This window comes from Medicago truncatula, chromosome 4 (assembly GCF_003473485.1).
Source record: "Medicago truncatula cultivar Jemalong A17 chromosome 4, MtrunA17r5.0-ANR, whole genome shotgun sequence".
Lineage (NCBI taxonomy): Eukaryota > Viridiplantae > Streptophyta > Magnoliopsida > Fabales > Fabaceae > Medicago > Medicago truncatula.
The window spans coordinates 25,055,235-25,126,431 of record NC_053045.1 but is presented as its reverse complement, the minus strand read 5'-3'; the positions used below and the strand labels follow the sequence as shown (position 1 = coordinate 25,126,431).

The following is a 71,197-nucleotide window of genomic DNA, read 5'->3' as shown; positions in this document are numbered from 1 at the left end:
TAACTATACAATATAAAACGTCAATTTTGAATTTTCCATCTTGAATTTCCTTTAATGTCTTAAATACAATATACATGCAATATAACAATCTCGGGTACATAATCCACTAACAATCAGGAAAAAAAACCAAAAAAAAAAATTCTTAAAATGCAGAATCATGAAGAAAAAGAAAAGAAAAAAAAAAAGAGGAAGAAAACCACCTCTGATGAAACAAAAACTAAAACAGTGTCGAAAAATGAACTCCTCAAAATGAAATCAAAATGCAAAACAAAAGAAATAACATAATATTTGAATAGGAGAAATAATTTAAGGAGACTCAAATAAGAACATAAATAATATCAAAATAATTGATTTTTTCTTTTTCAATTATACTCTATAACAAATTTCATTATAAGAATACCATATTTTTTATGACTTTCAAAAAGATAAGAATTTATATTATTTGACATTATATTTATTACATTGTTGGTGTCCTTGAAACAGACATGTTTAGTTTTTTTGAATAAGAAAAATATATGTATAATTTATTATAATATAAAGGTGCAAAATATATATAAGTATAATTTTTTTAGGCATTTATACTTGTATTTTTAATTAAAATTAAAATTTTATAAAAATCATACGCATTATGCAACGCTAAAAAAAAAATTTATACGCATTAGTGTAACAAAAAAAAAAAAGACAGACGGACATAAAATATTACTCTAAATGTTAATGTGTGTGGATATATTTGCTAGGTTTAAGATAGGAAATAAAAATATTTGGTATCATTAAAAGACAGCGTGAATAAAAATATTTGTGAGGTTGTGATGATTAAACGATATTGAAATTAAATATACGAGTGATAAAAAGATAATAAAATTCCCTTGAAAAAAAGATAATATAATTAAATAGAACCTCCTTAAAAAATTAAATGGAACGGTTCAAAAAAAAAATGGAAGAAAAAAAACATATTGAAATATAATATTAAAAAAAAAAAAAAAAAAAAAAGGTTCCCAACATGAGTTTAAAAGAGGTTCTTGTAAAATAAATTGTCGACAAGTAGTTTTTTGAGATAGCATTCCACAACTTTTGGTCAAAGCTCATTCCATTCAATTTTATGCATTAAAAAAATACTTTTTTTAGTAAGTACTTAATTTGAGTTGTTTAATTTTGGCTCTAGTATCAAACATTTTGGCCTAACTTCTCCTTAAAAATGTAGAGAAGTTGAAAAAAAATCGGGTCAAACGGTGTCTTAATCTCCAACAACGGTAGTTTAGAAACAACTAAATTTAGGATTATTTTTATTCTTATAAAATAAATATAAAATAAAAAAGAAAATAATATAAAATAAAATATATAATAGAATAGAATATAATATATATATATATATATATATATATATATATATATATATAATGATTTTCTTCAAAAATATATATATATATAATGAGGTGAGGTTAATAAATAATTGAATTATCAAATTACCCCTCTTGAAGGCAAAAATGGTGATTCATAAAACATTAATTTTTATATTAGTATTAGTATATTAGTATTAGTAATTAGTAATAGATAGATAGATATAGATAACAACTTTTATTTTTTTTTATTTGTGCGATAGTAGTTAAATAACAAGAGATCATCATACATAATAGTCCTCCAGTGTATTGACACGGGTCAGACACTAGTGACTTATACATATCTTGAACATTAAACGATCATAACTTTGATATTAATATGAACTTAAGGTGGGCATTAGGGACCATAAACAAAATAAGAATTTTTTAGAAGGAACGTCATTCTTTTTTACTAACATAAAAATTTACTATATTTTTAGGACGAAAAAATTAATTTAACTCAAGTTTTAATGTTTTTACTTTTTGTACTATAACTCAATTTTTGTTGTTGTGTGGCAAGTGTGAGTTATATGTCTCAAATCGGATAGAAAAGTAAAGGTTGAATACCTTATAAGTAAGAGGATTCATAAACCTACTGCCTTAAAGTTTTGGGTAAGAGTATGGTGTCTCTCTTCCTTGTGTGATTGTTCTAACCTCGATGTGGACGGTCCCTCGAGCTCCCCACGTGACCCAACAATGGTACCAGAGCCCTGTTCGACGAAGGGTACGACTGAGGCAACCGGTCCGTTTGTGCAGAAAGCAGCAACGGCGGTACAAGTAGTGTCCGTCCGTTTGAGGAGAAACCAGCAACGACGATACAAACAAGTAAAGAGCTTCCGCTTGAGGGGGAGCACGATTAAAGTGATGGACTCACACTTGAGGGGGAGTGTTGTTTTTTTTAGGGAAGAAAATCATTGCATTTCGTTAGATAAAATATGCCAAATACATGTAGGTACATCATCAATCACATGGGAGCTAGGATTAGATAGGGCTGCTGAGCTAACTCGTGAGCTACCCTATTTGCTTGCCTCCGACTGAACTCAACATGAGAGTTCTGAAATCTATCAACTAGCGGCTGTTTACAAACAGTGATAATACATCCAAACTCGCTACTATCTTCTAGATTAGAATTGACACAATCAACAACCTTTTTACAATCAAGAACAAAATCTACATTATCAAATTGTTGATTAGAGAGCCAATCCAAAGCGTGTGAGGGGAAGTGTTGTTGTGTGGCAAGTGTGAGTTATATGTCCCACATCGGATAGAAAAGTAAAGGTTGAATACCTTATAAGTAAGAGAACCTATAAACTCATTGTCTTACGGTTTTGGGTAAGAGTGTGATGTCTCTCTTGTTTGTGCGATTGTTCTAGTTTCGATGTAGACGGTCCCCTAAGCTCCCCCGCTGATCCAACAATTTTTAATGTTGAAAAATCATTTTTCATTTATAGATTTAGTCAACTAAGGAAGAATACAAGAGTTTAGGCCGGTTGGTCCTAGTAATAATACCGCTTCTCTTATTGACATTTTTTTAAGAATTTTAAGACAAAAATGGGTGCTAGTTGCATGAGATGTGTATGGAAATCTGCCACCTGGTATGGTAATCAAGATGTCACTATCTTAGTCACAAACAACAAAAAACACGAGGCAAAACAAAAATATCATTCTTCATACTCTCCCATTTAAATCATTCTTTTTAAGGTTATGCATAAAAACTAAGAAATGTATAATAATTTATAAAATTATATTTTTTTATTAATAGAGTATTAATATTAATTATTGTCAATAGTTTTGATTGTTGATATATTCTGCAATAAACGTCATAATCTAAAAATGATGAACATAAGTAAAATCAAAAATAAAAAATCAATACTATAATAAAATGAAAAAATTAAAATAAATTTTATAAAAATATTTGGAGGTTTGGATCAATTGGTTTGAACTAAGAGGTTGGAGGTTCACAGTTCAAAAACAAACAAAGAAGCGCAAATATTAATTTAACAAACTAACTATTAACTTTGTCATTCGAAAAAAATTAACTTTTATAAAAAGCATTAAAATGACTATAAGTATGAAGCGTTTAATGGAGATGTATTGTCGTGTAAAATAAATTCATGTTATCAAACTCACTTTGTAAATGTAATTTTAAATTATTGAAAAATTTAAAATTTTCTTTGGACATCTAAAATAGTAAACTATATTAATGGTAGATTTTTTTATGAAGTTTTCACCACTGTTTAACGTAGGAGTGACAAATCATTTTCCACAACAGATGAGTGACAAATCCAAACGACACCGTTAGATAAATTTCACCTCTTTCACTTAATTTTTTTTAATTCCTTTCATATTTAGAAGTTATTCTGATTATGATTTTTTTTAATGAAGTTTAGCTACACAGAAAAATTACGTTTTATTTTATTAAGGGCCTATTTTAAAAGGAGAGTCAAGCCTCATATTTCACAGGAACGGTCCTGCTTATATTATTAATATTTCTATCAACCGAACCAAAGACACTACTTATTAATATATTTAGAAGTCTTAACTCAACTGACAAATGCAGAAATTACAAAGCCGGACGTCGTGATCTGGGTTCAAACTCGAGACTTCACAGTTATGTGTGAGTTTACCACTTCATCTATGACAAAAAAAAAAACTAAAATAAATGAAAAAGAAACCGTAACCACGAATAAAACTAAAAATGAATTTTGAAAAAGAAAAATAAAAAATGATAATTAAAATGGAGAGTGACCACAATTTAACGGTCAACCGTAGCGTTAAAGTAGTGATCTCACTCACTAAGCAAAAAAGTCGTTGTGAGTTTGTAACCGAAGCGTAAAAGCAGAAACATAAAGACTAGAGAGAGAGAACATTCATATCCCCAAATTACCCTTACAGTTTCAATACTATGAATCAAAACTACACAAGCTCCTTTTTCATTTTCATGGCCGAGAGATTCACTTGTTGCACTTGAAGCCATCCAACCCATTCCATTTTTGTTTCATTCTATTCCGCTTCATTCCATTCCGCTCAGAGAGACATACATACACACACTTTCACTTTTCTTATTTTCTCGAAAATCTTTCGAGAAAATAAAAATAAAAAAACTGAAAAAAATATGTCAGACTTTTGTCTAAAAAATGGTCACTCCTTCGCGCTGCGAAGGAGGCTTCACAGCCGCGTATCGTTGCTCCGGAGATGTATTCTTCGAGCTCTGCACCGACTGCTTGTCTGCTCAGGTAAGCAGCCCGGTGCTAATGCTACATACAGCATGTTAACTCCGCATTCAGCATTGCCATCTCCGCGGGCTTCGTTGTTGGATTCCACCGTCGAAACTGCTATCCAACCACCTGTTTTTAACACAAATGAATTGGATACTGATTTGGTTTCACTCAAAATTAGCTTGTTGGGTGATTGCCAAATTGGAAAAACCAGCTTTTTGGTAAGTTTATCATCACTTTTTTTGTGTCCATAATGACAAAGCTATCAAGCACGGACACTTCTGAGATTAGCCGTGTTCCGGTGTCGGACACATGTAGTGTCTGTCACCAACACATTATTTCACTGAATTATGTGAATTTCTCAAATTTTTAGCCGTGTCTCCGTCTCCATGTTTGTGTCGATATCCGTGCTTCATAATCACAAAGCAATATTTTGTTTTGTTTTATTGAATTTGATATCTCAATGGATTGAATCAAAGTTATTTTTTGTTGAAAAAATGTGTTGCAGGTGAAATATGTTGGGAATGAAAAAGAGCAGGGAGTGGAACAGAGGAAAGGACCAAATCAAATGGACAAAACATTGGTTGTGAGTGGAGCACGTATATCCTATTGTATCTGGGAAGTACAAGGTATATAAATTTTAATTTTAATTTGATGATTTTAGGGTCACTTATAAATATAATTTGATCAATGTTTAATATTATATATGAAGGGGATGGAAAATCAGAAGACCAGCTTCCAATGGCATGTAAGGACTCAGTGGCAATTTTGATCATGTTTGATCTTACAAGTCGATGCACATTAAACAGGTAATTTTCGATTTCTGTATGTGTGTAGCCGGCACATCGATGGTAATTGGATATTGAATCGAGATCGGACTAATGTAGTAATTGAAATCTGAATTGTTTGATTTTGATCCACCGACCACTTATACGCCCCTGAGGGGCAATGTGAATTAGTAATTTTCTGATGTCAATTATATTTGGTGAAAGTTTTTTTGAAAGTTAATTGCTAAGAAGAATCATTCCTATTTTTTGGATTTATTTCAGTGTTCTGGGATGGTATAAAGAAGCAAGGAAATGGAATCAGGTAACATTATCATTTTCTGTACTAAATTTCTGCTGAAAATTGATTGGCATTGAATTTTAATTAATAGTGATGTATGCTTTTGATTGTTGTAGACGGCAATTCCGGTGTTGATAGGAACCAAGTTTGATGATTTCATTCAGCTCCCTATTGATATGCAATGGACCATCGCTAGTGAGGTAATCGCTCTAACTTTCAAATTTGTGTATGTTTGGTTGAGCGGTGATTAATCACTGCTGTGAATATCGTGAATTTAGAACCCTTCCATCTTAATTTTTAGAAGATTGAAAATTCGTCACTAGTGACTTTTTGAGGTTTTGGCGGTGGGAATTCCACGTTAGGCCAAAATCACGGCAACTATCCACGTTTTCATGGAATTTAGGACCATCAACTTCTTAAAATCACGTTCAACTTTGCATAGGGACGCGATAATATATCACCTGACGTCAATTCAAACAAGCGACGAATTATTTTTTCAATCTTAATTATATTTTCGATAAAATATAGCAAAAGTAATTGTTAAAAGTCTCACATTGAATGAGATAAAACATGAATATGGATTTATAAGTGGATTCGGTTTTCATCGTTTAAGCTGGTTTTGTAAGATTGTAAGTATAATCCATATTTTAAGATAAACATTGAATTTGATTTTAATTACTTATAACAACTTTTTGTTCCAAAAGGATAAATTCCATTAGAAGCCTACAAAATCTACTTGTAATACTAATCAATTTGGTTCATGCTTTATTGAGAAAAGTTGAATAAGCACCAATTTAACTTTTCAGTATATGCTTCAAAATCTTCCTTTATTGTTTTGTCATTCCTATGATAATGATTATTAAACATCAAAATATAAAAAAAATTGTTTTCAGTTGCAACGTCAATTCAGATGAAAGTGATTGATAGGATTCTTAGGAGACAACACACGAAGAGACCCCTACTTTTCTTACACGTTACCTATTGACACTAAAAATTTCTATGTAGGGTAGTCTTATTGAAGATAATTTTAATCACATATAGTGTTCCAATTAGAATCAATCACCTGCATATAGCATAGTGGTGCCACTTGTGGATCCCATGCATATACCACTAATTTGGTCCTTTTGGTGCATGTGCATGTTTGAAATTTTAGATAATTTGACAAAATCACAAAAGAATTTATGATTTTGTTGAAATTTTTTAGTGTAACTTTTGTCAAATATTATGCTAGTAGATACAAATTCTGTCAAATTCATGATCAATTTAATTATGGACTAAATAAGAACTTTTTTTAGACTAGTGTTCTTGTCAAATCCATTGACTAAATTGATGGATTACTTTGCAACAAGATAAACATGAATGTGGATTTGCTCTAATCAGCAATCCACATACTCATGACATTAATAGTCGTTGGATTGAGATTGGACGATTCATATTTTAAATTTGGTATTTCTGTTACTTTTTCAAAAGTAATATCAATGTTTGATTTTGATCCAATGACTATCTACTTGGTGTCATTGGACGATTGATAGTCGTTGGATCCAGATTTGACGATTCATATTTTAAACTAGGTATTTCTATTACTTTTTAAAAGTAATACCAATGTTCTATTTTGATCCAATGACTATCACTGTGGCGTCATTGGACGATTAATAGTCGTTGGATCGAGATTAAACGACTTGTATTTTAAACTTGGTATTTCTGTTACTTTTTCAAAAGTAATATCAATGTTTGATTTTGATCTAGTGACCATCAACATGGTGTCATTGGACGGTTAATAGTCGTTGGATCGAGATTGGACAGTTCGTATTTTAAATTTGATATTTATGTTACTTTTTAAAAGTAATATCACTGTTCGATTTTGATCCAATGACTATCAACATGGTGTCAGGCCTCTTCGTGAATGCATGAATTTGTTGAAATCAAAATCCTTTAAATATGGACCCCATAATCCATTATAAGAAGTCAGTGTATGTTTGATGATCATTGAACCTAAGGCAGACAACCCATTTATTTGGAATCAAGTTAAGCATTTAGTAGATTTTAATGTCATGAAGATGAAGATAAGATTTTGATGTATGCTTCTGACATTTGAACATTGAATTAACAGGCAAGAACATATGCAAAGGCATTGAATGCCACTTTGTTCTTTTCAAGTGCAACATACAACATCAATGTCAACAAGATCTTCAAGTTTATCACTGCAAAACTCTTTGACTTACCTTGGACAGTGGAAAGGAATCTAAATGTTGGAGAACCCATCATTGATTTCTGAAAATCTATGTGTACATTTACGTAGAAGAAAATGTTGAAGTAATTTGCTCAATCTCCAAAAAAGTAAGTCAACCGACCAAGTAGAGATGTTAAGTCAAAATATCATCACTCTTGGGACAATTGAGTTGTTAGGTACATAGACATGTCATTTCCAATGGAAATAACAATGTTCAAATTTCAATCATCACACAAAAAGTGTGGTTTTTAAATGGATAGCAATAAAAGGCTAGACTAGTGAGAAATAAAAGAAATAGAAACATATAAGAGAATTAGTACGAGTTTAGATTGACAATAAGTTTGACAGAACTATATGTGATTTTGACAAAAGCTATAATTTAAGTTTCAATGAAATTGTTATGTTATTATGGTTTTGTCAAACTCACAGTCGATTCAAACATGTTATTAAGGTTACTATAAATTAGTCCATGATGTTTGTATTATGCTTTGAAGGATTTGTCTTCTTTTTTTTTAATTGCTAAAAGTACTTAGAAAATTTTGAATTAGCCTTGGCCATGTACTGATTCTCCTTTTGTTTCCTTTTATTTCTCACACAGTTATGGAGTTGTGGCAATCCAAAGTGTCTGCTGAAATAAACAAATCAAATTACATGGTTCTTTTGTTTTTTATTGATGAAGTATTGGACATCTTTAGATTTGGTAGAGTTTCACATCATCAATTAATACTAAGGAACCAAAACTAACATTAGTTATGTGGTTTTCAAATATTAGATTATGGTCAATTGATTTTAATCAAGATTAAATTTAAGAATTCAGCTTGTGAAATTTTATCAAGGAAATCAATTTCAAAGTACGTCACAGAGTAGAGCTCCTATTTATTTCTTAAAAAAATTGACATCTCTATAAATAGAATAGTTTTTGGATCTTTTTGGATCAACAACAATAATAATAAAACTCCATGCAAAATGAAGAATCTCTTTTTCTTCTTTTTGACTTGTACAGGCCCGGTTCTGAGGAGGTGCAAACAGCTCAACAGAGCTGGGCTTCCCTTAGTCATGAGCCTCAATTTTTTTTTAATACCCACTAGTATTACTGCCCTCCAATTTTTTTTAATACCCCCAGCTATTTTCTGTCCCCTTGTTTTAGCCTTTTAGGCCTATTAGAATTAGGTCCTCTTGCTTTTGGTGTTAGGTGAGGGTTCCCCATACATACGGTAGTCATTTTCACCTTTTGGTGTACCGTATATACACGGCACCTTATATTTATCTTTTAAAAAGTATAAATAGAACATTGTTTTTTTTAAAAAAATACGTTTTGATTTTATCACTGACTTCTTTTCATTCCTAGAGCCGAGCCTCCGAATTCTTAGGGACGGCCCTGCTTGTACATTCAATATTCTCCTCTCTATTTTCATTCACACTTCCAAACAATAAACAAGAATCTAATTGATCTTCTTCATCCATAGAAGTTTAAACTAAAATAACTATGTCAGAAAAAAAATATACTAGGTGATATATGAAGATATAGATATACGAAGATAGTTAAATGATGACAAATTCGGAAAGTGTATCAAATCGCACAAGTGATAAAGTTGTAAAGAAAATAAACAGAGTTGAAACAGAATGATGACAAATGATTAAGATTTATTAAATCTCCTTTATCTCTTTGGTTGATAACTTTAATTTCTAGTTCAATTACAATTTGAGGTTTATGTTCACGACGATTAAGAAAGTAGATTGATCCCAGTTATGTCTCAAAGACTCATTTATCTAATATAAAACCATAATCTCTTAGCATGACTTAAATTAAAAAAGGTGAGAAGTACAACTTTTCTTTAATAAAAGGTTACATCTGCATAAATGTAATAACAACTATCCCAGAAAAACACATTTGATGGCCGAGGAAGAAAAATTATCAAGACCTAGAGACATGTCATGCACAAAACAGGTGCATCCAAATATCCGAGGAGCAACATGAAACAATGGTTCGTAAGGAAATAAAATGGAATGTGGTATTTTATGATCAACAGAGGAAGAAGACATTCTATTAATCAAAAAACAAGATGTCAAAACTGCTTCATCCCAATAACGAAAAGGTCTTGGTAGTTTCAACAAGATGTATATCCTTCCTCAAAGACACGTTTATCATAGTAACAACACTAACAATGAACGTTGTTTCCTTAAGCTCTCTCATCTCCTCTTCATCTCTTTTACGTTTTCTTGAAGCTATTGAATCATTGACTATACTAGTGTCCATTTTTGCTTGAAATCTAAACACAAGAAAATATGACTTGAAGTATGATAAAAAAGAAAAAAAAAACTTTCTATATGGTACTAGCCTATCAAAAACAAGAGCAGCATCTACTTATTAACAAAAAGTCAATCAAACACAAACCACAAGCTTACACAATGAAATAAGATAATTCTAACAACTTAAAATCCAAAAAACTCTGAAATCAACAAGTTTTAACAACTTACATAGTGAAATCCATCAATTCTAATGGCTTAACTCATAAATACAATGAAATAAGTCGATTCTAACAACTTAAAATCCAAAAAAAAACTCTGAAATCAATAAGTTCTAGCAGCTTACACAGTGAAATCCATCAATTCTAATGACTTAACTCAGAAAAACGATGAAATAAGTCAATTCTAACAACTTAAAATCCAAAAAACTCTGAAATCAACAAATTCTAACAACTTACATAGTGAAATCCATCAATTCTAATGGTTTAATTCAGAAAACAGTGAAATAAGTCAATTCTAACAACTAAATATCCAAAAAAACTCTGAAATGAACAAGTTCTAACAGCTTACAGAATGAAGTCCATCAATTCCAACAGTGTAAAATCAATAAGCACTAAAATCTATCAATTATAAGCAAAAAATATACATACCTGAGCTAGAAATCTGAAAAAGATGGTTCGATAAGCGATTAAAACGAGGTGCAGAGAGAACTGTGACACCGAGGAAAGAGAAGCAAACGGCGACAAGGAGAGAGAAACACCACCGCGGCTAGGAGAGAGAGGCACGATGAAGCTTCGCGAGAGAAGAGAGTGAGAGTCGCGTGAAAAAGTGAGAAACGCGTGCTTGGTTAAAATGAGGGAATTTTGAAATTTTTGTAATTTAGGTGTTATTTTAGAGGCTTAAATATTTAAAAGATTCTTGTAAGCTTGTGTGTTTTTGCTTTTCGTCTATCTTTTTTTTCTTTCTTTTCCATCCCACCCTTGTAAGTTAATAACTTTTTGCTTATCGTCCCTCCCGTCAAACTCTGTTACAAAAACGCCTTGGTGGCTAACGACATGTAACATGGCGGGTGCTGATTTGGCTAAATACGTTGATATGTGCTTAACGATATTTATGTGCTTTATTTCTGATAATATTCTCACATTCATTTCTGAAACTCGCATCAAAAGATGACACTTTTACTTCATAGTTGTGAAATTTCTTTAAGGCGGCAACTTTGCAAGATGGTAATCGAGTCTTGTATACACTTCCATATGCTCTTGTGCCGATGCAATATCTAATGTCAAAGTGTTGTGTTTCTTTAATAATGTCCACATATGCTATTTTTCCATCATAATTCCATATGCAAAACAAATTCCCATTCTTTGTTGTCGTTGTGTGTGCTTGCTTGTTAATGGAATTATGACAAAGTTTGAAGCACATAAGAAGTGAGAAGGCTGAGATTAGAATTGTAAGGATAAGATGAATAATGCAAACATCCTTCTTATGTTTTACGTTGTTGTTGTTGTTGTTGTTATTATTATTATTATTATTATTATGAGGTGACCAAGGAAGAAGTTGGGTATATGAATTGGTACATTTATCCATGTTCCATATTATTGTAACAAAGTAAATACAAGTAGGAATGGGACCCATACAACAGAGAGAAGATGAAGAAGATGAAGGAGTTTTTAACTTCGTGATTTTTAATTTCGTTTCATATGATGAAGAAGTTGTGGAATTCAATTGGTGAAAAAGACTTAATGGATGATGAAGAGATTCTTAGTATGGCATGTGATCTCAAGGGCGCAGAAGAAGAAGAAGAAAAAGAATATGGTAGAGAGAGAGAGAGAGAGAGAGAGAGAGAGAGAGAGAGAGAGATGGAAACGACAAGAGTTTTTAATTTCAAATTTTGTAACTTTGTCATTTTTAATTTCGTCCCTCGCTAACTTTTAGTTTTTGGTTTTGGTCTCTGTAATATAGTCAGGGACCATCTGGAAGGCCACCTAAATTTCAAATTTTGTTATTTAGGTGTTTTAATTTCGTCCCTAGATACCTTTTTGTCTTTGGTTTTGGTCCCTATAATATAGTAAGGGAAAATCTACAGGTCCACAAAAGCGTGTTTAACCAAGCCAGCACCCGCCACGTCACACGCCGTTAGCCAGCAAGGCGTTTTTGTAACAGATTTTGACGGGAGGGACGAAAAGCAAAAGGTTATTACCTTACAAGGGTGGTTTTAAAAAGAAGAAAAACAGATACATGTACGAAAAACAAAAACACGCGAATTTACAGGGGGCTTTGCATATTTAAGTCTATTTTAAATACTTCAAATTTTAGAAGCGACAAAAAAAAAATACTTCAAATATTTCCTAAAAAACATACTGCAAATTTTGGAGGTGTCAAATGGATAAAATATTTTCCCAAAGAGTAGAATTTGGTCCAAGTCAATTCAAATACTCCAAAAAGATTGCATTACCTCATTAAAATTCTCTGTTTAAACACACTTTTAGGCTTATTTAGGAGTTTGGAGGGGAAGAGAAGAGAGTGCTTTGAAGGGATGAGATTAGAGGAAAAAATTGAGAAATTTTTAAATTTTTTTGAGAGTGTTTTTCTAGTGAATGATAAAAGAATACTTATGATTAATATATTTTTAATTTTGCGTGAGTATTATAACAATATATATTGGATTTGGAAAATTCTTAACCGCCATCATCGAAGTTGTTCTAGAAGCTTCTTTTCCCATTAATAACCTATTGGTGTGAAATTCAAGCGCGATGTAGAACCAGACAAGTGGAGTCAATGGGTTTCGAGTGGTGTGAACAATACGTGGAAAAAATGAAATAAGTTAAATTGGTGGTGCTGTTGCGGTATTCGATTAGGAAACAATTGATGGACTCTTTGAGCATTGATTGGCAATAAAGTGGAAGTTGTTTTTGAAGGGTTTTATTGATTCGTTTTTGAAGGAAGTGATGGTGCTGTGAACTTGTGAAAGTGAACGGTGGGAGTGTGGAGTTGAACAATCAATGAAATTGAGAAATGAAGTGATTATTTTATTTTTTTATAAACAAGTTTGTGTCGCTTGATGTTGTGATTATGAAAAGTTTGGTATGGTTTAAGGAAAAAAAAAACGAAAGAAGAAGATTTGTAATGGATTTTTAGATGATTTGGATTTTGTGAATTTTTTCTTCTGGGTGTGATTAATAAAGATTTGATTAAGATGATGATGAAAAGGAGAAAGGGAAAACAAATTATTTGTTGTTTGTTCAATGTAAGATACAATGGCTCTCGATGATTCAACATTCCCCTTTTTTAAAATATGATTAAAGAGTTAAAATTAAAAATATTAATAAAATCTATGGTGAATCATCTACGATTTTGGTCAACCTTAAATAGTTTAGGTTAAAGTTAAAAGACATATACTAAAATGGATGATTTATTAGTTATGAGATCAAATTAAAAATAGAAATTAATTAACGGACCAAATGCTCAATTAAGTCATTTCTCAATCCTCAAAAAGAATTTAGTTTGTTTTATTATAAGCATGATTATCTCCATTGTTAAAAATAAAATAAAATAGTTGTTCAAATTGACCCTGTAATATTCGCGATATCTGAAAATGACCTAGTAAAATAAAAAATATATTTGAGATTCTTCTTATTTTTTTACCCTACAATATATATACACGTAGTCCACAAAAGTGATCTAGAGGGTTGAGTTTTTTCATATTTTTTCTAGGCATGTTTAGGACATTAAAATATGGCAATACGCAAAAAATGTATATTTTTTCGATGTGTGATAAATTAATTATGAATTTTTATTCCCCATAATTATGAATTTCTTAAACAATTCGTCATTAATCCCTGTACAGTTTTAAAAACTTCAAAATTTCATGGTGATGATTCTTATGATGTCCTAACCATGCCTACAAAATCAGGGAATGAAATTTGACATGTGAATATTGTATTTGTTTGTTACGGATTTTTAAAAATAAGAATCTTAAAAAAAAAAAATCTAAAAACGGTTGTTAAGAGTAGTTTAAAAAAAAAATAGATTTTTTTTTTAAAGAAAATAGAAAATAAGGGGTCAAAAGATTCAACTGATTTTATAACAAAAAAATCTCTTTTTATATATATGCAAGGTCAATGTTCGAACCCCGACCACTACCGAAAAAAAAAAAGATACGATTAGCATTGTCCCAATCAACTGAGCTAAGCTCACGAGGACTTATATAGTTGTATCTAAACAAACTAAATCATTTTTAAGAAAAAATGATTTTTATTACGGTAAGCAAACGCAAAATAGATTTTAATTTTACATTTTATTGAAGGAGATTTTGATTTTTCATAAAATCTCTAAAAAATAATCTCTAAATTATTTTATGTTATAATCACTTTTATTTTAATCCGTAACAAACACAACATTTATAAAAAAATTAATATCTATTTTGCGTTTGTTTACCATATTAAAAATCATTTTTTTTTAAAATAATTTAGTTTGTTTTACAAAAACATTTTTTTGTTATAGAATCAGATCAATTTTTCAACCCTTATTTGTTTGAGTTTTTTTTTTTTAATTGTAACAAACATATATAATCCTCTTAAAAAATATTATTAAAAAAAAGATTTTGTTCCTTTAAAAATTGTAACAAAACCGGAATTTTCTTAAAAAAAATTGTATCTAACCGTCTCTAATCACAACAAAAATAGTCCATTGTAAATTCGTGGGTACGACGAAGCGGAATTATCAAAGTCTATTAACCCATCTCCATCTCCATCTCCATCTCCATTCCTCCAAATCTGAGAAACAAAACAAAAAAAAAAAAAAATGGGAATCTTTCTAAAGCTCGTAGATTTCACCTTATTCTTATTCTTCCTCTTAATAACAATCGTAGCACCATTGATAGATGCACAAACATGTCTTCCTCTATCTTACTTTCCTGAAATTCTTGTCAACGTGAAAACATGGTACACAAATGAATATGGTGATTATCTTGTTGCTGAGAAGCCTCATTTCTTCGTTGGTCTTGTTTGGCTTGAACTTCTCTTTCAATGGCCTCTTGCTGTTCTCAATGTTTATGCTATTTTGTCTTCTAAGGGTTGGTTTAATACCACTTGCTTGATCTATGGTGTTTCTCTCTCCACTTCTATGGTATTTCCTTTTTCTTTTATACAGATTTATATATTTTTTTCGATATCTTAGAATTTACGTATTTGATTCATGTCATAGAGATTCGATAGAGTTTTATGTTGGTTGTCGAGGTCTATTAGTAGAAAAGAGGGTGGAAAACAGGCTTATGTGGTTTTGATACCGGTAATATTAGCGATTTCCGGTTTATGGTGTACAAAAATTTGTTTAGGTGATTTGAAGATTCTTTGGTTTTAGACCTTCATGAATTTTGACATGATATGGCAGGGATAAACCGAAATTCTCTCAAATTACAGGGGACAAAAATACCTTAAATTTTGTAATTTGATGCCATAAAGGTCGAAAATCAAAGAATCTTCAAACTACAAGGTTGTAATCTAAACAATTTTTTTTTTACACGGGTTAAACCGGAAATCCCTAATATTACAGGGGGTTAACATTATATTAACCCTAAAAGATATTTGGAAATTAATGTGTTGGACCCAAATATGATTTATGATAGAACATTATTATGTAACTTGATCCATGTAGCAGACCCCACTTTGTGGAAAAAGGTTTGATTGTTGTTGTCGTCCTCCTCGTTCAGGTGTAACACAGCCCTCTCCTTTTATTCTGGCTTGGGACCCGTTATGCATAGGAAAGTTAATATAGGCTGGATTAATCTCTTACAATTGAGCCCCCACTTTTTTTTTGGGGTCATGTGGTACTATTGAATGATTAGGCTTCTGAATGTTATTTAAGGATTAATCAAATAACTATTGAATGATTAGGCTTCTATATATTTAAGGCAGGAAAAACGTCAAACTTTTTAATGTTAGGAAAACATTCATTCATTCATTAATCACTTGGTATAGTTACATTTGTTTGTAGGAATCTGTTGTTTGTTATTTGATTCATTTACATATTGGGTTTGTTGTTTTACGACTAACATTTTCATTTGAAGTTAAGTTTAGTTATTTGAAATGGTATTTTTACTTACTATCTGTTGTTGTGGTTGCATTTGTTGTTGTTCGATCCTGTTCTTATGGTTATCTAGTTTGTTCTCAGAATTTGATACAAAACAAAATTGGGGTTATGAAATTTTATAGATTAGATTTAAAATTTAATCAGAACCTATTGTCAGGGTTATCACATGGCTTGTTTAAGTTATTTTTCTAATTTGTAACCTCGCTTCATTGGCTGTGAAAGTGGCATATGTTTCATCGATATGGAAATAGTATCGACTTTTATGTTGTTGGATTGGGCTTAACTTATCTTTATCAACCGCTTATAAGGTGAGTGATGCCATATTAAAAAAGATAAGATCTGGAAAGAGTTCATACAGGGTGGCACCTCTCACATTCCAAGTCGGTTTTGTAGGGTTGAATTAGATCGAATTCAAATTTTAAGATGATATCAGAGTCTAAGATCCGTTGGACCACCTGCTATGACGGGTCTGTTATATGTGTGTGTGTGTATTTCTGATGGCTTGATGTAAAAAGTCAAACTTTGTTATTTGATTCATTTACATTCTGGGTCTGTTGTTTTTATGACTAACATTTTGGTTTAATGATAAGTTTGGTTATTGTATTGTACTAGGGTTAAAATGGTCTTTTTTAATTGTTATCTTCGGGTGTGTTTGCATTTGTAGATCCTGTTCTAATGGTTACAAGTTTGTTCTCTGAATTTGATGCGAAACAAAATCGGGGGTTATGTAATTTTATAGATTGGATTCAAAATTTAACGAGAACCTATTATCAGGGCTCTCACGTGGCCTATTAAATTACTATTTTGATTTGTAACCTCTTTGCATTAGCTTTGTAAAATGGCATTTGTTTCACTGATATTGGAGGTGTAATAGTCTATTATGTTTTTGGATTGAGATTAACTCATTCTTAAAAACCAGCTTTTAGGGTGGAAGATGCCATATTAAAAAGTGAAAAGAGTTTATAAATAGTGACATCTTTCAACTACAAGTTGGTTTTGCAGGGATCAGTTAGACTCGATCCTTGTTTTAAGATATTTCATTAGTCTTTCGAAGATCTGTTAGATTACCAGCTATTGGGCTAGTTGGGCCATGTTCGAGATATCCAATCTTGGGTGTTAGGGATGTTTGTTAAGAGATTCTCACATTGGATGAGATATGGCTTGAAAATGTGTTTATATAAGTGAGAAGCATTTCTCACCTTATAAATTTTAAATTAAACTCAAATTAAGATAATTTTTATCCCAGCTATGAATGGTGTCACAATGTGATTTTGTTACAGTTTGGATTATCTATATATCTTGCTTTTTACTTTACATCTTTTGATTGTTTGTCAGTTATGCAATTTTGTTAGATTAGATTTCCAATTTGATCAGAACCTATTATCATGATAGACCTAATCCAACTTTTAAGATGATATCAAAGTCTCCAAAGATCCGTTGGGTCACCCACTATTTTACCACTTTGGTCACGCTCCAGATATATAATCTTGGGCGTGAGGCGTGTGTGTGTTTTTACTAAACGAGGGGTGTGTGTTAAGAGCCCTACATTAAATGATATGACCAGAAGATATGTTCAAATAAATGGGAGGCATTTCTCATCTTATAAACCGGTTTTGTGAAGTTGAATTAAGTTAAAATCAAATTAAGATAGTCTTCTTCCCAACTATAAATGGTGGCACAATGTTATTTTGTTACAATTTGGATAATCTAAACCTTGCTTTTCATTTTACAGCTTTTGATTCTTTATGGTTTATGGATTGCAGGTTGCTGTACTATCAGAAATGATGGGATCCAAGAAAGCATCTGAGAAGCTATTGACAATGTATTTCCCTTTCATGTGTTTTGGTATTTTAGCAACTCTCAGAGGGTTGCTGGCAACTTCCTCCAAGTCTGCTTCAGCTTTTGGCAAGAGACCAGCAATGGCGAGGAAAAAACGAGCTTGAAACAGTTGTTATTGAATCAAACTTGAGAAAATTGAAAGAGAAGCAGAGTTGTAGGTTTGAAGGGATGTAGCATGCAAATATCCCCTCCTCTCCTCTAACCACATTTTAGTCCTTTTTAGTGTTGATTTAGTATTTATTTGATTAATTTACATTTTAGTTGTTGCGATTGTTAGGGTTGGTCAGTTTAGTACCTCAAATTTGCAAAATAGCAACTTAGTCTCGTAAATTAAACAATGTCGGTCAATTTAGTCATTTTGCCAAATTTAACACTAAAATGTTTGTCTTTCGTTAATTTTGACAGATGTTTATAAAAGAGATATTTTGATGGCGCGACTAAATTGATTGACTTTCTTTTGAGACTAATTTGCAATTTGTAAACTTTGGACTAAATTGCTCGACCATTACAATTTTTGAGTACTGAAATGATTTTGATTAATTCTTTGGGTGCCCTTTTGTGAGCTATTTGAGTAAAAGATTTTGTTTTATGTATACATCGATTTCCATTATTTGATTACTTTGCCATGATAAGAAATGAATGCTTACTGTTAAATGATTATTCAGGAAGAACTGTATGGTAATTGGGAGTATAATTATTCAATTATGCAGAAACTGATTCAGATACAAAAACAAGATAGTGAGAACACAAAATTGAAAAAGAATGCACATAGAAACAGTTAATTTCCCTGCATACTTGTTATAAACTTTGGTTTACTGTTAAGATATGAATTCATATTTTACTTTTCTTAGCATTGTTACACAAAGGGTTAATCAGTGAACTACGTGGAAGTGGAACTATGTATACCTTACCAAATACGATTAGCTTAATCAGTTTGTCCTTTAAGTGCAGGGGTTAGAATTCGAATCCCGGATTCCCCACTTCTCCATACTTACACAGTCTAGCAGTAAAACATGGCAAAACCACATTTTCAACTTGTATGTTTTTCTATTATGAATGTCATAATGCAAAACATAGATACTGGCACCATATTGAAATGCAAAAATCAGTGTGAATGTGAAAATCTCTCCTGCTCTAAGTTTTTGCCTTCTTCTCTAGGTATAAAATGGAGAAAAAAACCATCAAGTTTCTTGAAATGATACATTATCCAACATAAATACACTTTAAAATGTGTATATTTGTTAATATGCCTATCTTATTTAATGGAAAGAATAACACAAAGTTCATGTTTGTTACCTATTCACACTGAATAACAAAATCAATTGGGAAATCTTATTCACTCATGACAAATTAATAACTCGTTTGTCATGTGAGCATAACTCAGTTTGCAGAGACAATGCATTGTTACATGTAGAGGTCGAGTTCGAACCCCAGACACCCCATTTATTGATGTATTAATTAAATGAAAATTGAAAATATTAATTAATATATTATATAAAAATGGAAAGTGACATTTGTGTTGGGACAATTTGTTTTGCAAATGCGTCGGCCATTGTGGTAGAAATGGAGTATATATATTTTGGTGATTGCCTCGGTTTTAAAATCTTTAATAGTTTTAATATTTTTTTTTTTGTATTAAATAAAAGGTCTTGAAATTTTTAAAAAATAATAGGGTTCAATGTGTTAACAATACAGATACAAAATGGAGAAAGAGAGAACAAGAACAACGACGGCTAGGGTTTCATTAGACTAACAATAGCTTAACATTACAAAAGGTTATAAGATAATATATAATAAAATCTAATGGACTCTAACTTACTAATATAAATGCCCAATAGCTTAAGCCTAATACTTTATTATCTAACATCTACCCTCAAACTCACAATGAGTCAACAAGAATCATTCTGAGTTTGTCAAACAAAATACGAAAAACATACTAAATAATATAAAGTTCTAACACTACCCCTCAAGCTGAAGCTTACTAAGCTTTAAGCTTGTTACAAATTAACCAAGAAAAATAAACCAAATCAGCTGTCAGCAAAACCAATGGAGAGCAGCAACAAACCAAACTTAGTTATCTTTGTAGAGAACAGCAAGAACCATCACCATCAACCAATCAAAGAGAGAGAACCATCCAAACAATAGAACCAGTAGAGAGAAGCAGCCATACATAAGAACCAATAGAGGAGAACCAAAGAATCATCAAAAGTGGGAGAAGTGCAATTAGAAGAATCAAAAAAGGGGAGAAGTACAATGCAATGCAATCAGAAGAATCAAGAGGGGGGAGAAGTGCAATCAAACAATCAATCAGAAGAATCAAAAGGGGAGAGAAGTGCAATGCAATCAATCAGACGAATCAAAAAAGGGGGAGAAGTGCAATCAATCAGAAGAACCAAAAGTGGGAGAAGTGCAATGCAATCAGAAGAATCAAAAGGGGGGAGAAGTGCAATGCAATCAGAAGAATCAAAAGGGGGGAGAAGTGCAATGCAATCAATCGGAAGAACCAATAGGGGAAAAGTGCAATCAATCGGAAGAATCAAAAGAGTGGAGAAGTGCAATGCAATGCAATCAGAAGAACCAATAGGTGGAGAAATGCAATCAATCAGAAGAATCAAAAGATGGGAGAAGTACAATGCAATCAATCGGAAGAACCAACAGGGGAGAAGTGCAATCAATGAGAAGAATAAAAAAGGGGAGAAGAAACCAAATTATGAGCACTCGACTCACGAAACAACCAAATGTAAGAACTTGACTCACTAATCAACCAAATTGAAGAATATCAAAAGGGGAGAAGAAACCAAATTGTGAGCACATGCTCACCAAACAACCAAAGTGTGAGAAATCGACTCACCAAACAAGCAAATTATGAGTTCTTGACCCACCAAACAAACAAATGAACAAACCAATTGTGAGCACTATTTTGACTCACCCAACAACCAAACAAATTGAACCAAACTAAATCAAGACAACTTGAAGAACCAAAACGAACGTAACCAAACGAACCAAGACAAGTTGAACCAAAGCAACCAAGACAAAGACAAACAAACAAACGAACAAACCTACTGTGAGCACTATTTTGACTCACCAAACAACCAAACAAATTGAACAAACTAAACCGAACAAAACTAAATCAAGACAACTTGAAGAACCAAAACGAACAAAACCAAACGAACCAAGACAAACTGAACCAAAACAACCAAGAAAGACATAGACGAACAACCAATTAACCAAACACAAACACAAAGAAACGCACGAAGACTAAAAAGAACTCAGACCGAAAGCTAGACTCAAATAAATAAACCAAAAACAGAGACTGGTCTGAACAAAATTAACACCCACAAACATACCATGACTCCAACAAAATGACAAAACCAAATCTGAAGGGTAAAAACACTAATTTATCACTATCCATATGCAAAGCCACAGAGACTATATGTGCTACTGCAAGATGTTCCAATCATGGTACATATTCATTAAACTATATCCAATATTCTAGCACACCTAACGACCGTAAATACCGATTGCACACGGTTGCAAATAAAAAACAATCTCAAGGAGCGTAAATACCAATTGTAGGAAGGTAAAGAATCAAATCCAATATTCTCACTTTGCATATGAAACCACTTTATTCTACCTAATTAAAATTCACTGAAGGTAAAGAAAGAACCAACGAAACCAACAAAAAAAACCTCGTATACATATTATTCTTCAAGCACACAAACTAGACGACATATTCCCAAACTTTTGGAACTCAACAGCGGAAGCGACGACTAAATCAAGGAGGGTCAAACCACGCTCTTGATACCATGTTAACAATACAGATATAACATGGAGAAAGAGAGAATAGGAACAACGACGGCTACGATTTCATTATAATAACAATAGCTTAACGTTACAACAAAAAAGTTATAAGAGAGTATATAATAAAATCTAATGAACTCTAACTTACTAATATAAAAGCCCAATAACTTAAGCTCAATACTTTATTAACTTAAGCTCAATAATTAACTTTTCATTTTCATCAATACCCTTAAAGTAGTTATGTTTCTTGCATTCGAAAAGGAGATTTTGTTTTACATACTTCTTCACTATTAGCATTTTTGAATAATTTTATAAAAATTATGAAAATTATATGGTATATTAATTTGTCTTTTCATATGTTATGTTTTGAAATTACTCTTTAATTAGTATAACTTTTTTATTTTCCTCCGCTTATTAAGGAAAATAGTATTATTTATGTTTTTGAAAACCTATGATGTGTTGGTTCAAGAAGAACTTAGTCTTTTAACCTCAAGGAACATGTTACTAGCATCACCTTAATTAATAAAAATTTCACAATTTCCCAATTATTTTTAAAGTAGGTTATATCCTAGTTTTTGTCTAATGTGCACAAGTAAAATTGGCATTACACCATAGATAATTATTTTCCACCATTGAATCATAAAATCTCATCATATGTGGTTTAGTTTAATAATGAGATTTATTGATCCAACAACATAAACACTCTTACGTATGGTGTATAAGACACATGTCCTTAGCTCCATAAGTCCTAGTTTAACTGAGAAAATGACAAAATTGTTAGATCGGACGCTGTGATTAGGGTTTGAACTCCAACTCTTTCACTTGTATATGTGAGTTTCAATGATTTATTTGTCATTTCTTGTGTCTATAAAAAAAATAACATGTCCTTGTATACCATAAACTACTTTGTTATATTCTACTTGTAAGTAATTCGCACAAGCAGATAAAAGTTGATTATATAGTTAAACCTTCACTTTTTTATAACTTTAATTTGGATTAGTATTTTAGCGCGTTGAAACTTTATTTTTGAAGAAAAAAAATGTTACAATAAGTTGTAGCTAAACCTCTTTGACATAAAATTTGTCCGTAGCACCTAGATAGGTCCAACTCAAGGGTCTTATTCTGAAAATTCTCTCGGGTACGTATATAGAATAGAAATTTGTTTTAAGCTTCAAGTTTAAAACTACAAGAATTTTAGTATTCAATTAATCATTAAATTCCCTATTATAAATACCGCAAAAGTTCTTGAGCAAAAGCACAACACATCTTTCTCACATTTAACAACTTCTAACTAATCAACCTCAAAGCAATTGTTTGTTACACTACCATGGCTGCCAATAATCACTTATATCATATTTCATTGGCATTGCTTCTATGTTTAGGATTGTTTGCTATTCAAGTCACTTCTCGCACTCTCCAAGATGACATGTATGAGAGGCACCGGCAATGGATGAGTCAATATGGTAAAGTTTATAAGGATTCTCAAGAAAGGGAGAAACGTTTCAAGATATTCACTGAAAATGTGAATTACATTGAAGCTTTCAACAAAGGTGACAATAACAAGCTATACACACTAGGCGTTAATCAATTTGCCGACCTCACCAACGACGAGTTCACATCGTCTAGAAACAAGTTCAAGGGGCATATGTGCTCTTCAATCACAAGGACAAGTACTTTTAAGTATGAAAATGCAAGTGCAATTCCATCCTCGGTGGATTGGAGGAAGAAAGGAGCAGTTACACCTGTGAAGAACCAAGGACAATGTGGTACGTGTTCATCTCATAAGTAACATATTCAATGATTCGAAATTATTTATCGTCTAACTCTAGTTAATTTTAATTTACCTTTTGTAGGATGTTGTTGGGCGTTTTCTGCTGTTGCAGCAACCGAAGGAATTCATAAGTTGAGTACTGGAAAGTTGATCTCTTTATCAGAACAAGAACTCGTTGACTGTGACACGAAAGGTGTGGACCAAGGTTGTGAGGGTGGTCTTATGGACGATGCTTTCAAATTCATCATTCAAAATCATGGACTAAATACCGAAGCCAACTACCCTTATCAAGGTGTTGACGGGACATGCAACGCAAACAAAGGATCCATCAATGCAGTTACCATTACTGGGTATGAAGATGTCCCGACCAACAATGAGCAGGCACTACAAAAAGCAGTGGCTAATCAACCGATTTCCGTAGCCATTGATGCTAGTGGTTCCGACTTTCAATTCTACAAAAGTGGCGTCTTTACTGGTTCATGCGGAACTGAGTTGGATCATGGTGTTACCGCCGTGGGTTATGGTGTTAGTAATGATGGAACTAAGTATTGGTTGGTTAAAAACTCTTGGGGAACCGAATGGGGTGAAGAAGGATACATTATGATGCAAAGAGGTGTTGATGCTGCTGAAGGACTTTGTGGCATTGCAATGCAAGCATCATACCCTACTGCTTAAATGTCAAAATTAATACTTATGTTATCTAAACTTTGTAATTCAAACTAAATTGTGATGGTTTGTGCATTTATTAGCTACATTCATCATGGTTTCTAAGACCAGTTGTGTATTATTCTATACATCTACTGGATATACTTGTGCATTTATCAATACAATGAAGATATTAAAGTAAATATTATCGTTTAATCTTTCTTTTTCTTTGGTTACACTTTTATTTTCTTTTCTAATTTTGAAATCTCACTAGATTTCTTTATATCATACAAATAATTGTTTCAAAGTATTTCAAATTTCTCTCTTATAACTTGTCATCAAAGTAACATTGGTTTGGTATACATTTTAAATCAATTGTTCCAATCACTACAAGATTTTTGGTACTAAACAACTTCGAAAAACGTTGTTGAAAGGAAGAAAACCGTTTCTAAAACTATAGGTGGCAGTTTAGAAAATGTTGTAAGGAAAAAATTATTTTGTATTTTTCAACTTTCAAAATACAAGTAATGAATACCTATTTATAGTAAAAGTATCCAAGTAACTAAGTTAGCTTGCATTACAAGTTACTGTGCAAAGCTAACCCTAATTACACTAAACATGATTAGAAAATGCATAAGATCAAGCTACTTGCTGCTAACAATCCCTCCCCTAAATTGAACAATCTATGAAACAGCTTACACAAGGAGCTAGTTTGATTTATTCAAGCTATTTGCTACTTGCAGTGCTTCGATTCTATAATTCCATCTTTAGCTAAGTCCCTCAAGAAGTGAAACCTGAGATCTATGTGTTTGCATCTTCCATGCATGACTGGATTCTTAGATAGCTTTATTGATGAGCTATTATCACAATAAATTGTAGTTACTTCCTTCTGATCTTCATTCAAATGGTGCAGGATTCTTCTTAGCCAAATTCCTTGACATGAACATGAAGCTGCTGCAACATATTCAACTTCAGTAGTAGAAAGAGTAACTATAGGCTGCTTTTTAGATGGCCAGGCTATTGCACTATCACCAATCATGAACACTTAGCGTAAAGTGCTTTTCCTGTCATCAACATCACCTGCAGAATCTGAATTTGACCAGCCAGTCAATTTTACCTCTTCTCCTTTCTTATACAGGATTCCATAGCTAGCAGTTCCTTTCAAGTACCTTAGAATTATTTTGATAGCTGATAGGTGCATTTTAGTGGGTGTCTCCATGTATCTAGCAACCAGGCACACTGAATATGCAAGATCAGGTCTGGTGGAAAGCAAATACATCAAGCAACCAACCATTTGCTTGTACTTGCTGGCATCTGTTGCTCTAGCATTCTCATCTTTCACCAGTTTACTTCCAGTCACTATTGGAATACACACCATATTGCAATTCTCCATACCAAACCTCTCTAAGATTTCAGTAGAGTATTTGCATTGTTCATCACACTGCTTAACTTATACTCCAAGAAAATATCTCATTTTCCCTAAATCAATCATAGCAAAATTTCTTTGCATTGAATGTTTGAATGATCCAAACATCTCAATTTCATCTCCAGTGTAGATAAGGTCATCCACATATAAGCTAACTATATGCATCCTTCCATCAGAGTTGTTCTTCACAAATAAGGTATGTTCATAGAACATTTCTCAAAATTTTCTTGACCAAAGTAAGATTCTATTTTGCTATACCATGCTTTAGGTGCCTGACTTAATACATACAAAGCTTTCTTCAGTTTATACACCTTACCTGTATCTTCCTTTTGATAGCCTAAGGGTTGCTCCACATACACATATTCAATTAACTCACCATGCATAAAATCACTCTTAACATCAAGATGATAAACTTTCCATCCTTTACAAGTTGCAACTAACTGGTAGAATTGTTCTGATGGTTTCCCATCTTGCTACTGGTGCAAACACTTCATTATAGTCAACCCCAAGTTACGGAGCATATCCATTAGCAACCAATCTGGCTTTGTACTTTTCAATTTCCCTTTTTTCATTCAGCTTAGTTTTATATATCCACTTAACTCCTATCTTCTTGCAACCTGCTGGTAAATCAGTAAGTTCCCAAATGTTGTTACTTTCAATAGATTCAATTTCCTGCTTCATAGCTTCTCTCAATACCTTCATCTTTGATACTTCAACAAATGTACTAGGATCAGATGAGGTACTAAACAAAGCTAAGCTGTTATGTAGTTCATCTTCTTCAGCTTCTCTTCCAGTTACATAATCTTTCAAGTAACCTGGTGGATTTATTGTTCTAGGGGAAAGCTCAACTTCATCAGGTGACTCAATCTCCATCTCTACTTCATGATCAGAAGCACCATTCTCATGATCTGAAAAATTATTCTCATTTATATCATCGAGAGGAGGCATCTCAGGATCAATTTGATTTACTTGCTCATCAGTTGTGAATTCTATAACATCATCATCAATTAGTGTTGAACTTGATTGAGTGTTTTCATTACCATTCTAGTTCCATCCTTGTGATTCTTCAAATATAACATCCCTGGTAATCACCACTTTCTTATTGTTAGGATCATGTAGCTTATAAGCTTTTTATTCTTCACTCAAACCAAGCAGAATACACCTAGTACTCTTATCATCTAACTTCTTCCTCTGAGAGTCTGACACATGAACATAAGAAATACATCCAAAAATTCTAAAATACTTTACTGAAGGTTGCACACCACTCCACATGAACATATCTTTCACTGACAATGTATGGCTTCTATTTAACACATGAGTGGCCCAAACAACTGCTTCTGGCCAGAAAATCTTTGGAACATCTCTAGTTGCAAGCATACTCCTTACCATGTTCATCAAAGTTCTATTCTTTCTCTCTGAAACACCATTGTGTTGACGTGTGTAAGTTGTAGTAAGTTGTATTCTGATCCCATTTGAGCTGTAAAACTTATTGAACTCTGCAGAAGTGTACTCTCCACCCCTATTTGATCTTAAGCACTTGATCAAGGATCTAGACTCCTTCTCAACTGAATTCTTGAACAATTCGAATGTCTCAAATGCCCTTGATTTCTCTTTCAAAATGTATATCCATGTTTTTTCTATTGAAATCATCAGTAAATGTCATGAAGTATCTGCTACCAGAATTGAAACTTGGTTTGATAGGGCCACATAGATCAGAATGGATCAATTCAAGCTTATCTTAAGCTCTCCATTGTGCTTTCTTTGGAATAGCTTCCCTATGTTGCTTCCCCAACAAGCAATCTTTGCATTTTTCTTCAATCTCTTGCAGTACTGGTAAATCCCTCACCATTTCCTTCTTCATCAGGATCTTCAAACCTTTCTAACTAAGATGTCCATATCTATAATGCCATATTTTAACATATTCACATTTTTCAATTTTTAAACATTCAGGAACAATGACTGGTGCAGAGATGATAAACATTATATTGGTGCTCATTTGTGTTGACATAATCAAACCCCTCTCTTCATGATATACCTTGCAAGTATCTTTCTTAAAAACAATTGTTAAACTCTTCTACTGAAGTTGTCCAATACTAAGAAAATTATTTATAAGTCCAGGAAGATAATACACATTAGTTGTGACTTGAATCATACCACCAATGAGCAATTTCAAGTTACCTCTTCCCTAATTTCACTGATTCTCTAAAGTTACTGTCAAAATCAAATAGCCAATCTTTTGTTCCTATCATATGGTTTGAACAACCTGAATCAAGAAACCATACCTCATCTTTGGCATTTGTGTTCAAACATGATTGAGCCATCAGAAGCAATTCACCATCTTCAAACTCAACATAGTGTGCATTTTCTTCCCATAGAGGACATTCATTTTGATAGTGTCCCAGCTTGTGACACTTTGTAGCATTCAACACTTCCATTGTTAATTCTTCCTCTACCCCTTCCTCTAACACCTGAACGCCCTCTTCCTCTACCATATCCTACAGATCCTCTTCCACCATTAGATGCCTTCAAAGCTTGTTCAATATCAATTTCTTGATTTTGAGTTTTCATGCGTTGTTCTTGAACAAGTAAACTGCTATGAAGTTCATTAATTGAGAGTGTAGTTACATCATTTGATTCATGAATTGAGCACAGCACGTAATTAAATTTACTTGTTAAAGATCTCAGAATCTTTTCAACAACAAGTGTTTGATCCATCTTCTCACCATGTGTTGTCATCTTGTTTGCAATAGAAAGAGTTATTGCGAAGTATTTATCAATAGTTTCACCTTCCTTCATTGCAAGAATCTCAAATTCTTTACGCAAAGCTTGCAATTGAGCACATTTCACTTTGGCGGAACCTTGATACTTCCTACGCATTGCATCCCAAATATCCTTAGCTGAATCTTTAACCAATCTAGTTTCCATGATTGTTCTATCAATGGATTGAAAGAGATAGTTTTTCACCTTAAGATCAAGAAGTTTACTATCCTTTGCAGCTTTTTCTTGTTCTGGTGTTGGATTCTCAAGAGCAATGGTGACACCATTTTCAATTAAATCCCAAAACTCTTTGGAACGTAGAAGATTTTCCATAAGCATGGCCCAATGATCATAGAATTAATCCATCAAACTTGGGAATTGAAGGTTGTGCGGAATTTGCAGAATCTGCCATGGATGAAAGCTTAGAATTGAGGAAGAAGAAGAAAGAGGAACACACGTAAAAAATTGTAACAAACTTTTCCCGCCAAAATCTGCGATTTGTGATTTTTTCTACAAGCCCTTAACACTGGCTCTAGATACCAATTGTAAGGGAAAAATGATTTTGTATTTTTCAACTGTCAAAATACAAGTAATGGATACCTATTTATAGTAAAAGTATCCAAGTAACTAAGCTAGCTTGTATTACAAGTTACTGCGCAAAGCTAACCCTAATTACACTAAATATGATTAGAAAATGCATACGATTAAGCTACTTGCTCCTAACAAATGTCTTATATACGTCTGTGGCATTTTTTTAAAAGCAACGACTTTTTATTTTTTGTTCACAGTAAGATGAAAGATGCTTGTTGGCACGTTAGTATATTTTATTTATTATTTTTTATGTAACATAATTATCTCAACAAACTACATATATTATATCTTTTTCTTTCTTTTAAAGGTTTTTGTTATATTTTATCTTTAAAACCTAATTTTTTTAATTGCTTAAATTATTTGTTATTTCATTATCTTTTAGCATCATATGCCAATTAAAATTTTAACTACTCGCATATTTTTAGGACTATAAAATTAAGGGATTTTCGCCAAACAACTACTCACATAATTTTAGCACAAGTAGAATTACACCTTTGAAATCAACCTTTCTCATTCTTCAGGTTTGACAAATATAACTTTTATAATTTTTTTCTACAGTTTTTCATATACTATTTATTTTTTGCAGAATCTTTCTTAACATTATTCACACTCTAAATATGGAGACTCAAGATTAGGATCATTAGAATATAAAGAATGACTAATTTTAAAGAGATCACATATATTTAATTGATGTAATTTTTATGGATGATAGATCATGCATCAATTTTTTTGTTGTTGTCTACTTTTACTAACATGATTTCCCATTAACATAATTATTTTTCTATGCTAATATTTATTTAATTTTGTTGTTGGTGTTTTTTCAGGGGATCAAAATTCAATGCACTGTGTGAAGCAACAATGTTACAAAATATCAATCTATGTTATTATAAATAAATTATATATCAATCTATGTTGATTAATGTAATATGTTATGAGATAAAAAGTATCTTAATTTCTAAGAACAACCATAAATTTAAACCAACTTCCTATGAATATAGAATATTTTATAAAACTATAACAATTGTGAAGCCGTATAATTTTTTCTAAGGAGTTAATTTATATGTCTTTTGTCTGTTTATTATACTTTTTTTTTTGGGTAACCATGATATAGGTTCACAAATTCCACAATCTTAGAGGTGACTAATCTCCGTCAAGAATCGGTGAGGCACAAAAGATGGGTTCTTCCATTTCAATCGATTTTTTCTCATACGCATGAGTCACGAAACAAACTCATGACCACATGTTTAAAGGGTCCGAAAACTCTTACCACTTGGACTAATTCATTATTGATTTTGTTACACTTTTTATTCTTGTATTGGACATTCATCCCACCATTTATATTTATTTTGAAGATATTATTATAGGGAAATGCTCTTTTCCACGACTAGTAAATCAACAAAAACTAAGAATACAGAAGCACCCCATATTTTCCTCCAAACAACAATTTTTTGTTTTAATTATCAATTAAAAAAAAACAGTTTAAGCCGTGAATTACACATGAATCGTGGATTTCGTGGATTTTCCTTTCGTAGGAAATAGCACTGCTCATTATTATAATTGTAAATTTAAATAAATTCAATTTAATATACTTAAATGTGTATCCGTGCACACAAACTTATTTAATATCTAACCCGGGCAACGCCGGGGCTCTAAACTAGTTAATATTGTAATTACACGTTAAAATATTTAATTTTTAAAAATAAAGCAAATATAAAGAGCAAGGTATTCTAAGTTTTATTTTTTTTTTGGTCAAATAGCCTAGTGAATTTTTTATTTTTTTGTTTAAAAATGCAATGTATACTAAGTTATTTTTAAAAGATGCAATGTATGCTAAGTATTCTCTTAAAAAAAAGAACAAGGTTACTAAGTATTATTTATTTAATAAAAGGTATATGGTTATAGAATGAATATTCATTACACCTTTATTATTATAGAAGATATAGACGACTGATTCTTTTTTTCTAAGTATATAATGAGTCAATGAAAAATTCAAATGTAATAAAACAACAGTCAAAGCATAAATAAAAGACACATTTTATTTATTTATTTATTTATATCACAATTACATGCTTTTGGTGATCATCTCAAGTCTCGAAAACATCAAACACTTACCTATCACTCTTTGAATTTCACTGTTAGAGAGACTAGCCTCTAAATGGATTCAGATCTAGTTAATAACAACCTTGAGTTAAAACTTAGTCCCAACGAAAACATGGATGCTACACACAGTACTATCCCTTTCCAAGTCTCATCCAATGAAAATCAAACCTTTCAAATCTCATCTCATGAAACAAGAATAGAGTTTGATTTCTTTAAGGACAACAACAATGACCATCATCATGTTGAGACTCAAGTTGATGATCATATTCATACTGATACACCATCTTTGTTGGAACTCAAGATGAGTGTGAGTGACCATAATTCAATAGTCCATTATAGTTTTTTATTTTACTTATTATATTATATTACATTGTTTTTAAATTTCATAACTTTTGAATTTACAATCACAAACAATCATTTATTTTTTATGATGATCTTGTTAATTTGATGAATTTGTATTTTTTTTCTTCTTCAACAGATTGGTCCCAATCCTGTTACTACCAATACTAGTAGTGATCAATCTTTGATGGATGATGACATGCCACCTAATTTAGAAGACAAAAAATTCAAGAGGGAGGTAATGTTATTAACACCTAGCTAAACTTAATGAAATTATATATGATGAACAATTATTTTCCTTTCATTTTATTGGGTCAAAATTGAGCGATTTTATATATAACATTGACACTCGTTAGATTTGAAGATGTCTGGAGCCGTCAATGTGTGACAGTCATACAAGGACATACTCACATAGACAACAATGTGGGCCACGGCTCTCACTTCCATTTTAATTTTTTCAACCATATATATGTTTCTTGGTTGGTTTGATTTGTAGTTTTGATCTCTTACTCTTATATGATCTATATTTTTTTTATCTCTTACTCTTCTATGACCTATATTTATTTATAAGTATAATACAATATAATAATGTATGCAACCATTAGAGTTGCCACCCATTTTCCCCTTTATTTCAACCATATACAATATTTATGTTTTCATATTGAGTTTAACTAGTATGTTTTTTTTAATGTACAACTATTTTATACATGTATCCAATGTTATATTAATGAATATGATAACTTATGTGTTCTCATATTTAAAAACATTAACTATTGTGGCGATTCAAAATGTTTTGATTGGTTGTTTGTGCAAATTTGCTTGGGACTGTCAATCCACCATCATTAAACTCGTTATTAATTGATGTAGCAACACATCATTGGATAAATTATGTGTAAAATAATTATACATTGACAGAGTACGCTAATTAAACTCTTTCAAATTTTATTTTTCTTTTATTTGATTTCATTTTTTAAAACATTCATTATTTAGTATTTTAAACCTAAATTAAATTTATTTATTCATTACTTTAAATACTGCCTTCACAACTCAAATTTTTCGAGTCTGTCATTGCACCCATATGATATTGATACATACGGTTACATTTTATTGTGGTTGTTGACGTGTCAGTTTTATTGGTTTGTCCGGTGTTTATGTGTATGTTAGTGTTTATAGAACATTTTTATGTGATTTGGATCTTCTTTTGTGAAAAAAAAATAAAAAATGAGTGAGTTATGTCACTTATCTCACTATTAAAATGCATTGCACTCTTAGAACACTATTAACATGTTGAGGTCCAATACATTTTGTTTTTGTTGGATAATCGAATGCAATTTAATGGTGAAATGATTATTATAGCCCTGACATGTTTTATTCGCACATGAGAGGATCCAAATCCGATTTTTATGCGATGATGTTTGAATTGATTGAACTGTTTTCAGATGGCTATTATTCAAGGCAAGATTGAACGAAAGAAAATGGAGAACTGCAGATTAAAAATGATGTATGATGAGCTTAGAACAGATTACAATTACATGCAGATGCGTTTTGAGAAAATGATGCAAGACCATAATGTTAAGGAAGTTACAGGAAAAGAAGTATTTGATGGAAACTTTAAAGAGAAAAAGAGAACTGAGAATGGTGGAGTAATGGGGCCCATGAAATTTATGGATTTAGGATTGGCTAGTAATAAGGTTAAGGAAGTTAAAGGAAAAGAAGTTTTTGATGGAAAATTTGGAGACAAAAAGAGAATGAAGAATGATGGAGAATTAGTGAAAAGGAAATATGTTGATGCTGGATTGGATACTAATAAGGTTAAAGAAGTGTTTAATGGAAAATGTGAAAAGAAAAAGAGAACTGAGAATGGTGGAGAGCTGGTGCAAAGGCAATGTAGGGATTTTGTGTTGAATACTAATGCTGAGACTACGATGGATCGCGAAGCTTCTTCCTCGTTAATGAGAAAACCTAGAAGAAAGGATCAATTAGGATCGACGATGAAAAGCATCGAGGTTGCTTCGAAGGAGTTAGTTTTAAGTAAGAATGAGATTGTTAATGTTGATAATGCTGAGGCTACATTGACAAAAACAAGAGTTACAATTAGAGCTAGATCAGAAGAAACCATGGTAAGTATGTTAAATTGTATATTAACTTTCAACTTTGCAAGTTTTTATATAATAAATTGTTGTCCTTTTTCACTGAAAGAATTTATTTTTATTGTGTTAGATAACTGATGGATGTGAATGGAGAAAGTTCGGACAGAAATTGTCGAAAGGAAACCCGTGTCCTAAAGCTTGTTATCGATGTAGCACATCCCGTGGTTGCTCAATCCAAAAACAGGTAACTTTCGTCTGTAACTATCAAAATTACATGTATTTTATTTATTAAGGTTTTAAATTTATGTCACCCTAATGATTGCTTTCACATTATTATATTCAATATTATAGAGAATTACAGTTAAATATGATTTATGCAACAACAATTGCATTAAAGTCACAACGACATTAAATTCTCTGATTCTTGCCTAGATCGAAGTCACAAACATTCGTATTTAAAAATTTTGGTCTTTAATCATTATCTTTATGTATGTTTTCAATTAATTACAAAATAACTTTACACACAAAAAATTAAAAGTAATGATTAATTTGATATGCATTGAACGATGTTGGTTAACAGTAGAATTTAATTGAAATGTGTTTCCATTTTCAAAGCTCATGTTTCTATGCTAGAGAATGGATTTGGATTTGCTCCATTCCGCAATCCATGCATTTACACAGCCAGCACGTCAATGTCCATTAAAAATCAAAATATGCATTGAAGTTTGGATTGTACAATCTTCGATACAGCAACCATCGACGTACTTACTATGTGAATGCATGGATTTGCTGACTGCAACAAACTGAAATCCAAAATGGTAGATGCCTAGATAGGTTAATTAAAATAATTATGAAGAGGTATGTACTGTAATGACAATATTATTTAATACAATTTCAACATAACAGGTACAAAGGTGTGCTCTGGATAGAACAGTTGCCATCACAACATATGAAGAAAATCGTAACCTCCCGTTACCTGCAGCAGCCAAAGAAATGGTACAAACAACTTCAGCAGCTGCAAAGATGCTTCTTTCAGCATCAACATCAAGTAATGATGGACAATTGAATGCAAATTTACTCACAAGAACACCTCTTCCTTGTTCTTCAAGTATTGCAACTATCTCAGCTTCTGCTCCATTTCCAACAATTACAATTGATTATACTCAATCTCCAAATACTCCACAAAGGAACCCATATCAGTTTCAAACTCCTTTAATCACTCATAGTTCTGCAAATTCCTCAACTTCTCTGATCCCTCAAATACCTAATCAGAACCAATCAAAATTTTCTGGACTACAAATGTCAAACGATGCAGCTGGCGCTTCACAACTATTGGCAATACCAAATATTGTTCAGATAGTTAATGCTGCCATTGCTGCTAATCCAAATTTTCCTGCAGATTTGTTAGCTGCTCTTACTTCCATTATTGGTTATAATCGGCTAAATAACATTGCTGCTGATAATCATGACGACAACCATGTCACCGAAGGAAATAACAATGGTAGCAACAATAATGTCGCAGAAGACAATAGAAATGGAAACATCACAGGTAGCAGCAACAATGATGGGAAGAAATAAAACCAGGAATATATATCAATCACAAGAGCTAAACTTCAATTTTTTGGCTCAAAGATTTAGTTATTTTGTTGCCATTTTTTTTTTGTTCAATTGTTATTTTACTTTGGATTCAGGTATTACTCATATTTTTCATAGATACTAGTTTTTTTTTGGGATGGAGATTTTATGTTAGTGGTTATATGATCCCCTTAAAGGTATTATGAAATTTTCTGCCAAAACAACAAAGTATTTTTATTTACTCAGATTGATTCTCCATTTTTTTTTTGTTATGTATTTTGATGCTGGAATATTTTATTTCTCTAATAATATATATATGAATATTTTTTCTAATAACACTTCATATATAAAAAGGGCAATTTCCACCCATGCATGTATGTGGGAAAGAAGTGAAGATTTTGAGCAAAGCATAAAAAAATATTTTTTCTTTTTAATTTTTTTTTATATGAACAAGGAAATTTTAGTATTTACATATAATTTTAATTAAATTTATGTGTAACTGAATACTTTTAGGGTGTGGTTAGAAAAAGTCTAATATAAAATGCGAATTTTTTCAATTGCTTGTTTATTTAGTATGATTTTCTTACTTGATTTTGTTTTTTCAAATGACATTGTTGGGCTCCATTTATAGTAAACTTTTTTTTGGATCCTCTAAGATAGATTCTTATTTTTCTAGAACCTCTAGAGGCGGAGGGTCCTAGTTTATTCGTGAGGGGAAACATGTGTGTTTTGTGATGTCAATGTGAAGGTGTCTACACACTTCTTTGTCACTTGTTATTTTTCCTCACAAGTTTGGTATGGTGTCACTAGGTAGTTAGGATTGGAGACTGGTCTCTTTGAGGTCTTCCATAGTCTTGGTGTTGGGAGGAGGGTCGGGTTAGGTTTGTTGTTGGTTTGATATTCTGTTGTGTGGTTCATCTAAAAGTCTAAGAATGATTTTATCTTCTTTGAAAAGGCATCATCTGTGGACCCAACTGGTGAATAAGATCAAAAAGTTTTATTAATATGAAGTTAACTCTAAAATTTCATTAATGATTACTATCATTTATAATATCCTCATGCCCAATAGAAGCCAAATAACAGTAAGATATTTTAAGTAAAGTCTCATGTTCAAATTTTATAAATGGAGAAAATATGGTCGGAAGAGAACTTCATTTGAAATGGTTAGCTAGATTTTTTTGCAAAAAGATGAATCTGTGGATATTTGTCTAAATTGTTATTACCAAATGGCAATTTAGGGCAAGGAAAAAGAATTCAAGAAAATCGTCATATAATTGTTGAAGAGGATGTCATTCAAATTGTTTGAACACGTAAACTAAAGGTACCTTCATTAATGCGAAAAAAAAATAAACACCCACTCCTTATAGTAACTAGTAAAAAAATTTAAGCTAGATAAGCAAGAACTAAAAATTTATTCAACATAATTGCATTTCGATTTATACATTCAAATGTGTTGGTAAACAATAACTAAAAATTTATTCAATGGTTAAATAACCAAAACCAACAGGTTGCATTTATTCTATGGTTAAATAAGTAAATAGTCGTCCTAAATAGATCAACATTAAATTTTAGTCCGTCTAAAATATTCCTTAGTTTTTTGATTCCTTTAAAAATTTTCATCCATAAAATTAGTCTCTGATCTATATTTATTGTTTAAAGTAAGGTAAATACTTATATACACTCCATAGTCTTAAATTTTAGGGCTGAATTACCTGAGCTTGAACAAGAGATGTGAGATCAGAAGGACTGAGAACACCATCACTACATTGAAGGGAAGCTTGTTTTGGAGACAAATATTGAGAGTAAATGAACATTGCAAATGTGGCAGTTGAAACATTGATTATTATATTACCCCATGGCTGAAACCATAACAAACAAACCTCCTGGTGTTTTCTGAAAGTTTTGGGTTCATTTTTGTGCACATGAGCATATGAATTGTTCTGCATTTGCTTTGTATTGAGCCCAAATACCCGAAGACTCCACCGTCGCATCTAAAACAAGCTACATGAACCGCAATATATTGGAATAATTAACTAGGAATAGAAATATTCATTTCAAAACAAAAATATTTTCTAATTAGCTTTTGAAGTGAGTATATAAAAAGAAAGAAAACAATATTTTCAACATAGATGGACGATGAATGCTATTGAATTATATATACCTTTGCAGCAAGAATTTGTGCACCAACATACTTGTCATCCCAGCTAAACATCGTTCTTGCACCCCCATTGTCGCCTGCTCCTCCTATTGGTTTAGTAATTCAGTTTAATTAGTTTTAACTTTATCTTTGTTTAGTAGTTTGTTTGAAAAAAGTGCAGCACCTAACATCTTCAGAAGCAGAGTCTAGTAACAAACCTTGGTTAGCGTGTTAACCAACGTAGTTAGTTTGTTAGAGGAATTTGTTACAACGTCCAGTTGTATATATACTCATGTTGGAACAAAATGTGTTTAATGTTAACCCTTAAGAGTTTTGATGATAACAAAGTATTAAAAATTGTCAATTGGATATGCTAATAGTTGTTCAAGCGTACAGGACTATAGACAAAATTTGATATCTTAAAAAGGTCTTTGAAGAACAATTAAGAGCAAAGGAATCAACAAAAAGGAAGCTTAAAGCGTCTGAAGAAATCTGCTCCTGAAGTTTAAGCGCTCCTAAAGACACAGCGCTCCTGATGACGTCATCAGAAGCAAGTTTATCAGAAGCTGTGAATCACCATAAGTTGTAGTTGATCAAAAGATGCAACTTCAAGGTTCAAAAGTTGTTTAACAGATTCAAACTCGTCTAAGGGATTTGAAGGGCTAATTTGAAGGGATTTGAAAGCATTGGATGCTTGTTCCTCAAAGAGCGTTGACAAAGTACATCTGTATGAAGTGTACAACCACTACCTCCACTACTCTGTTTTTGTCTCTGCTACAAGACAAGAAAAACAACTCTGCCTGCAACGATGTTCCTTCTCATTAGGAACACATTTGAAATTGATCCTTCAAAGGACAATAACCATATCAGGCAAAGGATCATTGGTGATTGTTCAAAAACTTCAAACGACTCTATTTTGAATATGCTGGCAATTCAACGTCTCTTTCACACCTCTATATAAAAGAGTGAAGACTCAGAGTTTAGTAGAACAATACCAAGATTTAAAAAGCGCCAAAACTCTGCTGAAATTGTTCTGCATTCAAAGTTCACTTGGAATTTCTTATCAAAGCTCATATCTTAGAAATTCTAGAGTCTTTAGAGTTTGTATCTGATTTGTTTTGTGAACACCATTGATTGTATATCAAGTGTTCAACCTCAAACATATTCTTTGTACTTCTGTTTGAAGTGAGAAGTCTCTTGCATTTGTGCTTGAGCAATAGAAGTCTCTTGATTGTGTTCAGGAGCATAGGAAGTCTCTTGCAGTTGTGCTTAAGCATTTGAAGTCTCTTACTAAATTTAGTAGTGAGCAATTGTAATCAGATATTACTTTTAGTGAACTCTCCTTGGAAGTGCAAGGGGGACAGGACTGACTTCCGGTTTGTGGAAGGAACCTGTATAAATTGCTTTGTGTCTTTCTTCCTTCTCTCTCTCTCTCTCTCTCTCTCTCTCTCTCTCTCTCTCTGTTTTTATCCGCTGCATTTAGTTCTGAACATTACTTCAGAAGTAGAACTTTATCTGCTTCTGATCAGTATTTTCAAATAGGAGAAAAAGAAGAAAAAGGGAACACAAGATTTCAGACTATGAAGAAAAAGCGAACACATTGCTTCTCTTTGTGCTAACTATGAAGGCAACAAGAAAGTCAGAGAAGCAAAGGCTCTTATGCTTGTTCATCAGTATGAGTTGTTCAAAATGAAAGATGATGAAAGTATTGAGCAAATGTACTCAAGATTTCAGACTCTAGTTTCTGGACTTCAAATACCGAAGAAAAGCTATGTAGCTTTTGATCATGTGAGCAAGATACTCAGAAGCTTACCTACTAGATGGAGACCAAAGGTGACTGCTATTGAGGAAGCTAAAGATTTGAACACTTTAAGTGTTGAAGATCTTGTCAGCTCTCTAAAAGTTCATGAGATTAGTCTTAATGAACATGAGTCATCTAAGAAAAGCAAATCCATTGCTCTACCATCTAAAGGGAAGTCATCAAAAGCTCTCAAAGTTGTGGAATCTGAAGAAGAATCACCTGATGGAGATTCTGATGAGGATCCTACTGAGAAGATGGCTATGCTCTCAAATAAGCTTGAGTATCTAGCGAAGAAGAATAGGAAGTTTCTGATGAAGAAAGGTGGCTATAAGAACTCCAAGAAAGAAGATCAGAAGGGATGCTTCAACTGTAAGAAGCATGGACACTTGCTGATTGCCCTGATCTTCAGAAGGAGAAATCAAAAGACAAGTCAAAGAGGTCAAGTTTCAATACTAGGAAATTCCGAAAGCAAATCAAAAAGAGTTTGATGGCGACATGGGAAGATTTAGACAGTGATTCAGACTCTGAAAAGGAAGATTCTGAAGAAGATTCTAAAGTAGCTGTTGGGTTAGTAGCTACAGTGACTTCAGAAGCAGATTCAGATTCAGATTATGAAGATGAAAATGAGATATGTCTAAGGCCAAAGGTAAAGCAAAAGTCATGGTACCTAGACAACGGTTGCTTAAGGCACATGACAGGAGAGAAGTATATGTTCCTTACCCTTACAATGAAAGAAGGAGGCAACGTGAAGTTTGGTGGCAGCCAACCTGGCAAGATCATTGGTACAGGAACTACTGGTAACTCCTCTACCTCAATTAATAATGTGTGGCTGGTAGATGGTCTTGAACATAACCTGTTAAGCATTAGTCAATTCTGTGATAATGGTTATGATGTGATTTTTGATAAGACTAGCTGCACTGTAATAAAAAGGAATGACAAATCCATAATATTCAGTGGAAAGAGAGTTGGAAATGTCTATAAAATCAATTTTTCTGAACTGGCTGATCAGAAGGTAGTTTGTCTTCTATCAGTGAATAATAAGAAATGGATGTGGCACAGAAGAGTGTGACATGCTAACTGGAGGTTAATCTCTAAGCTTAGCAAGTTACAACTCGTTAAAGGACTGCCTAACATTAATTATCATTCAGACGCACTTTGTGGTGCATGCCAGAAAGGGAAAATTGTGAAATCATCTTTTAAAACAAAAGACATTGTTTCAACCTCCAGACCATTAGAATTACTTCATATTGATTTATTTAGACCAGTTAACACTACATCCTTATATGGAAGTAAATATGGTTTGGTCATTGTTGATGATTACAGCAGATGGACTTGAGTAAAATTCATAAAGAGCAAAGATAATGCATATGATGTATTCAGTAGCTTCTGCACTCAAATACAATTTGAAAATGAAATGAAAATTTTGAAAGTCAAAAGTGATCATGGTGGTGAATTTGAAAATGAGCCATTTGAACTTTTTTGTGAAAAACATGGAATTCTCCATGAATTCTCTTCTCCTAGAACTCCACAACAAAATAGGGTTGTAGAGATAAAGAATAGATCTTTACAAGAAATGGCTAGAACCATGATTCATGAAAACAATTTGGCTAAACAATTCTGGGCAGAAGCAGTGAATACAAGATGTTATGTCCAAAATAGAATTTATATCAGACCTATCTTAGAGAAAACATCATATGAACTCTTTAAGGGAAGAAGACCCAATATCTCTTACTTTCATCAATTTGGATGTACTTGTTACATTCTGAATAATAATCTCTACCTAAAGAAATTTGATGCCAAGACCCAAAGATGAATCTTTCTAGGTTACTCTGAAAGGTCAAAGGCATACAAAGTGTATAATTCAGAGACACTCTGTGTTGAAGAATCAATGCACGTTAAATTTGATGACAAAGAGCCTGGAAGTGAAACTCCAGAGCAAGATGAAAGTTTTGCAGAGATATGAATTACTGAAGACACTTCAAAATCTGATCAGAAAGATGAATCTGAAGAATGTCCAGAAGCTCAACCCACCTCAGAAGCTAAACCAACCTCAGAAGCACAAAGTGAAAATGCTTCTGAAGATATTCAAGATGACTCTCAACAAGTAGTTCAATCCAAATTCAAGCACAAATCTTCACATCCTGAGGATTTAATCATTGGAAACAAAGACAGTCCTAGAAGAACAAGATCATATTTCAGACAAGAAGAGTCTATGATAGGATTGTTATCAGTGATTGAACCTAAAACAGTTGATGAAGCACTTTCAGATGATGGATGGATACTAGCTATGCAAGAAGAGATAAATCAGTTTCAAAGAAATGATGTGTGGGATCTGATGCTAAAACCTCAGCAGAAGAACATTATTGGAACAAAATGGATATTCAGAAACAAGTTGAATGAACAAGGTGAAGTAACCAGAAACAAAGTCAGACTTGTTGCACAAGGTTACATTCAACAAGAAGGCATTGATTACACAGAAACATTTGCTCCAGTTGCAAGATTGGAAGCAATCAGGTTACTTCTATCCTATGCAGTTAATCATGACATAATATTATATCAAATGGATGTCAAGAGTGCATTTCTCAATGGTGTCATTGAAGAAGAAGTGTATGTCAAACAACCTCCTGGTTTTGAGGATCTTAAGCATCTTGACCATGTTTACAAACTTAAGAAATCACTATATGGCTTGAAACAAGCTCCCAAAGCTTGGTATGATATGCTAAGTAATTTCTTAATCAAAAATGATTTTAAGAGAGGTCAAGTTGACACAACACTATTCAAAAGGACCCTTAAGAAAGACATTCTAGTTGTGCAAATATATGTTGATGATATAATATTTGGTTTTACTAATGCATCTCTTTGCAAGGAATTTTCTAAGTTAATGCAGGATGAATTTGAAATGAGCATGATGGGAGAATTGAAGTTCTTTCTTGGAATACAAATTAATCAAATCATAGATGGAGTATATGTTCATCAAACAAAATACACAAAGGAGCTTCTGAAGAAGTTCAAATTCGAAGATTGTAAAGTGATGAACACTCCAATGCACACAACCTGCACCTTAAGCAAAGAAGATACTGGAACAAAAGTAGATCAGAAGCTGTATAGAGGTATGATTGGTTCTTTGTTATACCTCACTGCATCTAGACCAGATATTTTATTCAGTGTATGCTTGTGTGCAAGATTTCAGTCAGATCCTAGAGAATCTCATTTAACTGCTATTAAGAGAATCTTCATGTATCTGAAGGGAACAACTAATCTTAGACTCCTTTATAGGAAATCGCTAGATTATCAGTTGGTTGGATTTTGTGATGCTGATTATGCTGGTGATAGGATTGAAAGAAAATCAACCAGTGGATACTGTCAGTTCCTGGGAGAGAATATGATATCCTAGGCTAGCAAAAGACAAGCAACTATTGTTATTTCTACAGCAGAAGCAGAATACATCTCAGCTGCAAGTTGTTGTACACAACTACTTTGAATGAAACATCAGTTGGAAGACTATCAGATTAATGCCAACAATATTCCCATTTATTGTGATAATACTGCTGCTTTTTGTTTGTCAAAGAATCCAATTTTACATTCAAGAGCCAAGCATATTGAAATCAAACACCATTTTATCAAAGATTATGTTCAAAAAGGAGTTTTAGATATACAATTCATTGATACTGAACATCAATGGGCTGATATATTTATTAAGCCTTTAACAGTTGAAATATTTGATTTTATAAAGAAAAATTTGAACATGCACTTTGTGTCTGATTAAATTTGTTTGCTCCTGAACTAGAAGTTTGGTTCTGAAGTCTGTTCAGAAGTTATGGTCCATCAGAAGCTCTAAACTGCATTCTTTGCTTCAGAAACTTCTGAAACTGTTTTTGTCTCTAAACTGCATCACAACCACTACCTCCACTACTCTGTTTTTGTCTCTCCTACAAGACAAGAAAAACAGCTCTGCCTGCAACGATGTTCCTTCTCATTGGGAACGCATTTGAAATTGATCCTTCATAGAACAATAACCATATCAAGCAAAGGATCATTGGTGATTGATCAAAAGCTTCAAACGACTCTATTTTGAATATGCTGGCAATTCAACGTCTCTTTCACATCTCTATATAAAACAGTGAAGACTCAAAGTTCAGTTGAACAATACCAAGATTTAAAAAGCGCCAAAACTTTGCTGCAATTGTTCTGCATTCAAAGTTCACTTGGAATTTCTTATCAAAGCTCATATCTTAGAAATTCTAGAGTTTTTAGAGTCTGTATCTGATTTGTTTTGTGAACATCATTGATTGTATATCAAGTGCTCAACCTTAAACATATTCTTTGTAATCTTGTTTGAATTGAGAAGTCTTTTGCCGTTGTGCTTGAACAATAGAAGTCTCTTGATTGAGTTCATGAGCATAGGAAGTCTCTTGCAGTTGTGCTTGTGCATTTGAAGTCTCTTACTAAATATAGTAGTGAGCAATTGTAATCAGATATTACTTTTAGTGAACTCTCCTTGGAAGTGCAAGGGGGACAGGACTGACTTCCGGTTTGTGGAAGGAACCTGTATAAATTTCTTTGTGTCTTTCTTCCTTCTCTCTCTCTCTCTCTCTCTCTCTCTCTCTCTCTCTCTCTCTCTCTCCCTCTCTGTTTTTATCCGCTACATTTAGTTCTGAACATTACTTCAGAAGTATAACTTTTCTGGTTTCTGGAAGGAACCTGTATAAATTGTTTTGTGTCTTTCTTCCTTCTCTCTCTCTCTGCTTTTATCCGCTGCATTTAGTTCTGAACATTACTTCAGAAGTACAACTTAGAATTCGTGAAGAATAGCAACTCATAACAACAATATTCCTGCGCATCTACTAATCTTTGAAGGCAAGAACTTTGATCAATGGATCATGAAGATGAAGGTGATCTTCAAGTTCCAGGTTGTACCTGAAGTTGTGAATGAAGGGATACCAGCACTGGTAGCGAATGCAACTGATGTATAACAAGCAGCACATAAAGAATTGAAGAAGAAAAATGGAAAAGCTCTGTTCTTGATGCATCAGAGTGTAAGCAATGAGATCTTTAAGAAGATCATGCATTATGAAAGCGCGAAGGAGACATTGGATGCATTAGAGAAACTATATTCTGGTGATGGTAAATTGAAGAAGGTGAGACTGCAAGCTTTGAGAAGACATTATGAAGTGTTGACAATGGAAGAAGAAGAATTTGTTAGTCAATACTTTGATAAGGTGATCAATCTTACAAATCAGATGACAAGGAATGGTGAAACTGTCACTGATGTGATGAAGGTGGAAAAGGTTCTCAGAACCTTAACATCAAAATTTGATCACATTGTAGTGGCCCTAGAGGAATCTAAAGATTTAGATTCTATGAAGATAGAGGAGCTGCAAGCAAGTCTTGAAGCACATGAATTGAGGTTGATTGATAGGAATAGAGAAAAATGTAAAAATGTATCTTCTGATCAAGCTTTGCAAGCTCAGTATAAGAAGAGAGGAAAATTCAAGAAAGGTTGAATGTGGTGGCAGATCTTCCTCATTTTTTATGATTTAGACGATGGGAATCCACACAACATTGTATTTCCTTCATAGGAATCATTTCCAAATGTAGAAAATTGTTGACCTGTAGGTATGACTCCCTCAAGGTGGTTTTTTGAAAGGTTCAAGAAAGAAAGGAAATTCAAATTTGTCAAAGCCACAGGAATCTCTCCCGTCATTTGGTTCCTTGAGAGGTCCAACCACTCCAAATGTCTCAATTTACTCAAAGATTGTGGAATGGTACCTGTGATTCTATTGTTTGAAAGGTTAAGACCTTTGAGAGAATTTAATTCTCCAATGACCTCTGGAATTTTTCCTTCAAACATGTTATTTGATAAATCAATAGTTGTGAAAATAGTCAATATCCTTGTTAACTCCATAGAAAAACCTTTCACTATGACCACCACAGAATCATTATAGTAATTGACCTTTCCCATGTACTGCAAACCAGTTTTATTATCATTCGCGTTCATCATTCCTTGAAAATTCTTGATACATGATGTTGGCAACGGTCCACTGAATTTGTTATCGAAGATGTCCAAAATTCTCAATTTGGAAATGGATGCTTGGTGCTAGAACATGTGATTGAACCATAAAGTTTATTTGACCTTAAACTGAGTACATGTAACTCTTGTAGAGTTTCAAGCCAACTGGGAAATGTATCCTCTATGTTGTTGTCACCAAGGTCCAAAACTTCAAGATATGAACAGTTAGCTAAAGACCGTGGTAATGGTCCTTCCAATTGGTTGCCATTCAACTTTATAGTGACAAACACATTTCCTTTGGAAAAGGTTCTAGGAATGCTTCCAAAGAGGTTGTTCATTTGCATATCCAATACATTAAGAGAAGTTAATGTTCCCAAGCATTGTGGAATATATCATACATATTAAATTGTTGTGAGCCAAATTGAGAACAATCAGGAAACTTGCACTGCAGAATGTGGAAGACATATCTTCTGTGAAGTTGTTGTTTGAGAGCAAAAAGTATTTAATGCCATAATATGGAATTGGAATGTCTCCTTGCAATTTGTTGAAACTGAGGTCAATGTGTCGAATGTCCTTCCACGAGTTTAAGAGCTTCTTATGAAACCATTTTGGAATTTTAAAGGACTATTTGATGAAAGGATTAGGAATGTACTTCTAAAGGACAAAGGTACAATCATGGGAAGCTTTATGACATCGATAGGTGTTCGGGATTCCAATGAGAAAGAGCTTTTAGCAATTGTGTTCGCTTATCTTTCAAGAAAATCAGGTCAAAAGATGATGAGATTATAGTAAAATCGGACACCAAAAATATACTTCTATGGATTCAGAATAAATAAGATTGTCCGTGGAATCTCCGCTTTTATTCTACTAATGTAAGTAACCTAATGATGGTGCTAAAAAGATGTCATTTGTACATACGCACAGAGAAGGAAACTAAATAGCAGATTCGTTAGCCAAAGTAGAAGCATGCTTGGAGGGGAGGCTGATACATTGCAGGGACATTTTGAAGAAGGAATGCTAATAATACTTTTTTTAATGGCTGCTAGGTCTGATTCTTTGATAGCCTGGTTCAAACTCTTGGTTTGGTGGCTGCTGTTTTGAGCATGACATTGGTGAATTGTTTGCTTTATAGCAGAGTTGCTATTTTATGGTTGTGTCTCGGTGCCTGGTTTCATGTCAGATGGTGCTCTAGTCTGATGTCTGATGTGTGTGTGTGTGATTTTTCAGTATGCCACATATCCTAGACAGGGCCGTCCCTAAGAATTCGGAGGCTCGGCTCTGGAAATGAAAAAAGCCAGTGATAAAATCAAAACGTATTTTTTTTAAAAGAGCAATGTTCTATTTATATTTTTTTAAAAGATAAATATAAGGTGTCGTATATATGTAGTACACCCAACGGTGAAAATGACTACCGTATACATGAGGAACCCCCACCTAACACCAAAAGCAAGATGACCTAATTCTAATAGGCCTAAAAGACTAAAACAAGGGGACAGAAAATGGTCGGGGGTATTAAAAAAAAATTGGAGGACAGTAATACTAGTGGGTATTTAAAAAAAAAATTGAGGCCCATGACTGAGGGAGGCCCAGCTCTGTTGAGCTGTTTGCACCCCCTCATAGCCGGGCCTGATCCTCGATTTACCTAAATGTGGGCTACCTACCAACCAGGAGACATTGAGATAAAAAAAAAGTTCAAAAGTTGAAGCAATTAAGTCTTGATCATTTATTCAACAAAAAAAATCTTGAAAGTAACCAAAAAGCAATTGATCACTATAAATTTCTTATTTGTTCAACAACTTACAATATATAGCACATTGGTATTAAAAGATATATATATACTACATCCCTTAAACTGAGAAATTCAGATTAATTACAAACAGTTTTTTTTGACAAGATTAATTACAAACAGTTGTATCTACATATTTGAAAAAAACCCTCATCCAATTAATTCATTCTTCGGCGATTTGCGGTTGCTCTGTTGATTGTTCTTTTCAATCTTATGTTAAACATACGTTCAACATGTCTTGCAAGGCATTGGGGTTTTCCAGTGAAGAAGAATACATTATATCCCAAGAGCAACCCGAATATTGCACCACATGCATATCCGATTGTTACCGCTTTCCAGCCAAATCCTGATTCTTCTTCATCTTCAGATGTTGAATGTTGTGGCAGATCTTCCTCATTTTTGCATGAATTAGAGAATGGCAATCCACACAACATTGTATTCCCTTGATAGGAATCATTTCCAAATGTATTAAATTGTTGACCTGTAGGTATGATTCCTTTAAAGTGGTTTTGTGAAAGGTTTAAGAAAGAAAGGAAATTCAAATTTGCCAAAGCCTCAAGAATCTCTCCCGTCAATTGGTTGCATGAGAGGTCCAACCACTCCAAATTTCTCAAATGACTCAAAGATTGTGGAATGCTACCCGTGATTCCATTTTTTGAAAGGTTAAGTCCAATGAGAGAATATAACTCTCCAATGACTTGTGGAATTTCACCTTCAAACATGTTATTTGATAAATCAATAGTTGTGAAAGTAGTCAATATCCTTGTTAGCTCCATAGAAAAACCTTTCACTATGACCACCACAGAATCGTTGTAGTAATTGTCCGTGCCCATGTATTGCAAACCAATCTGGCTATCATCCACATTCATCATTCCTTGAAAGTTCTGGATGCATGATGTTGGCAAGGTGCCACTAAAATTGTTGTTAGAGACATCAAAAATTCTCAACTTAGGAAATGGATGCTTGGTGCTAGAACAAGTGATTACTCCATGAAGATTATTAGATCGTAAAACGAGTACCTGTAACTCTTGTAGAGTTTCAAGCCAACTGGGAAATGTATCCTCTATGTTGTTGTCACCAAGGTCCAAAACTTCAAGATATGAACAGTGAGACAAAGACTGTGGTAATGGTCCTTCCAATTGGTTTCCATTCAACTTTATAGTCTGAAATGCATTTCCTTTGGAAAAGGTTTTAGGAATGCTTCCATAGAGGTTGTTCATTTGCATATCCAATACATTAAGAGAAGTTAATGTTCCTAGGCATTGTGGAATCATACCTGTCAAATTGTTGTGAGCCAAATTAAGCAAATTAAGGGTACTTGCATTGCAGAATGTTGAAGAAATATCTCCTGTGAAGTTGTTATTTGAGAGTGAAAAGTATACAATGCCATCAGGTGGAATTGGAAGATCTCCTTGAAAATTGTTGTGAGCCAAATTGAGAACATTCAAGAAACTTGCATTGCAGAATGTTGAAGAAATGTCTCCTGTGAAGTTGTTGTTTGAGAGCGAAAAGTATTGAAGGCCATAAGATGGAATTGGAATGTCTCCTTGCAATTTGTTGAAACTAAGATCAATGTACCAAATGTCATTCCATGTGTTTAAGAGCTTCTTATGAAACCATTTGGGAATTTTTCCATGAATGTTGTTATTGGAGAGATCTAATCTTTGAAGATTTCGTGTTTGGAATTTAGGAAAACTATTAATATTAGCATAAGATAAATCTAATGAAAAAAGGTTGGGTAAGATGGAGTCAGCAATGCTATCAGTGTTGATAGAAAGAAAAGTATTGTGTGAAAGATCGAGATACCCTAGTTTGTTTAATTTTGAAAATTGGTGAAAATCCACAACACCACTCAAGTTTGTTGATGATAAATCTAGGGCGGTAAGATTTTGGAGTTCAAATATTGAATTTGGAAAATGGCCTTGTAGGTTGTTATTAGAGAGATACAAAGACTTCAAAGAATATGTTGAGAACTCACCAATGAACCCTGTGAGATGGTTGTAGCGAAGGGACAACTTTAACAACGAAGGCAAAGAATAACACCAATTTGGAATTGTTCCATTTAACATGTTCTCACTCAAACCCACATAGCTCAATTTTGAAGTTTTTGTGATTTCAATTGGAATTGGGCCAACCAGTTTGTTAAATGATAAATATAAATTAGAAAGATAAGGTAGATGAAAAAGTGATGATGGAACTTGGCCTGTTAGACTGTTAGAGGAAAGTGATAGATATTCTAATTTGCTTAAATTTCCATAAACAATTGGGATGCTACCGCTAAAGTTATTATCTGCAAGATCACAATGAATGAGGTGTTTGAGGTTTGAAAGTAATGGTGAGATCTCACCGTTAAGTTTATTATTTGAAAGATCCAAATATGTTAGTTGAGTGAGGTTCCACAAAGATAGAGGAACCATCCCATCAAAATTGCAAAATGAAAGGACTAAATGAGTAAGAGACTTTAATTGACCTATGGAATAGGAGATTTCTCCTGAGAAAGCAGTATGAGAGAGGTACAAGTACCTTAGAGGAGTGCTCCAGTTGGATTTTGGAAGTTGACCACTAAGGTCTTGATTATGTGACAAATCTAGTCTTTGAAGATTTGACAAAGAGAGTATGTCACTTAACAAATTTCCTTGCAAACCAGTGTTTGCTAGATGAAGAGAAACCAAAGAGGATGACAAATTGTTTAGCATTGACAAAGAGCTCTCTCCAATTGAAGACATGTTCACTCCATTTAGATAAAGATCCCTTAATTTAGTAGCATTATGAATGAGTTTCTTCCAAGTGAACGAATTGAGTTTCAATCCCACTTTTTCGTACGAGTAACCGCTAAGATCAAGAGATACTAATTTTGACAAATGAGAGATTGTGGAGTGAATGTCACCATTGAGGTCACAGTATGATAGATTTAGATGTGTGATATTCACTAAATCGCTAATACCAATAGGCATTGAAGACCCAGAAAAATTATTAAAAGCCAAGTTGAGTTGTTGAAGGTGTCTTAACTGGAGGATAGTGCTATTGGGATGTAATTCACCTTTCAAATTGTTGCAACTGAGGTCCAAACCAACCACGTAATCTGATTCAGTGTCACACGTGACACCATCCCACTTGCAACAATCCGTACCGTTTTTCCAAGATTTTGTCTTGAAAGAAGTAGAGGAACAAATATCAAGTTGAGATGAAGTGTTGACAGAAAATGAGTTTTTGAAATGTAACAAAGCAGAGCTGTCATGTTGGTTGCAGAATGACAAAGTGTGTGAAGTAAAGTGAGTAAGCAGCAGCACAAAGAACAAGTGAAGGGCAAAACAAGGCAAAACAATAAAAAAGGACCCCATTTAGAGCAACTTACTCCGATTCTCTCTCTCTTCTCAGTAGTTTTTTTTCTTTCTACTTTGATGATTTACGATATACCAACTGATTAGCCTCCTCTATTTATATAGGAAACATAACCTGAAACTAAGTTGTGGGGTATTCTCTTATTTTGTTGTGACTTGTGAGGTGCTTTTCTTAACCGTATGTATAGTGATATGACAATTGGCAACAATATTAACAAACATACAAAAGTTTGGTGTTTAATAAACTAAATAAAATCTTGGAAGACCAAGACTTTTTGAACGTAATTAGCACTAAGTTGGAATCTTATTGCAAGTTGTGATATTAATAAGATAACAAATTCATTTAAGTACCAATCACAATGAATAATTTGCTTAAAAATATATACACCTGAAATGAAGAAAATAATAACAACATTAAATGTATTTAGAAGCGGAGACTTAGACTTCGTCAACTATCCATACTTTAAAGAGCGTTTAAGGTGGATTACTCTTAGCAAGGATACTTTATTTTATATACGGTTTTTATTTTTTATTTTTTATAGTTTTTAACTAAACTACAAAAATTTCTTTAAATCTATAATTTATTCAAAGTTTGTTATAACAAATAAGAAAATGTACTAAGCATATAAAAAGAAAAAGTATTAAGTGTCATAAGATATTTGATACTCTACTCGTGAGTTCTAAAGTAAACCACTTTTATAAGTGGTGGTTCGTCATGGATCAGTACTTAAAATTATAAAAAAATAATTCAATGATGACCGACGATACTATTTAGAAATAAAAATTCATGATGTTTCTTATATTTACGACTAAGACGATGACTTGATTGATGTTTGTTCGGAGCTACAAATAATTTTACATTCTCCCCCGTGACATTTAACATTGTTGCATTCTCAGAACCGGATTCAAACTCACGGCATCTGGTTAAGCTGGAAGAGATCACTTTCATCTTAACATTGTTGCATTCCCATAACCGGATTCAAACTCACGACATCTGGTTAAGCTGGAAGAGATCACTTTCATCTTACCCAAGTAATCATGGGTTATTTTCCGTTGTTTTAATCAACTCCCTCATTCCCAAATTATAAATCACTTTACATTATCAATGAAACTATAATGCTATTTTTCCTGTTATAATATTTAGTTGATTAGTAGAGCTATTGCTTCTTAATGTGAATGAGGGCTTCCTTAATCTATTATAACTGATTGGGAAATATTAACAAATACTTTTAGAACACTTGATAAGAAGTCCAATGAAAATCATATCATAAAAATTGTGGATTCATTACATTGAAACTTTATAAACCCTTTAGTGCTACCACCTCATCATCTTGTGTGTCATGCAATCTATTTTGTGACACATCAGCAAAATTCTTACCTGTCCATCTTAGAATCTCAGGATGCAAGTTCTCACAATCATCATAATCCTACTTATTATTCTGATCCCATCTCAATTCTTATTTAGTCGTTACTCTTGGTCACACTTGATAACATTTTGGATCCAATAAACGTTTCTTAGAATAAATTAGTAATGTCGCCAAACAATTTAATCTACATTCTAATGTTACTAACCACAAATGCCTTTATATTATTCCTCCTCCCCTAATTATTCCCCTAAATAGGAATAGGATATAATGATATAGACATGCACAAGAACTGTAAAAGTATAATCTGTTATGTTTTGTTCAATAAAAATATATATGACCTTTATTTACATCTTTTTTTTGTAAAATTATCATGCCTTCATTTTTGCATGATCAGACAATAGTATAGTTTGTGTAGTTGGTATTGAGAAAGTACTGATTCATAAGAAGGATGGCAAGAAAGCTTGCATCACTGATGTGTTGTATGTACCAAACATGAGAAGCAATCTCATTAGTATTGGTCAATTACTGCAAAAAGGATACACTATGAAGCGTGAGGCACAAGCTATGAAGGTATTTGATAGTAAGAGTAGGTTAATTCTGAAAGCTCCTATGTCAAAGCAAAGAACTTTTAAAATCAATATCAATGTTATTGTCTGCTATCAGAAGTTAAGAGTGAAAACTGGTTATGGCATCAAAGATATGGGCATATCAATTTCAGGGACTTGAATATGTTTAGTGAGAAGAAAATGGTTCAAGGTTTACCAAAGATAAAGCTGCCTAATGAAGTATGTGATATGTGTTGTACTGGAAAGCAAGACAGAAGTTCATACAATGCAATAGTACCATTCAATGCAACCAGAAAACTTGAGGTAATTCATTCTGATGTATGCGGACCCTTTGAAGTGAAATCAGTAGGAGGAAATAGATACTTTGTGACATTCATAGATGAATTTACTAGAAAGTTATGGATTCACTTGTTGGCTAAGAAAGATGAAGTATTTGGTGTGTTTAAGAAGTTTAGACTGCTAGTTCAAAATCAAAGTGGTGAAATGATTAGCAGGCTAAGAACTCATGGAGGAGGTGAGTATACTTCCAATGAGTTCAATGATTTTTGTTCATCAAATGGCATAAATCATGAAGTCACTGCACCATACACACCTCAACACAATGGAATCTCAGAGAGGAAGAATAGAACATTGGTAAATATGATAAGAAGCATGCTGAAGCGAAAGCAGATGCCTCATTATTTGTGGGGAGAAGCAGCTGCTACTACAGCATATCTCATCAATAGAAGCCCTACAAAGAAGTGATGTAGTATTTTTGCATCAAACAATAGTAAGTATTTATATCTTCTCCTCAAGGACTAGTGCGATATCACGGGACCGTTAGACACCAAATATCATTCTAAGTTAAAGATGATTTGTTGTTTGTTTTAGTAACTAAGTTGCAAGAGTAAAAGTTGAGATTAATAAGGCGTGAAACTTGTTAGGATTAGAGTTCCTTGATCAAGCGTCACACGTAACCTAATGACCATACATGGATTCTATCTTTTCTTTGATATTATCATGTATCCCTCGACAACACCATTCGTGTCCAAACAATATTGTGAAATCAATTGTATCATCCAATCGTCGATGTCTCAGACTATTAAATGATTCAAGAGTCGGTCTTATCGTTCAATCGATGATTTCTCAATCTATTGAATGATAAGAAAGCTTTAAGTTTGGATATAAAATGTGATTATCAAAACATCAATTCCATGTCTAGAACCTATGTTTTGATAGATGGTTATTCTAAACCTAGATTCAAAAGTATTTCTCAATCACAATTAAATCAAACATAAGCATTAAAATGCAAGAATAACATCAATATCAAATCAAATGCTAGAACCATATATTTATAGTAAGAAAATAGTTATGGTTGGATATCTCAAGTAATGATTATGGTTGGATATCACTCAACTGGTGCCTACAAACTATATGATCCAATAGTAAGAAAATAGTATTCAGCAAGGATGTGAAGTTTGATGAAACAAAGTGCTGGAACTGGAAAGACAAGGCATCAAAAAAATTTGACAGTCACTTCTATCTATCTGATTCATAAACAGAAGATGCTGGGACTGAAGAACAAGAAGAAGTAGTTGGTGATACAGATGAAGGAGGTGCAGGTGTTGTTAATAGACCAACAAGAAATACTCAACCACCAGTCAGGTTGAGAGATTTTGAGAGATTTCCTGATCAAGCAGTCACAGATGAAGGTGAAATTGTGCAATCAGCAATGCTTGCTGAAGCTGAACCTGTATCTTTTGAGGAAGCTCTTAAACAAAATCACTGGAAGAAAGCAATGATTGAAGAACTAGACTCTATAGAGAAGAATGAAACTTGGAGATTAGTTCAACTACCTACTGATAAGAAGTGTATTGTTGTTAAGTGGGTTTTCAAGACAAAACTGAAGCCGGATGATCAAGTTGCAAAATATAAGGCCAGGCTAGTTGCAAGAGGATTCTTACAGAAGTATGGTCAAGATTATTATGAAATATATGCTCAAGTGGCAAGGATGGAAACAATCAGATTGATTGTTGCTATAGCAGTCAAGAACAACTGGTCAATGTACCAGTTAGATGTGAAATCAGCATTTCTCAATGGTGAGCTTAGCTTGAAGAAGAAGTATATGTGAATCAACCACTAGGATTTGAGATAAAGGGAAAGGAGGGGTATGTATATAAACTTGACAAAGCTCTGTATGGTTTAAAGCAAGCTCCAAGAGCTTGGAATAAGAAAATAGATAGTTTTCTTGTTCAACAAGGTTTCCTGAAATGTGTAACTGAACATGGAATTTACTGCAGAAACACCGCTAATAAGCTTATTGTATGCTTATATGTGGATGACAGGATTTTTACTGGAAACAATAAAGAAGAAATGAAGGTTTTTAAGAAAAACATGATGAAGAGGTTTGAGATGTCTGATCTGGGCAATCTCACATACTTTCTAGGAATTGAGTTTGAAATGAATTCACAAGGAATTCTGATGCATCAAAGGAAGTATGCACAAGATGTTTTGAAAAGGTTTAATATAATGAACTGCAAACCAATTTCAACTCCAGTTCACACAGGTTTAATAATTTTTTTTTGTTTGAAAAAGGTCCCTGGCCCCACTAAGACGTTGAAGTGACATGGTTTTGCCACATGGCAGTTGCTAATTGTGCAACTTATGCCACGTGGCCCTGACGTGACATGCCACATAATATTAAATTTTTAAAATATAAAAAAACTGAAAACAATTTAAAAATATAAAAATTATTTTCTGAAATTATTTTTATCATATAATTTTAAAAAAAAATATTTTTTTTTAAATTATAAAATCTGAAATTTCTGGAAAAAAAATGAAATGATTTTTTTATTTTTTCTTTAAAATATGAAGAAAAAAATATAATTTTCAAATTAAAAAAATTAATGGTCGAAAATTTAATTTTAACATTTTTTTTTTCGATTTTTTTAAATGATTTTTGAATTTATTTTCATATTTTTTTAATTTAAAAAAATAATTTTCAAAACTTTAAAAATAATTTTAATTTTTTAATTACATGGACTGCCACGTGGCAAAATCCATGCCGTATCATCAAAAATGTGGGGTCAGGGACCTTTTTCAAACAAAAAGAATTTTACAGGGATGTTTTTCAATTTTTTTTTTTACAGGGACAAAAATCATATTTAAGCCTTTTTTCTTAGAATCACTTTGTACATTGAGTCACATTGATTTGCTAGGGTGCTAGTAGGGATTGTAAGTTGGTTCATTCAAGGAAATTGATTGGGCTTAATCAAGGTCCCAAAGTTAAGTGATTAATATCATTCAACCTCCAAAGGTCTTGGGGGTCTTTCTAACCGTTCTTGAAGTCAAATGGGATTCGTTTACCGGACGTAGCATCGAAGAATTGAATGAAGAGTTTGAAGGGGTGCACCGTAATCAAGGATTCGAAGATTCAAGGAGCACCAAATTCAAAGGTTATTTGAAGTTTGAGGGAGTGTTTGCACATGAGTTGAAGAATTAGGTTTAATTTCAAGGAACTCTTGTAAACACATTGTATTCAACATTGTTACTTAGTGGATGACCTTGGTGAAGGCGTAATTTATCAAGAAGAGTAGATGTAGCTCTAGCGATGACGAGAAAGAGAGAACTACTATAAAAATATCAGTGTTATTTCTCTTCCCCATCCTCTTTACTTTTCATTATTGCATATGATTAATTGAATAATTGTTAGGATAATTGCTAGTGTTGATCTAAGTTGTTTTTCATCAAAAGTTAATCTAATTCGTTGAATTAGATTTTAATAATTTGCTTAGATCAATTAATTGCAAGATCTATTCAATTCTTCAATTTCATATGCATTGTGTTTTCAATTGATAGTTTGGTATTATTGTTCATATTGGTTTAGTATTGAAATTGTCTAAAGTTTTGTAATTGTTCAAGGCTCATTAAAGTTTGATTGTAAATAAGATTTGTATTGTTAATCACTCAATTCAACATTGAATCTTATTGCACATAGGTTTATCTTCTTGCTTATTGTTGTGATTGTTGGCGCACGATTCCAATAATCGATTTAGTTAAAATCACTTTTTATCAAACTCGGGAAAAACTTTTCAAAAAACTATTCATCCCCCTCTAGCTTAAAATCTTATTGGCTATATAGACTAACAAAAACATTGTCAAACATCTCAACAATGGAGGCTTGATTGTTTTGAAAGATTCTCATGTTACCTTCCTTTCAAATAATCCACATACACGCTAACCAAATGACTTAAATAAATGATGAGTTTCTATATTGAAAAGGGGAACACACTAAAAATACTTTGCCAAGGTAAGATAGATGACCAGACGCCCAAAAGGATAGCAGTCCAAATTTAAATCTACATGCAGTTTGAAACGCACCGTTTCATAAAGTGTTAAAAAAAAAATTGGAACATGACAAAATAAAATCTACCGTACCTCACTCAAACATTTTTCAGCCACGTTTCTCATCTCTCTCATTTCCTTTATCAACAAGTAAACGCTTGTTAATTTTCCTAACCTTCAACCCTCCTGGCTCTTTCTCGAGCACACTTTACCCCATATGGTCCAATTAATTGTAGTTATAATGTAATTTAATATATCAAATTTAAAATATAATTGTATGGAGACATGTATTGAATGAAAGTGTTTTTTTTAACAAAAAAAAAAGAATGAAAGTTTTGTGTAAACGAGTATATTTAATCAACAATGATAAATGAACACAAAATTATAAACACAATACAGACACCACAGTATAAAATACGTATTTTTTTATTTTTATTTTTTGTTTTTTTTTCCTCTTTCTCTATGTCCTCCTCCCCTATTATTTCCTTTCTCTCTCATCTCCCACCCTCCAACCAGCGCTGCTCATCTCTCCGGTCATTGACCACCGGCGACAGTCGTTTCACCATCTCAGTTTGTTCTCCGATCTCTGTTCACCACCATCCACCGACCACAACCACCATTTTTCTTCTCAGATCTGTATTCACAACACCACCACCACCGCCCATCAACCTTCTTCTCAAATCGATTTATCACCCACCGCCACCATTTTCATCATCGTCCTCACCACAACCGTCTATCTCTACCACCGCCGCCGACTGTGTTCTCACCGGAAACCAGCTCCTCCTTCTCAAATACTCTCTGACTACCAGCATCCGCGAGCTCGTTCGCCACCGCCACCTCCTACATCAACCCCTTCCATCACCACCACAATCGAAGCTCTCCTCTCCTCCGCCTTCACCACAACTATATCGGAGAGAGAGAAGTGAGGGAAAAGAGAGCACAGAACGATGAGGGAGAGATGAGAGAGTGAGACTGGCATGACAGAATTACGAATCTGTCCTTGCACTTCAATTAGAATTACGAAAATGCCACTGATGTCGTATTTGTGTCAAAAGTTATGTGTTTGTTTATCATTTCTGATATTTAATAGGAACTTTTTCATATGTATTTTTCTTGTCAAATTTTCATCCACGTGTATTTTTTCATATGTATTTTTCTTGTATTTTTTTCATCCACGTTTATTTTGTACTCGCTTCCTAGATCGTATGTCATTTTAGAAAGAAAAAAAATTGTCTCAAATTATATGTCGCTTTACAATACCAATAAAATATTAATGTTACTTTTCCTATTACATAATTAACTATTAATTACTCTCTCTTCTTTCTATTCATTCATTTATTTTTCTCATATCATTTATTAAGGACAATTTTGTAAAACAACTCATAATATCTCTTTCTCAAATAATATTAATTACATTTTTTAATACGTGTGAAATGTCCAAACAATCATACAATTTGGGACGGAGGGAGTAAAAATGATACAAAATGAAGTTTAGTATAGCAACTTTTTCTAAAGATATAGCATTGCTCCTAAAATAATAATGTTATTTCCCGTATAATATTTTATGGTTAATTAAGTAAATGGTCCTTATAAATAGTCAGAATTTTGTTTTTAGTCCCTACAAAATAAAATCACACTTTTTAGTCCATATAAATTTTTTAATCAACATTTTTAGTCCCTATAAAATTTTTCTATCATCATTTTTAGTCCCTGTCAAAAATTTTCATCAAAACTTTTTATCCCTAAAATGCTTAAGGAAAATAACACAAGGACTAAAAAATTTGATTTGATTTTGTAAGGACTAAAAAGAAAACTATGAATATTTATAGGGACTAAAAACATAATTAACCCAATATTTTAAAAAATTTTATCTTAAACTTTTTTATAATAATTTTACCTCAAACATGTATGATGTCTCACCGAAAATAAGGCATCAGATATCTCTCCACCCCACCTCTATAAAAGGAACTTAATTTCAAACAATGAAGTTGATGATCACTTTTGATTCGAGATCGGAAGTCATTTTGTTGGATCAAGTTTGGATTTGGGCTTTTTATGGTTTCTTTCAGTGGTTCGGAAGTCAAGAGGTGATTGAAGCTGAATGATCTTTGGGATATGAGCTTTTCGGATGTGGCTCAACTTTGGTGTTCAAGACTGTGAGTTTAATTTTGAGGGGTGTTTTTTCTTTGGGGTGAGTAGTGACGACGGGTGGTGTTGGATATCTTTTTTACAGCGGTCGTTTTTCGTGCAGGAATATGTTTTAGGTGGTGACGTTTATTTGGTGGGTGTTGTCCTCAGGAGAGTTTTTAGGGTGTTTATTTTTTGGTGTTCCGCCTATATGCAGCGCCTTTTGTTTGTATTCTCAGTTTCACCGATTTCTGTTTGTCTTGAGAAGGGGTCTGGTTGTTTTAATAAAATTTGTTGTTAAAAAAAAAATGAAGTTGATGATTTCTGAAGAATCTCCCTCTAGAGAAAAGAGTGCAAGGGAAATGGATAAGCTAAAAATAACTGAAGTATACAACGTTGAATCCAAATGTGAAAAAGGTTTGGTCAGTGACAAATGATTGACAAGTGACAAGCTCCCTTCAAGCCAAACTTTGATTCTTGCTTTCAAATTCGCTCTCCATTCTGCTGCAGCCCTAAAGAGTGTGTAAGTGAAGATTTTTTTTCAAATTTTGGGGGATGAAGTAGAAGAGGTGATGAAGGACACTTTCAGCCATGACAAAAGACTTGAGGTGGCAAACAATGCAAAAACCACCACATCAGACTTTGAGCAGCATTGTCCAACTCTTTCTTAGAGAACTAAGGCAGAGAGAAGGAATAAGAAGCATGTGAACAAAGTGAAGCCTACTAACTTTAACTCAGTTGGAATGAGGACACGTGTTCAAAAGGGTGCCTCCAAAGCTGTCTTGGCAGATACATAATAGTCGGTTCATTTGCATCAGAATAGCTAGGAATATCAATACTTTTACTCAAATTTTCATAGAGAGGATAGTTTTGTAACATTTGTTATGATCAAGAATGATCATAATCTGACTAGCTTTTGTGTACTACGGTGGTCTTTGAAACTTCTTTCTTTAGGACTTTTCTTTTATAAGGATAGATCTGATTTTTCTTGATAGGTTATCCACTTTATGATCTGCTGTAATGTTTCATGATGCATCTCCTGTCTTTTTATTTTAGTGTAGTGATAAAAAAAAAATGTGCTAGCGCTTAAATGCAAGTCATCTCTATTGAAAGTTATTAGATCATGTTATAAATCAATCAACTCTATGATCACATTCTTATATACTTCATTGATATAGCATTAAATTTGTGATATCATATCTAGGAGAGTTGGAATCCTAAATTTGATTGTGTATCAAATCAGATACAAACTCAAACTATTTGTAAATGGCTCAGAAGTGTCAAGATCCTTTATTGTAAGGGAATATCCTTTATTGTTAAAGGGAGCTTACTTCTATTCTCTTACATATGATGATTTGTCTAAGAGATTCTATTTTTTGGTCAAAGGAACTTACTTCTATTCTCTTATCTATGATCTATGATTGTATCCGACAGCCTTCAATGTATCATGTAGCATATTAATGTAATGTGGTTTCTTTCTAATGCAAAAGGTGGAAGGTGTCTTTATTATCAAAGGTGTGTGAGTGTGACCACTTTGCATTGTATCATTATGAAGTATATGTATACTATTAGTTTTTTTGGTTTACTAATTTACTTTTTCATTTTTCGGTATATAGGTTAAATTATTTCGTCTACTAAACTATTATATATTTATTATGTTTGAACCATCTGATTTTTAAGAAAGAAGACCAAATAATTCAAGGAGAATGCTAAACAGTGTCCTTAAGGCATTGATTAAGCAACCAAAACAAATAACTTTTTATAAAAAGTAGTATAATTATTACTTAATCAAAAGTCAAAATTTATATTTTTAAAACAAATTTTATATTTATAGTTTTCTTAACCATTGCCATAGGACACTTGTTAACAAAATCCATAATTCAATGTTAAAGATCAAGTAGACAACATATATCATCCTTGTTGCTAATGAGTGTTCCTCAAGTACTAATTAGCATGACCCTATTAGAATTTGGACTTGCAATAGAAAATGCTACCCTTCATCTATGATCAATGATCACCACATAAATAGCTTGACAATAATAACATTCAAAATACGCTGACCAATCTAATAATTAAGGGTTCAAAATGACAAAGTTTGTTAGGATTAATAAATTTTACTAGTATCCCTTGTTGCCACGTACTTGGCTAATCACATATAGCATATTAGCATTAAGAGCAAATAATGGTCAAAATCTAAAGCATACAGGTCAGTTTGATGTGATGATTAATAGCCTGCCCATAATACAATATTAATTAAAGGTACTTCACATTTAACCTCTATTAATTATATGATAGACTATATCCCTAAACTTAACTCAACCACCTTCATCATTGAATATTTAGGTCATAAAAGAAATACTACAAATATTAAATCACAAGACAAATATACGTCAATATCACTTGGAGGAATGAAACAAATCAATTTCAAAATCCTAAAGAGGAAAAGAGTTATAATGAGAAATTAAAGCAATGGTGTGTCTTAGGTTCAAACCTCACATAATGCTTCTAAAACACATAAATAACAATTAAATGATACTTCAAAACTATAGCCTAGGCTAAACAAAAGACTGGTCCTAACCATATCTAATTAGTCCAAAAGAAATTTTGATTGGGTAGTAAGGTCACATAGGGTTAGGTCAACATTTAATATACCTAGGGGAAGTCAATTCCCGAACCTTATAATTAAATCCTCTTAGAAAGGATCTTGCAAGGTGCGCTCTTGACTTCATCCCATTCTTGTAAATTAAGCCTAATTAAGTTCCTCACCACCTTTTGATTTTTTTTCCATAAGCAATGCAACCTCTTCATCCTTGTAAGCTGCAATAGAGTTGTAACAAAGTTAGAAAGAACATTCAAATAGAATAATTCAAGATGTTATAATGTCAATTAATGTTGTTCACTAATGCTAGTTTTTTTGTTTTTTGAAAGGACAAGTTTATTGAACTAGTGCAACTTCAAGTACAAGATGTACCAAAACGCAAAACATGAGTACAAAATATAGGAACCGTCAATAGACGAAACACTAACAAAAAAACCCTATAACTCGACTATAAAAGCCGACAAATCTATAATTGAATTACTAATGCTAGTATCCTATACTCCAAATGATTTGATGAAAGTAGTACTCCTTCCCCCCTATAACTCGACTATAAAAGCCGACACATCAATAATTGAATTACTAAGGCTATTATCATATCCAAATGATTTGATGAAAGTAGTACTCCTTCCCCTATAACTCGACTATAAAGCCGAGACATCAATAATTGAATTACTAATGCTAGTATCCTATACTCAAAATGATTTGATGAAAGTAGTACTCCTTAAATGTCAAGGCGATTAAAAACACATATACATCTAACATGGTTATAAATTGTGATCCGAATTCACGATTGCAGCCGCATTTGTCCGCATTTAGTGCAATATAAAAGTTTGCACGTAGCTGCAACTGAGATTGCAATCACAATTTTAAACCATGTATCTGACATATGTTTCTAGGAACAATAATCATTCAAACTAGTTCTTAAAATTGCAACTCCATAATGATTTATTTCAAATTTTCACTAAAAATAAGAACCAACATGAAAATCTTCAGTATAGGCTAATACATAATGAGATTATCACCTCAAAATCCATTATTAGTCTTGAAGCTCAACTAAGCACTTTCACCAGATAAAGAAGCTTTGATTCTCTCAACAGTACAAGCGATAAGACTATTAACAGTAGCAACTGATCCAAGAGAGAGTTTAGCAGTTGGAGTAGAATCAACCAAGATTTGAAAAGCGACGGTCAGAAGGGATCCACCACCACCAGCACCAGCTCCTACTCCTCCTCCAGTTTCACCGCCGACTCCATTTCCATTTCCATCAGAGAGGATAGCAAATCCTGATGGAAGAAGTGCAACATAATCTGGATCTCCTCCATTTAGAACTACATTCATAGCAACCATATCTACTGGCGCATAGATAACAAATGAGCCTGTTGCATCTGTTACACTCTCTTGTAGTATTAACATGTTGCTCTGGCTCGAATTTGGACTCTGCATATAGTGTTTATAGTTTAGTAACACTTAATTCACGATAAGTTTCAAATCGTCAAATAGAAAATATAAAACCGGTTCTAAATAACTGTCCGCAACTACAATTGCGAATGCAATGTAAAGATTTTGAGGTCTCTGCAACAACATTGCAAACTTGATTTCAACCGCACTCTCGTGCATTTTGCCACAATATAAAAGTTTGCAGCGTAACTGCATCAGAAGTTCAAATCAATGAGGATATTATATCGACTTACATTTACTCTAAGGAGAGACACACAATTTCCAGTATCTCGTCCATTTGCAATGTGCGCCATTTCTTGGACAACTCCACCATTAGAAAGAATATCCCACTGTTATTTAAGAGGTTAAAAAAAATTAAAAGACATGTAAAATATAAAAACCATGAGCAGAACCTAAGGGAAATGGATATTAGTAATAGAAAAAACATTACCTCAGTTCTGGAGTTCTCGTTACGAAGAAATTCAAAAACTTGTGTTGGTGGAACAGGAAGCCAAAAAGAAGTAGCAGCACTAAGAACAATACCAGGAGGTCTTCCAGGATCATCGACACTCTTACGAGTCATCACTCTCACATCATCGGCTCCTGTTCCAGACAGTGTTGTCCATGTGTGTGCTGTTGAAGCACTCACTCCACCACAGAAACTTATCACCATTCTCTCTGCCAGTTTCAACATACTCTTCCTCCCTTCTTGGTTTGTTATCACTAAAATCCACAATATAACACTCGTCATATCACAAATTCGAAGGATTAAGAATTTACGTCTTGTGAAACACTTTTTACATTAGTAGTCATAGAAATTAAATTATAATTTTAATATATGATGAAAATAATGTAAAAGAAATGTGCTGATATGATTTATTTACCCCCAACATCAACGGTGGGAATGTTTGTTGCCATGGAGCTAGCAAGTCTTTCACATTGTCGATCTAAAGTCGCAACCCAACGTTTTGCACCAAATGCATCTCCAGTGTTAACAAGTTGCTTGTATAGATTATGAACACCCCTCTCATCCACTTCTACATGCTCAACCCATGTCACCTATGCATTCATTAAATATTAAGCCAAATTGAGAACATTACAAAATAAATCAATATTTCCACCTCAAGATTTTGATTTATTGAGATTAATACATATACATCAAATCATATATCAATGTCTAGATTATAATAATATTATTTCTTAAAATACATACATAAATATCTAAGTGATAAGATGTTTGGACCATAGTTCTAAATTGCGGTTGAATATAAAAAAATTAGATGTCTATGAGTAGCATAAATACCACTATATATTATGTCAGTATCGCTCATAATTCACCGCAATATAAAAGTTCGCAGCATAAGTACAATCTGTGATGATGTTTGGTTCCATTTTTACTTTGCAAACTTGCATTTGAAGGTGTTTTTTGCCGTGAGTTTCAAAAGTGACAAATGCTCGCTTCCGCGTCAATGTAAAAAGCAACTGTGCTTTTGATCAACACGGCGCAGAACCAAACGAAGGCTACATTTTAAAGCAATGATGTGTAAAACTATTCTCCATTGAATATATACTAATAAAGTGCTAATTAAATGTGTTATTGAATACCTTTGAGTAACCATTTGGCATCTCTTGAATTAAGCAACCAGAAGGCCTTCTTCTACATCTAGATGAAGGACTCGGGCGCAGATTATCCAAAGACACATCCACAACTGCCCATGTCCCGTCAGGATGTTGTTTACAATACCTTACAAAGTAACTCTCACGAGTCGGCACAAGGGGTGAAGGTACTTGAAACTCTGCTGTCATCTGCAAAATCAAACAATACAATCACGTTTCTTCTCATTAATTTTGCTCCTTAACAATCAAAAAAGTATGTACCAAGTTAACTATAACTATTCGACGTATTAATAAGAGGTTGAATACACTACTAGAAGCAACGAAATTTATGACCGAAATTAGAGACAGAAAAAAGAAAATTCGCTTCTAATTAAGTCTCTTATCACAGAATTTAGCGATCGAATTATAGACAAATTTCACATTTTTCTATCTAAACTTTCCTTACTGATTGAACTAAAATCGTATTTTTATTATAAAAAATCAGTTCAGTTACTATGTACCACTTGTAAAGCACCATTGTAGTTTCCTGCCACTCCAGTTGACAACACCTCCACAGTCACAGCTCTTGAAACAATTCCAGCAAACACTGTTGACCATTGGTTCTAAAAGGAAAAAAAAAGAAAAGTTAATCAAATTAATTTCAAAATCCAAAACAAAAAGAGCATAACATATACACCATGATTAGATTCGTAATTGCGGCTGTAATATGAAGGCTTTTAAAGTCATGTGATGGCACCTTAACGGCAATTTCAACCACACTTTTCTACAATTTTTACGCAATAAAAATGATCACATCGCAGCCGCAATATTAAACAATGATATACACACTTAAATTCATAAGGGTGAACAAAGTACTATATGGTAATAATAATGTAACAGAGAATATGTATAAATGATATACCACATCCATGAGAATCTCAACAAGGTTGACATGATTCATGATAACAACGCTAGATTCCCTCGAAGCTTCACATTTGAAACCATTAGGTTTAGGTCCAATCCCACGAGGAAACGACCTAACATATTCATCTTCATTAAGCACGGTAGCAGCTCCTTCAGGTGTAGTTCTTAGCCAAAGAGGATCACCCATTTGAGCCATCCCAATAAGCTCTTCCATAGCTGCAACAGCTAATTCTATTATAATTGGTTTGTCAGCTTCGGTCGGCCCACTAATTGACCTTAGAATATCTCCACTGGCTCCATACATGTCCATAGTACCAATCCCTTGTGGGTTGCCGAAACCAATTTCCGTACGTGGTGGGAGAGATGGTGAAATGTTTGAGTAGTTCACCACTGGCTTCCCAACGTACTTCGCTGCCATTGTTGAAATTCTATCAATCTGAAAATTAAAAATCATGTAATTATAGTAGACATATGTTATACAAGTACAACACAATACATGTGTCCCATTATTCAAAGAAAATGGAAAATAAGAAAGGGTTGGTTTTCATTTGGCACTCGTACTTAGATCCCTTACGGAGGTTGTATGGTGCTGCAGTCATACCGACCATTAAATTTATAAAGAGAAGCTTTCTCTCTCTAAATGTAATGGTTGTTATGGTTGTTGCACCATACAGCGGCCGTAGAGGATATGATTATTTAACCCTAAGTCTATTGAAGTAGTTGTTTTTTAGACTGCTTTTATAGGCTTGCACAAGTAGATTTTTTGTTCAAAACAAGAAAAGAAAGAGAAAATGGCAAATTTCACACATCAAAAAAGTTGCAAAACTAAAGTACCTCTTCTCTTAGCCTTGCATTTTCAAGCCTCAAATGATGTTCATCAAATGACATTTCACCTATAGCTGTTGGACCACCACAATTAGGACATGAAGCATTGCTAAGAGCTTCTCTATACCTCATGTTATCAGCTCTAAGCTTTTCATTATCTGCTCTTAACTGAGAATTCTCCGAACGTTCATGTTGTGTCTGCAAACAAAACACCAACTTCATTACCAAAAACACAACAAAACATGCAAAAAGAGCTTTGATATAAATGCAAAAAAAAAAAAAAATAGTATCATACCTTCATTTGAGTCCTTTTGTTTTGAAACCAAAACTTGACTTGCAAAGGCTCAAGCCCTAACTCTCTGCTTAACTCCTTCCTTTGCTTGTCATCTGGGTGTGGACACTCCTTGAAGAAACTGCGACAAATAAATTATCCATCAATTTACACTAATTTTTACATATACATATAATCATAACTCCATGTTATACAAGTACTTTCTCTCAAAGAAAAAAATTTGATGAAGATGTTTAGCATAGGGTATAGTATTCTTACGATTCCATTTCTTGGATCTGGTGCTGAGTGTGGCGGTGGTAACGTTTTCTTTTAGGACGTGGTCCTTGTTCTTCACCAGAAGCAGCACCACCTTCATGGTTTTCACTGCAAGATTTGGTGCCACTTTCGAATTCATCTTCTCGAATTCGAGGAACATCGCTTTCTGAAGTGTTTTGCATCATCTCTAATGGATGGAACTGACCAGCTTCCAAGAGGTTTGACTGAAACATTGTTTTCTGTCTTCTTATCTATCTTCAGATCTTATAATTCCCAAGCCTTGTTGTAGTTCTTCAAACTAGTAAAAAATAATTGATAATATTATATAGTGAACAAACAGAAAAAAGAAGCTAACTTTTTTTTTAATTTTTCTCTATAAAAACAAACTTTTGAGTCAAGAAAAAACTTTTGATGAATTTTATTTTTTGACTAAACTTTTTGTAATTATTATTTGGTCAAAAAAAACTTTTTATTTATGTTGTAATAAGACTATTTATACCTTATTTTAATTTGTAATTGTGATAACATTTGTAGTTATAGTGATTCTAAATATTGCAGAAAATTGTGATAAAATATTGTCTAAATAGAAGTGGTGTTGCATTTTGTTCAACATCAAAAAATTTATGTCATGGTCGAGATTGTGATTGTAGAAATTTATTTACAAAGCTGGATGGGTTTTTTTTTTTTTTTTTTCATGAAAACGTGTTTTTTTTTTCCTTTTTTATGGAAAAAGAAAACAGTTTGAAAAAGTGAAATGATGTAAATAACGTGTATTTAGAGTATCGAGAAGGATATTAAACCTCATTGGAACAATAAATAGAAAATAATTAAAAATAAACATAAAACCCTTGACTTTGCAATTAAAATAATAAAAAAATACTTTTCTTTGAAGTTGTACCCAGAGATAAAATAAGATTAGAGAAGTGTAAAAAATAGTATCTAAAAATTGACGTGTAAATTTTTGCATTAAAATTTTAGTCAAAAACATAAAGGGGAATTTATGAGTTGGGGATGAAGAAAAGGGAAATGAAGTTAGAAAAAGACATCAAGAAAAGGAGTTGAAAAGTTAATACAAACATTACCTACCAACCTGTCAAAGAGTTAGAATCAAAAATGATGTTGATCTAAACACACCAACGTTACTAATCTTTATCACATAAAGCATGCTTCTTTCTCTTTTTTCTTGCTTATAATCTGCAAGAGTTTGCTCCTTTTTCAGTTCAGGATTATCTCTTTCTTACAAAACTTAACCTAGAAGAAAAATAAATACATCAATAAATAAGAAATATAATGAATAATATGCCATATTTATTTCTCTATGAAAGAAACAAATAGAATGAAAATATATTGTGTATGATTTTTCTGATTATTTCTTTTTTACAGAATAACAGTAACTCACACGAAGATCTCGCAGATTCTTACAACGTTTCCTATTTTTAAGTAAATATGTTATCTTTTTCTTTCAAACCTAACGTTTTCTTTCTTTAACATTCAGCCAACCCTAGAAAAAAAACAAAAAATCACTGGAAAATTATAATCTTATCACAAGATTCTTTTTTTTTTTTTTTTATAGAAATATAAACAAATTTACATAAAAAAAAATCCCTAGCTAGTCTCATTTTGCAAAAACTAAGATGATCTCAAATGAACTTTGGTAAAAACTTTATACTTACCAGAAATGAATGATATAAAGAGTTGAAAGAAGAAGATATAGATCTATGTTAAGACTATACTATAAACTTGTTGAGAAAAGAAGAGAGATGCTGGTTTTGAGAAGGTTAAAATGGGAATAAAAAAGTGAAAGGTTAGAAGAAAGAAACGGTTGTTTTTTAGAGAGAGAGAGAGAGCATTGAAGGAAGAAAGAGAGAGAGTGGGGAACAGATAGAGGAAGAAATGGAAGAGGAGTAATTGAAGAGCGTATTGAGAGGGTGCAATTGCATTAAATGGTGGTTTAATTGCATTGCTTGCTACTCAGGGGAGAGAGAAAGAGACGCGCCATTTTTTATTTTCTTATTATTTTTATTATTACAAAGAATTATTTGCCGGTGATTTTGTGCAACCAATGACGGCTACCAAATTCAATTCCTTCTTGATTTTGCGCATGTGATTTGATAGATTTTCTGTTAAATTAGTAAGATTTTGATTAGTGATTTCATTTTGGATAGATATCTATTCATTGTTAACAAAGCATGATATAATATTCTCTATTTTATCTTCGTCTTCATATCTTTAGACCAGCTACATAACATATGTTGGATGATAAATAGGTTAACTGATTTAAGTTAAGGGTAAAGAAGTTAGAGGTTTTGAGTTTAAATAAGGAGTAAAATATTCAATTTAACAACGAATTATTAATATGTACCATTAAAAGAAAGTTTCATAAGACATGTTATCAAACAAGAAGTTCTAACAATAGTAAGTCTAATGAATCTATATCTTTCATAATTGTGTGATATGATTATTTTATGTAAATCATAAGTTTTTTTTTTGAATAAATAACCTTTTTTTTTAAAAGAATGTAAATCATAACCTTAAGAATTTTATCATCTTTAAGCAATTTATGGATTGTAGATTTTGTTGAGAAATTTCTTTGGCAGATATCATAACTAATTTTTGGGTCTTGTTAACGTGTTTCTGAGATACACTTTAAACATTTTAAAATAAGCAATTATTTTTTTAAAAAATCAAATATTTCAATTTCCAAGATATTGTTTACATGCATTTTCATAAATACTTACTTCCTCCGTCTCACAATTAGGGGTGTTCGTGGGTGGGTTTGGGTTGGGTTTGGTCAAACCCAAGACCAAACTAAATAGGGTACTCCGGTTTGGGTGAGGAAAATAACCACCCGTTATACTATTGGGTGGGTTTGGACAAACCCACTAATTTTTGGGTTGGGTTGGATTGGATGATGGATTACCCAACTTATTTTTCTATTTTTTTTTAATATTAAATGACTAAAAGACAAGTCCTCATAATTTTGATTTAAAATAATACTCTACTTTTAAATTTTCTTAAAAAAAATGTTTAACTTATTTTACTATAATTTTATGCATCATAGAATATCAAAGAATAAACTTCATCATAAAATACTTGTAATAAATTAAAATTGCATGACATAAAATTGCATTAATATCAAAATAACCTAAAAGTGTAACATATTAATTTGTAACTCTAATATGTTTTGATTTTTAATATATAGGGTACAATGTGTATGTTTTGGAAATATAACTTTCTTCTACCCTATGAAAATAAAGATAAAAAATATTAACATTATTGGGTAAGTGGATTTTTTGGTTTGTGTCTGGTTTTATCCGAAACCCATTTATTTTTATGGGTTTTCAATTTTTAGAAATGTAACCATACCCACCCAATTGCTCAACCTAACCCATTTTTTTTTTAATTTTTTGGGTGCGTTTCACCGGATTTTCTAGGTTGACCCAACCCATGAACATCCCTACTCACAATAATTGTCTCTTTAACATTTTTTCTCTTTGTTAAAATAATTGTCACTTTAGAATACCAATGCAGCATTTATTATTATTTTTGCACTATTATACCCTTATTTATTGAATTTCATTCAACTTAAATACTCCACTAACTATAATTAATAAGGATATTATAGTAAATGATACTAATTTTATCATTGAAATCAACACAATTAATCATTGCATTAATAATCGTGCACAAACCTTAAACGACTAATTTTGTGAGACGGAGGGAGTACTACTTATGGTTCTTAAAGAGTGTCTCGGGGTACTCGTTAACATTTCTCTTAATTTTTTTGTCTCTTATTAAATTATCAGCTTTGAAGAATTACTAAAAGAAAAAATCTTGATAATCCTTTATTAAAATCATTTATGGTATAGTTGTTGAAGAACTAATAATTTAAGGGTAATGCTAATCCGTGCCCAGGGGCACTGGTTAAGGAAGTCAAAAAAGAAAATTTTAAGTCAAAAGATGAAGCATTTAATGTAGGGTCCTGCTAACCGGTGCCCCCGGGGCACTGGTTAAGCATACCATAAAAGGAAATTATTACCATAAAAGGAAACTGCGTATGACTTTATTATAAGTTAATTACAGAATTTCAATGCATTAATTACTCAATCTAGAAGGCAAGCTTCTCAGAAGCAAGCTTCTCAGAATCTAGAAGGCAAGCTTCTCAAAAGGCAAGCTTATCAGAATCTTGCTTACATGATCAAAAGCAACATAACTCTTCTTCAGTATTTGCAGTCCAGATACTAAAGTTTGAAATCTTGAGTACGTCTCCTCTATACTCTCATCATCCTTCATCTTGAACAGCTCATACTGATGAACTAGCATGAGTGCCTTTGCTTCTTTAACCTTCTTGCTACCTTCGTAGTTAGCACAGAGTGATGCAAACATTGCCTTAGCAGTGGATTTATCACTCATTTTCATATATTCAGTGCGTGGTATAGAAGCAACAATGATCCTTCTGATCTTGTAATGCTTTTTGTTTAGCTTCTTCTGAGCAGGAGTGTGAATATTTCTGTCAATAGCAGCTCCTTCTTCATCCAAGTCCAAATCATCAACTCCATCTTCAAGAATATCCCACAGCTCCTCATCTAATCCCATGATGTAGCTGTACATGTTGGTTTTCCACCAAGAAAACTCTTCTGGATCTCCATTG

The 71,197-nt window shown here is 32.8% G+C and overlaps 8 protein-coding genes and 1 pseudogene across 11 annotated transcripts; 5 read left to right on the top strand and 4 right to left on the bottom strand.

The window, feature by feature from the left end:
* The first annotated feature begins 4,176 nt into the window (after positions 1–4,176).
* On the top strand, positions 4,177–8,686 carry LOC11443396 (septum-promoting GTP-binding protein 1). 2 transcript variants are annotated; one of them, XR_003011188.2, is made up of 7 exons: positions 4,177–4,815; positions 5,103–5,223; positions 5,307–5,403; positions 5,644–5,683; positions 5,776–5,859; positions 7,770–7,996; positions 8,488–8,686. XR_003011188.2 is itself a non-coding variant. In XM_003605855.4 (6 exons), the coding sequence occupies exons 1-6, from the start codon at positions 4,492–4,494 to the stop codon at positions 7,932–7,934; spliced, it is 831 nt and encodes a 276-aa protein (XP_003605903.1). In that variant the 5' UTR covers positions 4,177–4,491; the 3' UTR covers positions 7,935–8,117. The 2 variants fall into 2 exon arrangements, 1 of the variants encoding a protein (XP_003605903.1); XM_003605855.4 differs by lacking the exon at positions 8,488–8,686 and having other exon boundaries at positions 7,770–8,117.
* Positions 8,687–14,813: 6,127 nt separating this feature from the next.
* On the top strand, positions 14,814–18,725 carry LOC11441919 (sigma intracellular receptor 2). Its single transcript, XM_003605844.4, has 2 exons — positions 14,814–15,263; positions 17,990–18,725. Exons 1-2 carry the CDS (start codon positions 14,940–14,942, stop codon positions 18,167–18,169), a joined length of 504 nt encoding a protein of 167 aa, XP_003605892.1. The 5' UTR covers positions 14,814–14,939; the 3' UTR covers positions 18,170–18,725.
* Positions 18,726–23,108: 4,383 nt separating this feature from the next.
* On the top strand, positions 23,109–24,498 carry LOC11445948 (senescence-specific cysteine protease SAG39). Its single transcript, XM_003605842.4, has 2 exons — positions 23,109–23,632; positions 23,720–24,498. The coding sequence occupies exons 1-2, from the start codon at positions 23,194–23,196 to the stop codon at positions 24,310–24,312; spliced, it is 1,032 nt and encodes a 343-aa protein (XP_003605890.1). The 5' UTR covers positions 23,109–23,193; the 3' UTR covers positions 24,313–24,498.
* Positions 24,499–28,090: 3,592 nt separating this feature from the next.
* LOC112420820 (uncharacterized) lies at positions 28,091–28,804 on the bottom strand. The gene has a single exon (XM_024780520.1). It carries the CDS (start codon positions 28,802–28,804, stop codon positions 28,091–28,093), a length of 714 nt encoding a protein of 237 aa, XP_024636288.1.
* A 2,464-nt stretch (positions 28,805–31,268) lies between these two features.
* On the top strand, positions 31,269–35,163 carry LOC11445702 (probable WRKY transcription factor 31). The gene is made up of 5 exons (XM_024780519.1): positions 31,269–31,463; positions 31,635–31,733; positions 32,935–33,615; positions 33,716–33,829; positions 34,492–35,163. The coding sequence occupies exons 1-5, from the start codon at positions 31,269–31,271 to the stop codon at positions 35,161–35,163; spliced, it is 1,761 nt and encodes a 586-aa protein (XP_024636287.1).
* A 3,954-nt stretch (positions 35,164–39,117) lies between these two features.
* On the top strand, positions 39,118–44,435 carry LOC120579951 (lisH domain-containing protein C1711.05-like). The gene is made up of 6 exons (XM_039832719.1): positions 39,118–39,130; positions 39,180–39,419; positions 39,473–39,744; positions 41,092–41,202; positions 44,132–44,377; positions 44,427–44,435. The coding sequence occupies exons 1-6, from the start codon at positions 39,118–39,120 to the stop codon at positions 44,433–44,435; spliced, it is 891 nt and encodes a 296-aa protein (XP_039688653.1).
* Positions 44,436–44,449: 14 nt separating this feature from the next.
* Positions 44,450–45,446, bottom strand: LOC112420819 (receptor-like protein 9DC3; annotated as a pseudogene).
* Positions 45,447–47,052: 1,606 nt separating this feature from the next.
* LOC25492129 (receptor-like protein Cf-9) lies at positions 47,053–50,235 on the bottom strand. Its single transcript, XM_039832718.1, has 3 exons — positions 49,242–50,235; positions 48,362–48,881; positions 47,053–48,226 (listed from the first exon to the last, which is right to left on the bottom strand). The coding sequence occupies exons 1-3, from the start codon at positions 50,233–50,235 to the stop codon at positions 47,053–47,055; spliced, it is 2,688 nt and encodes an 895-aa protein (XP_039688652.1).
* Positions 50,236–60,985: 10,750 nt separating this feature from the next.
* Positions 60,986–68,448, bottom strand: LOC11441377 (homeobox-leucine zipper protein HDG2). Of its 3 annotated transcripts, none has more exons than XM_003605852.4 (13): positions 68,220–68,448; positions 67,629–67,797; positions 66,550–66,844; positions 66,295–66,412; positions 66,009–66,197; positions 65,173–65,610; positions 64,772–64,873; positions 64,260–64,460; positions 63,539–63,713; positions 63,106–63,377; positions 62,909–63,004; positions 62,240–62,654; positions 60,986–61,435 (listed from the first exon to the last, which is right to left on the bottom strand). In XM_003605852.4, exons 3-12 carry the CDS (start codon positions 66,777–66,779, stop codon positions 62,271–62,273), a joined length of 2,205 nt encoding a protein of 734 aa, XP_003605900.1. In that variant the 5' UTR covers positions 66,780–66,844; positions 67,629–67,797; positions 68,220–68,448; the 3' UTR covers positions 60,986–61,435; positions 62,240–62,270. The 3 variants fall into 3 exon arrangements, with proteins under 3 accessions (XP_003605900.1, XP_024637467.1, XP_024637466.1); XM_024781699.2 differs by having other exon boundaries at positions 67,633–67,797; XM_024781698.2 differs by having other exon boundaries at positions 67,637–67,797.
* Between the last annotated feature and the right edge of the window lie 2,749 nt (positions 68,449–71,197).

Coding starts and splice junctions, on each gene's coding strand:
- LOC120579951 (XM_039832719.1), top strand. Junction 39,420..39,472: donor GAAGTTTCTGATGAAGAAAG/GTGGCTATAAGA, acceptor TTCAACTGTAAG/AAGCATGGACACTTGCTGAT. Junction 41,203..44,131: donor TTCAAGATGACTCTCAACAA/GTAGTTCAATCC, acceptor TTGATGCATCAG/AGTGTAAGCAATGAGATCTT.
- LOC11441377 (XM_003605852.4), bottom strand. CDS start 66,779: ATGTTTCAGTCAAACCTCTTGGAAGCTGGTCAGTTCCATCCATTAGAG. Junction 65,611..66,008: donor ATGCAAGGCTAAGAGAAGAG/GTACTTTAGTTT, acceptor TTTAATTTTCAG/ATTGATAGAATTTCAACAAT. Junction 63,714..64,259: donor TGCCAAATGGTTACTCAAAG/GTATTCAATAAC, acceptor ATGAATGCATAG/GTGACATGGGTTGAGCATGT.
- LOC112420820 (XM_024780520.1), bottom strand. CDS start 28,804: ATGCTTATGGAAAATCTTCTACGTTCCAAAGAGTTTTGGGATTTAATT.
- LOC25492129 (XM_039832718.1), bottom strand. CDS start 50,235: ATGGGGTCCTTTTTTATTGTTTTGCCTTGTTTTGCCCTTCACTTGTTC. Junction 48,882..49,241: donor TTCAAATAATAAACTTAACG/GTGAGATCTCAC, acceptor ACCATCTCACAG/GGTTCATTGGTGAGTTCTCA. Junction 48,227..48,361: donor ACAGGAGACATTTCTTCAAC/ATTCTGCAATGC, acceptor TATTTCTTCAAC/ATTCTGCAATGCAAGTACCC.
- LOC11445702 (XM_024780519.1), top strand. CDS start 31,269: ATGGATGCTACACACAGTACTATCCCTTTCCAAGTCTCATCCAATGAA. Junction 31,464..31,634: donor TGTTGGAACTCAAGATGAGT/GTGAGTGACCAT, acceptor CTTCTTCAACAG/ATTGGTCCCAATCCTGTTAC. Junction 31,734..32,934: donor ACAAAAAATTCAAGAGGGAG/GTAATGTTATTA, acceptor AACTGTTTTCAG/ATGGCTATTATTCAAGGCAA.
- LOC11445948 (XM_003605842.4), top strand. CDS start 23,194: ATGGCTGCCAATAATCACTTATATCATATTTCATTGGCATTGCTTCTA. Junction 23,633..23,719: donor GAAGAACCAAGGACAATGTG/GTACGTGTTCAT, acceptor TACCTTTTGTAG/GATGTTGTTGGGCGTTTTCT.
- LOC11443396 (XM_003605855.4), top strand. CDS start 4,492: ATGTCAGACTTTTGTCTAAAAAATGGTCACTCCTTCGCGCTGCGAAGG. Junction 4,816..5,102: donor TTGGAAAAACCAGCTTTTTG/GTAAGTTTATCA, acceptor AATGTGTTGCAG/GTGAAATATGTTGGGAATGA. Junction 5,404..5,643: donor AGTCGATGCACATTAAACAG/GTAATTTTCGAT, acceptor GATTTATTTCAG/TGTTCTGGGATGGTATAAAG.
- LOC11441919 (XM_003605844.4), top strand. CDS start 14,940: ATGGGAATCTTTCTAAAGCTCGTAGATTTCACCTTATTCTTATTCTTC. Junction 15,264..17,989: donor TTTCTCTCTCCACTTCTATG/GTATTTCCTTTT, acceptor TATGGATTGCAG/GTTGCTGTACTATCAGAAAT.